General features: G+C 33.1%; 3 protein-coding genes and 3 long non-coding RNA genes across 8 annotated transcripts in view; 3 read left to right on the forward strand and 3 right to left on the reverse strand.

Annotated features, from left to right (window-relative positions):
* The first annotated feature begins 3944 nt into the window (after positions 1-3944).
* LOC127713864 (uncharacterized) lies at positions 3945-7212 on the forward strand. Its single transcript, XR_007987502.1, has 3 exons — positions 3945-4178; positions 5741-5880; positions 6980-7212. It is a non-coding gene; the product is annotated as an uncharacterized LOC127713864 (long non-coding RNA).
* A 17563-nt stretch (positions 7213-24775) lies between these two features.
* LOC127713865 (uncharacterized) lies at positions 24776-27990 on the reverse strand. 2 transcript variants are annotated; one of them, XR_007987503.1, is made up of 3 exons: positions 27651-27990; positions 25565-25641; positions 24776-25183 (listed from the first exon to the last, which is right to left on the reverse strand). It is a non-coding gene; the product is annotated as an uncharacterized LOC127713865 (long non-coding RNA). The 2 variants fall into 2 exon arrangements; XR_007987504.1 differs by lacking the exon at positions 27651-27990 and adding an exon at positions 26983-27182.
* A 1016-nt stretch (positions 27991-29006) lies between these two features.
* LOC127713860 (uncharacterized) lies at positions 29007-48443 on the reverse strand. The gene is made up of 3 exons (XR_007987501.1): positions 48242-48443; positions 40145-40236; positions 29007-29884 (listed from the first exon to the last, which is right to left on the reverse strand). It is a non-coding gene; the product is annotated as an uncharacterized LOC127713860 (long non-coding RNA).
* A 10023-nt stretch (positions 48444-58466) lies between these two features.
* LOC127713856 (uncharacterized) lies at positions 58467-60553 on the forward strand. Its single transcript, XM_052219826.1, has 2 exons — positions 58467-58769; positions 60121-60553. Exons 1-2 carry the CDS (start codon positions 58629-58631, stop codon positions 60319-60321), a joined length of 342 nt encoding a protein of 113 aa, XP_052075786.1. The 5' UTR covers positions 58467-58628; the 3' UTR covers positions 60322-60553.
* A 3155-nt stretch (positions 60554-63708) lies between these two features.
* Positions 63709-65960, reverse strand: LOC127713868 (P2X purinoceptor 7-like). The gene is made up of 3 exons (XM_052219837.1): positions 65910-65960; positions 64855-65045; positions 63709-64252 (listed from the first exon to the last, which is right to left on the reverse strand). Exons 1-3 carry the CDS (start codon positions 65958-65960, stop codon positions 64096-64098), a joined length of 399 nt encoding a protein of 132 aa, XP_052075797.1. The 3' UTR covers positions 63709-64095.
* Positions 65961-71044: 5084 nt separating this feature from the next.
* LOC127713858 (uncharacterized) overlaps positions 71045-72089 on the forward strand; it is a 66899-nt gene continuing 65854 nt past the window's right edge. For both annotated transcript variants that reach the window (XM_052219827.1, XM_052219828.1), the window contains exon 1: positions 71045-71085. The gene's annotated coding sequence lies outside the window, so the exon portion shown is untranslated. The remainder of the gene's footprint in view (positions 71086-72089) is intronic.

Below are 72089 nucleotides of genomic sequence, written 5' to 3' on the forward strand. Positions count from 1 at the left end.
TTGTGAGAAAGAAGGAAAATTTTAAAGAAAAATATTTTTATGTTATTTGATAGTTGACGAAAAGAATTTGAAAGTGGCAAAAAATATATTGTTTTGGCGAAAGAGGTGGCGAAAAAAATTTGACCCAGGGAAAACCCTGCTTAGTGTATGATATATTATAGTTTGAAGTCGTCCATCTGTGTCAATAAATGTAAGATAAAACAAAAAAGTATTTTTTGTTATAAACATACTCGTTTACTTTTCTTTCAATCCTGTTTGTTTTCCATTGTTCCTTTTTAATAAATTATGTAATCTTTACTAGTTGTTCAATCACTATTTTTCACTGTCAGAACAAGAGTGAAATCCGTTCCGATTACTATGAACGACGTTGTTTCGTGTAGTCTGTTCTTCGTTTAGGGTGGTTTACCTGCGGCTGTATACGGTCGGCCTTTACATTTTTTACATGTCAAACATTTACGTAAGATACTGTTTCAAACTTGTCGTATATAAGTAGTTGATATCGAATATGACGGAGTAATGTGACGGTAACTGACATGCCTGAGTCATGTGAGTGTAATTGTGAAATGTAATCATCCATTACAATGAGTTGTGTTAGTCTATCTTTTGTAGGTAGCAAAAATGTTGTAGATTCATTCAATGGTGCGTTGGGAATCCGTCCTTTACATAGAATCAATTTGTTCTTATCCAAAAGAAGTCTCGGTTGTTCAACTTAGTTGTGTGTCTTGGTCCCTCCTATTTGTAAGCGTTTGTTTGAAGTCCATATATTGTCTTTACCCTACTTCCTGAATCAAAGTTTTCGTTGCATTCTGTATTTCTTGCGTATTAAGTATTTCTTTTGGGTTGTTAACAAATCAGGACCGTTCATCCATTACACGTTGTCTAAGAACTTTTCGTTTGTTATTTCTCTTGATAGCAAATCGGTGGGACTGAATTCACTTGGACAGTATTCCCCTGTCAGTTCTTAGATGTCATTTACTCGATTGGTGATAAATTGTTTGAACGTCATGTTTGAACTTTCGCAGCTCAACGGAATTTGGCAATCGCTCCGTAATATGACACGATTAACATTAATTCAAGTCAAAAGTTGGTGATATATAAGTTGACTTCCAATTATTGCAGCCATGAGTTCTAGGCTTGGTATTGTTAGATGTTTTAAAGGTGATATTCGATTTGTTTACATTAAGAGTGAACCCTTATCATATGAATCGAGGTATGAACAAACTCCGTAAGCTTCCATGCTACCATTCATAAATAAATATATCGCATTATCTTTATTCGAATCCGAGTGTGTGCATAGACATTTTACCGTATTTAGACAATTTATGCCGGCCCGCAGGAACGTTAAGGGCGTTTCAAGAAATATCCCATTTTTATACACAGGAAAAATCATATTGAACTCAAAGTTAGTTTTCTTTGCTTAAAGGTTAAAATGCACGTCACAAGCGTAAACAGGGGGAAAAGGGTCTATTCTGAATCACATTCCAAACTTTTATTTATAGAAAAATATAAATACACTAGTGTCACGTGACTTCAAACTGAAAGTAAGGACATTTCCTAAAAAAATCAAAAGAGCAGGTGCAAGATGAAATCCGATTGCCCTGGTTTTTGGCTCCCTGTAATCAGGATAACTTATTTTACTGGAAAAGTGTTGTGCCTAGTTTTTAATAGAGGTGTTATAAATAAAAAACAATAAATCGTGGAGAATATTTACGATTTATTGACCTTTTGGCACTTCGGATTGTGAAATTTCTTTTACACGAACGCTATATCACAAGGCACAGCACTTTTTGAAAAATTTGAAATGTGGCCTTTCTATTGTGCTAGCGTGTATTTATTCATGATTGAATAAATATTAATATGATTTTGTAATTTGCATTTTAGTTCTTATTTGAATTTACTTTAAAATAAAGATGAGACAGATTCCGAAGAAGAACAGAGACGCGCTTTAGATGGTAGAAATGACATAAAACAGCAGGAGAATCCACCTGAAGACAGTTCGTCGTCATCTTCTCCGACTATTAGACGGTCTACCAGGGAAAGGAGACAACCAGCTTGGATGCGGTCAGGTAAGTATGACACATCGCATTCAGCTAGTTTGGTTACAGAGAAAGATTGGTACCAGAGGATCCAGTGTATTACATCATTGGCAGAGACCAACTTATTTGAAGATCTACAATCAGAAGCAGCAAAGACGATTTCAGATATTGTTAAAACTCCACATAGCAAATGACGGGACGTCATTTCAGATCAGGGAAGAGTATGTGCTAGCGTGTATTTATTCATGATTGAATAAATATTAATATGATTTTGTAATTTGCATTTTAGTTCTTATTTAAATTTACTTTAAAATAAAGATGATTTTATTCCTAATTCATATTTGTGTTTTCGTTTTCAAATAGATTAATTACGGATTGTAATTAATTATGAGTTGTACTATTCGTATTTTATATTCACAGACTTTGACGATTGACTAGTTTCGTCTTGATTGTTACTCACTTATACTATTTTGATGGTCAGTGTTTTACGCTTGATTTGACCGCACACTTTCTGCTATTTCATTGGTTATATATCTTTTGGCGGTTTATTTCTATTGAAGTCTATAGTTAATTGTGGATTGATGTTCAAACCGAACAGACGTTTCATATATTTTCTTTAGTCTGTATTTGCTGTTTCATATTTTGTATTATTTGTATTGGAGGAATTCCACGATTATTCCAGGTCAGTTTGTTTATTTATCTCTTTAGATATTCTGTCTATATCTTATTTTCATCGTAATTTTATTACCGGATTAATCAGTATTTCACGCACGAGTAATTTTCCATTTTAGCATGACTTCGTAGTAAGAATGTGTATCGTTTGATTGGTGAATGAATGTTGTAAATTATTTAAAAGATTAACGTAACTTTTATAACAGGCACATTATTATTTTACATTTGAGTTACATAATTTAAGCCTGGAAATAAATAAGTGTAAAGATAAACGTAATGAATGGCGAATATTTGAGCAGAATGAGTCCGAGAGTAAATGAGTAAAATGTTAACTTGATAAATACTTTTCAGAGTCTTTATAACATTTTTGTCTCAGATTAATAGATTTTAAGTCCTATAAAAGTCTGTGCATAGTAACTATAATTTAGTATTTGTTATACAGGTTTTATGACAGAGTTCTGCATATGATGTAGTAATACGTTGAGGCATAACCTTTGTACCTCATACGAGGTAAGAATGAGTGTTTCAGTTGTAGTTGCTTATTATTTTATTAGCTTAGTTATTTCGCTTTGTTTTGCTTAGCTTAGCTTTATTAGTTAACTGCTTTTCGCTATTGGCTTTATTAATGCTTATTTTGCTTAGACTGTTTGTTAATAGTTTTAATGGCTAATTCGTATATTATAATGTTATTGCTAAATGAGAGACTATATTTCTATTTTGCTCTTTTGACAAGTTAAATTCTGTTTCGAATGTCACAGGAAGTAATATTTTGATAAGATAAGGTTTAATTGTGTATTTTGTTAACTTCATAAACTGTGACGTATTTTACAGTTAATTGGTTAATTTTTGTAAGTACACAGATTACGTAAATTTATGTTATTAAATGTGATATTATATTACAGGGTTTCATTTGATGCTTCACGATAATAAAAACTATCCAGAACCCTACATAGTCTACTATTTATTTACGTCCCAGATAGTGCGACTACATTGTGGCGTCCACGTTTTTGGAGGATAGTGAAGGATTCATGACAAAACATCAAGATAGAAAAGGATCCGTTGGCTCCGACCGGAATATTCCAAGGAAGAGAAATAGTGAAGCCGTAGCTCCGGCCGGCGTATTCTAGAATTTGTAATCGAGTGTGGCCATTGTTGACAGTTCGACATCCGGTACTCGAGTAGGCCCAAGACCACAATTAATGACCCCACTTTTCGTTGTTCACGAATATAGTTCCCTTTAATTTAAGTGTATTTTTTCTTAATTTTTTTTCTTTGCCTTTCTCATTGATTTCTTAGTTTTTATGGGGTGGAAGTGAAAGAAGAGAGGTAAAATAAATTTTTGGATGTTGTATTTAAACTGATTTTGATATGGAAAGAGTGATTAGGCCAAGTGCAAAAAGGTAATATTTACAGTTTTCGGAACATCTCTTGACTTGTCGATAGGGGTATGGCTGTGTAGTGGCTAAATTTGTAAGAGTCATTGGTTCAATCTTTCTGAACTTTGGATATATTTTTGGACTAGTACTATACATTACACACACAAAAGATTTGACAAAAATGCAAGGTGCAATTTTTTTAATGAGACAAAACGTTATAAAGAACTAATAGAGGAATTAATTGTGGTCTGTGGCCTAAGAGGCTGATACCCAAATTCTTGAAAATAAAGAAAGGACCAACTTTTTTGGCAGAAAGTCACTTGAAATGATAAATATTATTGGTTTATTGTAATTTTATTCAATACTTATCTTTAAACCGGTTATAATATGCAATTTTAGGCATTTTTGGCCATTTTGATGCACTGAAAGCCCTTTGACCCCAGTTTCAGCCCTTTCTGTCAATAATGTTGGACTCTTTTTATATTTTAGAATATATTACTACTCTATTGTCTTACAAAACATCACATCTTCAAAATGGATGCATTTTATCTAAAATATAGTCAAAAATTAAGAGATAGCTCTGCACCTGGCTATAATGGGCAGTGTCAAATTTGGACAGGTTTATGTACACCTAATGGCAAACATGGAGTTATTAATTGTAAATTTCCAGATGCCAGGGGGTGGAGACAAATGCATGTGCACAGGCTTGCCTACATGGTGCATCATCAGAATATTTTTATTGATAAAACTGATGATGTTTCGCACCTGTGCCACAATTCGAAATGCATTAGTGTCGAACATCTGTCGTTGGAACCTCATGGTTTCAACAACAGCCGGCAGTCATGCGTTTCAACCGGTTCCTGCTTAGGCCACCCAGATCCCCTCCCTCCCTGCAGAGTGGAGTTAAAAATGGACAATAATAATTTGGGTAAAATAATTATCGGGTACTTTTTTATTTTCATTTTACTTCTTTTTTTTTCTGGGGCAGGCCAAAATTTTATATTTTTATCAGAATGGGAGAAAAAAAGGAAAACAAAATTGGAAGCTAATGTACAACAACTTTAGATTCTTTTTTTGATATTTGGGTGGTCCTGAAAAGGACCTTTTATGGTTTTGTTTGCTGGTGGCTCTGGTTTCTCAGTCTGCAGCAGGTCTTGGAAGCTTTGGTTTGCAGTAGCTGTCATGGTCCTGGAACTGTAAGGCAGGCTGTGGATCTAGTTGACCTTTGCAGTAATAGTCATGCTTTTTGTTCATTTCTCTCCATGTCTTGTGTTCTGCAAGCTTTTCTGCATTCTGCTTTAATCTCCTTTCTTGAACTGCTGGTCTTAGTATGTAATCTCGGTTGTATTGAAAGTTAGTGTCCATTTTCTTCAGGTGAAGTTTACTTCGTTCTGAAAGGTCTACCCCTAGATTTGTACATTTCAGTTGTGTCGAGGTTCCCGGCATGTTGTTATTTCTATGTACTCCCGAAGCAAGTCGTCCTTCCATATTTTTGGAGTAAATTACATTCTTGGGCAAATTAAGACTCAGTGCTCTATGTACTCCTTCATTTTTGTTTGTATTGTCATAAAGTTTCATACTTTCAATAGCTGCTGAAGTTAATTTCATTTTCAGGATTTCTTGAAGTAAAAATTTATCTGTTTTATCCATTTGCAGGGCAGTGATCTGGTATGTGGACAAGTACGATGAACGACTCCACCAGTTAAGTGCAGCATCACCTTTGCAGACAATGGAATATTCCGGACACAGGGTGCAGTCACTATCATAGCAGCGAAGAGTTGCCTCGAGCACTTTTGGTAAGTCTTTGCTTATTTCATCAATGTTTTTGTCATATTTCTCCATCAGTTTCTTTAATATCATGGAGCATCTGCACTTTAGATCTTTGCTAAACACCGTCCTCAGTTGTTTATTTTCCTCTTTTGTTTTTCCATGGAACATTCCGGCACTGTATTGAGCTCACAAAGAGGCCCTGAATTGAGACTGTCCCAAATGTACATGATCTGCCAGTCTTTCCACTTTCCACATTGGTTCGAGAGCTGTAAGGGCGTCTTCAATACCTCTAGCTGAACGTCCATCTCCATCTGTGGTCACATACCGTACAAGACATTTCTGGAGTCCTAGCTGATTTCCTATCTCTATTCCCAGCTCGTACTCTGACAGGGCAGCAGCTCTGTATAAATTTGCTGTACATTCTTCATGGCCAGGACATTCTATTGGAAAGCCTTTTCCTCTAAGCCAAGCCCCTTTCTAACACATCTTATTCTGCGCAACTGCAGCTACTATATACTTTTTATCTGTCATTGTTTCTATTGCAAGGGCAAATGCTTGAGTGGCATTCTGACCGGGTTTCTTTTTACTAACAATTGTGTTGCTGTTGTATCGAGCATCCACAGTTATGTTAATTTCATCTTCTGGGACACCTCGCTTTCTGTTGTCTTCTTTTACTAGTTCCAGTTTCTGTGCCATGTCTGTTTTGTTCAGTTTGACCATTTCAGCTGCTACTCTACTGGATGTGCGTTGCATACTGCTTCGACATGGTGGTGGTGTGTCCATTCCTGCAAGGAGTTGCTGCACTGTTGTATTTCCAATTGGGCAGTCCTGCAAAGCAGATGCAAGGGCTACATTTGGTTGTCCTTGGTTGGGTCCTGGTTTGCCATTAGCTATTTCTTTGTACATCTTTATTCTGTCTCCAATAAAACCACAAGTTATGCATTTCAGGGTATACTGCCAGCAAGTTCCCCACTTTTTCTGTTCATGATAGTCAACATTAAATTTAGGACAGGATGGTGAGTCCACTTGGTGTTTATCATAAGTACTGTTGTACAAGCTGAGTGTCCGTTGACTGTCTATCCACCTCATACCAAAATGTAATGCTTTATTTTCTTCTCTTTCCAGGTCAGCTTGCGAGCGAAGAGTACAGATGTTACCAGTCGTCTCTATTTTGCAGTCAGAAGATTGAAAAGTTTGCCGCACATGGGAAGTACGTGCACTACCTGATTGAGGGATCGGTATTGATGTCTGGCTTTGGCTTCTACCACTGGGTTTTCCAGCTTGGAACCATCCAGGATTTCTTGGAGAGTTGTCTTTCTTTGACCTGTTCTTGGTATAGCCTTTAGTGAACATTTTGAAAATTTAGCTGGATCCTTAATATCCCAACTTGGACTGATAGCATAAACTTTGGACATCCTTATATTTATAATCAAGCATTGTATGATATCTGCTTTGATGTACATTTTTTCCTTTGATGCAGTCTGTGGTGTAGATTTCAAGAGACCACCTTCAGAGGCAACTCTGAATTAACAGAGTTTTCTTAGCAGTATCCAACTAAGCCAATTATTCTATTATTAGGGGTCCAGATTAAGATTGTTTCATCCAAATCTATTGAAAAATGTTACTTTATCATTTATTGAGAGATTAATTTAACAAAGAAGCATATTTATTTTTTTTATTAATTTTTTTATAATTTTTTTTATCAAAATGCAATATATTTTTTAATAACTATTTTTCTTACAGAAATCTGTTATAAAATTAAAATCTATTTATCTATAAAAATAAACATAACAGAAAACTTTACTAAAAAGTTTATTTCAGAGTAATATTTCAAGGAATAAAGAAATTACACTAGTTTGAAATTTTCATTACATGTAATCTGACCTGATGTTACACATGAATATTGGTACCTCAGGTAAACAGGCCAAGTACCTGTGAAATTTGTTTGATTAGGGTTTATGTTATATTTTACTTATTACATATAAGATAAGCAATTTTTTAAGATAAGTTTTGAAAGTTAATTTTCTTTTTAAATATTTTTAATGGAATTTTATTTATGTTCAGTGTTGGTATATTCACTAAATTTACAAGAATTTTAGAAAAAAAATAATTTCAATTTAAAAAACATAATTTTTGATAAATGTTCTTTCAGATTCTAGAAATTTAACCATTTAGCTACTATAGACATTTTACTTTTTTAAGATATCATGTTTAACAAGAAAGTTATTAAACTTTTACTTTTCCTAGTAGTTACATGTTTTGAAAGTTTCATGCCAGAAAACAACTAGAATTATCAACATGAGGGTAGTGTCATTAAAACTATCAGAACTGCCATAAAACTTGTCGGATTGATTTGATATATGGTATGCTAGTTCGATATAGAATAAGCTTAATGCGTGCCATTTTTTGGGGTATTATATTGAAAAAAAGGGTCTAATAGGCCCAAGACCACAATTAATGACCCCACCTTTCGTTGTTCACGAATATAGTTCCCTTTAATTAAAGTGTATTTTTTCTTAATTTTTTTTCTTTGCCTTTTTCATTGATTTCTTAGTTTTTATGGGGTGGAAGTGAAAGAAGAGAGGTAAAATAAATTTTTGGATGTTGTATTTAAACTGATTTTGATATGGAAAGAGTGATTAGGCCAAGTGCAAAAAGGTAATATTTACAGTTTTCGGAACATCTCTTGACTTGTCGATAGGGGTATGGCTGTGTAGTGGCTAAATTTGTAAGAGTCATTGGTTCAATCTTTCTGAATTTTGGATATATTTTTGGACTAATACTATACATTACACACACAAAAGATTTGACAAAAATGCAAGGTGCAATTTTTTTAATGAGACATAACGTTATAAAGAACTAATAGAGGAATTAATTGTGGTCTGTGGCCAGTACGAAAACAACACATGGAAATTTGTCCACAAGTTCAAGAAAGTACCTGATATTTTGTGTTTATTCTTGTATTTGTAAGTTACTTTTCACTTATAATAGATGCATATGTATATTTATCACATGACTATTGGTATTGAGTAGCGATTTATTCAGAATTTATTGAGAAATTTGAAAATATTGTCTTTGAAAATTTTGACGATTTTTCATTTGTAACTTTATTGAATTTTTACACATAAATTAGAGACACTTTAGAATAGGTGACACTTGCCAAGCATTGAAGGTTCATGTTGAACATCACTTGGTGTTGATTGATTATATGTACATGCATGTTTACACTTTTACTTTACATTGTGATTGATACTTGACCACCGGACCACAACCCCCACCCCCTTCGAGGTCAAATTGGGTCAACACAGGTCAAGGTCAACCGGAAGTACATACACACCTTCTATACATATGCACATTGTGACACCTTACCATTGATTGATTGTTTGAAAATTCAAAATTGATTTTTCAATACACTGATTTGCAATAGTTTGCAATTTATTTGATTTAGTCACCCGAACAGTTGTTTTTGGTTATAGTGCATACACGCATACACTTTTGTGAGATAAAGCCTTACATATAGAGACTTTACGTACACATTAACACTTGCATATAACATACACGCATAACATTTGTGCGATTAATTTTTTTCTTTTTCTTCATTTATACCTTAACACATAGGTTGTAACTTTGCGCAACATTTATTTGTATATGCTGTTGAGGTGTGATGTTAGTTACATGTAAATGAGAATTATTAGACATTTTTATTAGTATGTATATTGATTTAGTTGTCTAGTTTGAGTTATATTGTTGATTTTTACATAGAATTTTCAGCACAGGCTTAGACAAATTTTGATATTAGTATATTTTTTTTTTATTTACTGACTATAGGTGATAAATAAGTTTGCATTTGATAAACTTAGTGTGAATCTTGGTATATGATAGAGTTATAGTGCATGTTATATAGGTGATACCATCCTTTATTCCTTTGCATGTGAACCCATCCATATCTCTGCACACATACCTACTAACACTTGTACACTTACACTTGAGCGAGATCTTAGTTAGTTGTCTGTACTATTAGTTACCATCTTTGAGACTGTTTCTGCCAGCTATACAGTTTGTCTTAGGTTAGTGCTACACTGCTAGTGATCTAGAGTTTACTTTACTACTACCTGGTCTTTGATATTTCTGTACTTAGAGTATTTCTTAGACTGATCATTGGTATTGAGTGGACAGATTAGACTTGGACTTGAGCATAGCATAGTATATTATAGTTCATACAGTGAGTTATAGTAGTATATTAGATATAGATATATATTATCCATAGTTGTCGTACCTTTCGATTCGCTTATTATACGCTGATTATTCGACCGTTATAGCTATACTCGGATATTTTGTACGCGCATATTTTTTTTAATATACAGTTTTCAGTATTGCCTGATAGATTTTGATTTTGTTCTGGATTTTCACACTGGAATTTCTATTCAACATGGCTACTAAATTCAAGGAGGAAGACATTGTTACTGAACAGCCAACAAGTCCAAAAACACCTACAGCTGAGATGATGAAGACTTTCGAGATGTTTGAAAAGATGGGAGCTAAACCGAAAGCTGATACCCCCGAGGACTTGAAGAATTGGATGATGGAATATCTGATTTCTCAAGGAGCATTCAAGGAACAGAAACCTGAACCTACTCCAAATCTACTTGTACCACCACCTAAACCAGTTAATGTGACCAAGATGATGATGAACCATCCACCAAAGATAGCCTGGTTCTCAGGAACAGAACCAAAGGCAGGCGATACCACATATGAATTACGGAGACATGAAGTCCAGTGTTTACTGAAGCAGAACTATGAGCAAGATGCTATACTGAATGCAGTAAGAAGATCATTAAGAGGGGAAGCAGGACTTGTAGCTATGAGGTTGGAACTCAACGCAACTGTTAAGGATATAATCCAGAAATTAGATAGCATATATGGAAGCGTCGACAAGAAGGAAGAGCTTTTAGCTGAGTTTTATGGTTCGAGACAACGACCAACAGAAAGTGTAACAGCATGGAGTTGTAGACTGGAAAGAATTATTGGAAAAGCAGTAAATAGAGGACTTGTACGCAGACAGGATGTGGATAACATGCTTCATGAAATGATTTGGACAGGATTGAAACCACACCTGAAGGATATATCAGGACATAAATATGATACCATTGGAGATTTTGATGGACTACGTGTAGCTTTAAGGCAGATAGAGAGCGACTATAGCAGCAGAAGTGAAACACTACCAACAGATACCAAGACACAGATAAGCAAGGCTATTACAACCCAACCTGAGGATGAAAGTCTACAAGAAATCAAAGGTTTGATTAATCAGATCCATACCAGACTGGATTCGAATGACAAAAGATGGGAGCAAGCACCATGGAACCATCAGCAACAACCTACACAACCATCACCATGGCAACCACCAAGTAAGCCAAGTCAATGGCAGCAACCCAATCAGTCATCACCATGGCAACAACAACCACAGTTTAGACAACAGCAACAACAATATAGAGGTAGAGGAGGAAATAGAGGTAGAGGACAGAACAACTATAGAGGAGGCAGAGATAACCCTGACAGAGAATACCAATGCTGGAGATGTGGACAGACAGGACATCTGAAGATAGGATGCAAGGTTAGAATGGACCATAGTCGACAGCATTTAAACTCCCAACAAGCCTATGCAGGGGGAACATCCATAGGTTTACAGAGCAGCAAGGTTCCCAAAGTCAGTCAGGTAAAGACACCACCAGGACTCTTTGGCCAGCCAACAGAAGTAAAGATGAATATAAATGGTATGGAAATATCAGCCTTATTAGATACCGGCTCAACAGTTTCAACCGTCAGCCAATCTTTCTTCAACCAACATATACAGACACAATTATTGGAGATCAAAACCTTGCTGGATATAGAGTGTGCAGATGGGCAGCAGTTACCATACCTTGGTTATACTGAAACTTGCATACAGATACCAGGTCATCATCAGGATTACCCATGTATACTTCTAGTTATACCAGACAGTAGATACAACAAACAGGTACCGCTGCTATTAGGAACCAACACACTTTCAACCATCATAGATACACTAAAGGTAAGTATAGGAGATAGATTTTTACAGGAAAGCAGCTTGACTACACCATGGTACCTAGCACTAAGATGTATTATACTTAGAGAAAAACAACTTACGAAGAACAGCAACCGTCTTGGAATCATCAGAAGTGGAGATATCAAGTCTATAACAGTACCACCAAATTCATAAATCACATTAACCGGCTACCTAGACAAAGAAATACCGTACCATGATTCACCAGCTATGTTACAGTCATCATTACTTGCCAAGAATTACAACGATTTGGACATTGAACCGACACTTATCAACTACCAACACCGAAAGAATGGACCAGTGAATATAAGAATTTCCAACGTAACAACCAGAACCATCAGTATACCACCAAGAGCTATAGTTTGTGAAATTCAGCCAGTAACCATCGAATCACCACAAACAACATCATCAGATGATGAAACAGAAGCTATTATGGACAAGATGGAGTTTACGCAGAGTGATCTTACTGATGAACAGTTTGAAGAAGGACGTGCACTTATCCGTTCTTACATGGATATCTTTTCCAAAAGGGATGATGATGTGGGTCACACTGACACAGTACAGCACAGGATAGACCTTCTGGAAGACAAACCATTCAAGGAGAGATACCGCCACATACCACCAACAGCATATGATGAAGTCAGGGCACATTGGAGACAGCTACTAGACATGGGGATTATCCGACCATCACATAGTCCTTTTGCTTCCAATGTGGTACTAGTTAGGAAGAAAGACTCAAGCCTACGCCTATGTGTGGACTACAGGAAACTTAACCAAGCCACGAAAAAAGATAGCTACGCTCTTCCCAGAATAGAGGAACTATTGGATTGTTTGGCAGGATCGACCTACTACTCCGTTGTGGACATGAAGTCAGGATACCATCAGATTGAGATCTATGAACCACACAAAGAAAGAACAGCCTTCACAGTCGGTCCATTGGGTTTCTTTGAGTATAACAGAATGCCGTTTGGTCTAACCAACAGCCCAGCCATTTACCAGAAAATGATGGAGGACTGCCTAGCTGACTACAATCTGCGGATATGCTGTGTTTTCATAGATGACGTTATCATTTTTGGGAAGACATATGAAGAACATCTGGAGAACCTAAAGCTAGTGATGGAGAGGATAAGGCAAGTCAACTTAAAGCTAGCGCCAAAGAAGTGTTCCTTCTTTAAGAGACGTGTGAAGTTTGTGGGCCACATAGTTTCAGACGCAGGAAAGGAGATTGACCCAGAGAAGACGGACAAAGTTACTACTTGGCCGAAACCAACATCGCCAGAGGATGTCAGACGATTTCTTGGGTTTGTAGGCTACTACAGAAGATTTATCAAGAACTTCAGCCAGATTAGTAGACCACTCACTGATTTAATGCCATCACCAACAGGCAAAAAGGGAAGCAAAGGTAAGACCAAGAAGCAGATAACATGGAACTGGGGACAAGACCAAGAGAAAGCCTTTGCCACCTTGAAGCGACTTCTTACATCAGCACCTATATTAGGATATGCCGATTCAACCTTACCATTTGAGTTGCACACAGATGCTTCAGGAATTGGATTAGGAGCAGTCCTATACCAGGAACAGCAGGGTGAAAAGCGTGTTATCAGCTATGCTAGCAGAGGTCTGACAAAAGCAGAGAAGAACTACCCGCCCCATAAACTGGAGTTTTTTGGCATTGAAGTTGGCCATTACAGATAAGTTTAAAGATTACCTGTTTGGACAGCAATTTACAGTATGGACAGATAACAACCCACTCACATATGTTCTGACAACAGCAAAACTGGATGCTACCTGCTACCACTTTAACATCAAGTACCGCCCTGGAAGAACCAATGCTGATTCAGATGGACTCAGTCGACTACCAGTAGCTGAAGATAGAGCAGACATCAACATTGATTCTATACGTGCCATCTGTAGTGCAGTTGTACCAACACCTTTTGCAGAATGTTTAGCCATCAACCCCAATTTAGTTCAGGATGAAGAGGACAACGTGTTAAATGGACCACCAACCACTGACATCGTAGATTGGAAGAAAGTTCAACAACAGGACAAGATGATAACACGTTGGATAGAGATGGTCGAAAAACAGCAGAAACCGAATCAAGGTGACCCGATATTGAAGAGACAATTTAACCACCTACAGATCATTGATGATATTCTATACAGAGTAGTTAACAGTGAAGATGAAGTGAAGAAACAACTTGTATTACCATCACAATTTATCACCACCATTTTACAGGCATACCACAATGATATAGGACACCAGGGAAAAGATAGGACTCTATCACTACTCAGAGACCGCTTTTATTGGCCAGGTATAGCGAAAGACGCGGAGGAGTGGCTATCACACTGTGGCAGATGTTTACGGAGGAAAACCATCCCTAATCACAGAGCACCGCTGGTAAGTATTCAGACCACTGCACCGTTACAGGTTGTATGCGTGGATTATCTAACCCTGGAACCATCGAAGGGAGGACAACAGTATGTCTTAGTTATTACAGACCATTTTACCAGGTTTGCACAAGCTATACCAACAAGGAATATGACAGCAAGAACAACAGCTGAAGCACTGTACAACCACTACATCGTTCACTATGGACTTCCTGAAAGACTCCACTCAGACCAAGGAGCACAGTTTGAGTCAAAGCTTATCAAGGAACTCTGTACCTTAACAGGAATGGTAAAATCCCGCACCACCAGTTACCACCCACAAGGGAATGGACAATGCGAGAGGTTTAACCGGACGTTAATGAGTATGCTGGGAACCCTGGAGGTTGAACAGAAGAGAAACTGGAAGGCTTATGTTGGACCATTGGTATATTGTTACAACAGCACCAGACACGATTCAACAGGCTACTCACAATACTTCTTGATGTTTGGGAGAAATCCAAGATTGCCAGTGGATATTGCATTTGGATTAAGGAAGGAAGCGAAGAATCAAGACTACATCAACAACCTTAAAGATAGACTGGAGTATGCACACAAGGCTGCAGCAGAGATGTCGAAGAAATCCCAGTTGAAACAGAAAGGAGGTTATGATACCAAGGTTCGTGGTGCAACTATACAGAAGGGAGACAGAGTACTGGTACGAATCAACGCATTTGAAGGACGACACAAGCTCTCCGATAAATGGGAAAAAGATTCTTACCGTGTTCTTGATCAACCAAACAAAGACATTCCAGTTTATACAGTGCAAAAAGAACATGGTGGTGGAAAGAAACGAAAATTTGCACAGGAACCATTTACTACCTGTTGGATTCATCACAGAAACACCTGAAGAGAACAAACCAGTACCAACACCAAGAAAAAGAAAGCCAACAATAGTACCACCTGTAACGATACCTGATAGACCTGTACCAATTCAAGACTACAGGCAGAACGAATCTTCTGATGAAGAGTCAGTGGAATTGGTCGTTATACATCCAAATGCTGATGATGACAGTGACTCATCCGTTACCGATTCAACATCACAGCAGGAAGAGCGAAATGAGGTATTAGAGACAGAAGCTTCAGAATCTAATGGGGACGCCCTTTCTCAGGCTGATTCAGTTGCAACAGTTGATGAGACAGATTCCATGGAAGAACAGAGAAGCGCTTTAGATGGTAGAAATGACATAAAACAGCAGGAGAATCCACCTGAAGACAGTTCGTCGTCATCTTCTCCGACTATTAGACGGTCTACCAGGGAAAGGAGACAACCAGCTTGGATGCGGTCAGGTAAGTATGACACATCGCATTCAGCTAGTTTGGTTACAGAGAAAGATTGGTACCAGAGGATCCAGTGTATTACATCATTGGCAGAGACCAACTTATTTGAAGATCTACAATCAGAAGCAGCAAAGACGATTTCAGATATTGTTAAAACTCCACATAGCAAATGACGGGACGTCATTTCAGATCAGGGAAGAGTATGTGCTAGCGTGTATTTATTCATGATTGAATAAATATTAATATGATTTTGTAATTTGCATTTTAGTTCTTATTTAAATTTACTTTAAAATAAAGATGATTTTATTCCTAATTCATGTTTGTGTTTTCGTTTTCAAATAGATTAATTACGGATTGTAATTAATTATGAGTTGTACTATTCGTATTTTATATTCACAGACTTTGACGATTGACTAGTTTCGTCTTGATTGTTACTCACTTCTACTATTTTGATGGTCAGTGTTTTACGCTTGATTTGACCGCACACTTTCTGCTATTTCATTGGTTATATATCTTTTGGCGGTTTATTTCTATTGAAGTCTATAGTTAATTGTGGATTGATGTTCAAACCGAACAGACGTTTCATATATTTTCTTTAGTCTGTATTTGTTGTTTCATATTTTGTATTATTTGTATTGGAGGAATTCCACGATTATTCCAGGTCAGTTTGTTTATTTATCTCTTTAGATATTCTGTCTATATCTTATTTTCATCGTAATTTTATTACCGGATTAATCAGTATTTCACGCACGAGTAACTTTCCATTTTAGCATGACTTCGAAGTAAGAATGTGTATCGTTTGATTGGTGAATGAATGTTGTAAATTATTTAAAAGATTAACGTAACTTTTATAACAGGCACATTATTATTTTACATTTGAGTTACATAATTTAAGCCTGGAAATAAATAAGTGTAAAGATAAACGTAATGAATGGCGAATATTTGAGCAGAATGAGTCCGAGAGTAAATGAGTAAAATGTTAACTTGATCAATACTTTTCAGAGTCTTTATAACATTTTTGTCTCAGATTAATAGATTTTAAGTACTATAAAAGTCTGTGCATAGTAACTATAATTTAGTATTTGTTATACAGGTTTTATGACAGAGTTCTGCATATGATGTAGTAATACGTTGAGGCATAACCTTTGTACCTCATACGAGGTAAGAATGAGTGTTTCAGTTGTAGTTGCTTATTATTTTATTAGCTTAGTTATTTTGCTTTGTTTAGCTTAGCTTAGCTTTATTAGTTAACTGCTTTTCGCTATTGGCTTTATTAATGCTTATTTTGCTTAGACTGTTTGTTTATAGTTTTAACGGCTAATTCGTATATTATAATGTTATTGCTAAATGAGAAACTATATTTCTATTTTGCTCTTTTGACAAGTTAAATTCTGTTTCGAATGTCACAGGAAGTAATATTTTGATAAGATAAGGTTTAATTGTGCATTTTGTTAACTTCATAAACTGTGACGTATTTTACAGTTAATTGGTTAATTTTTGTAAGTACACAGATTACGTAAATTTATCATATTGATATAATACATGTTTTAAAAGAATTAGTTTATATACGTTGTTTTAAATGTGATATTATATTACAGGGTTTCATTTGATGCTTCACGATAATAAAAACTATCCAGAACCCTACATAGTCTACTATTTATTTACGCCCCAGATAGTGAGACTACCAATACCAGAATCAAGTGGGTTGGTATAGCTCTTGCACCTGCCCTTTTCAATTAATTTAGCATGAAGTAGCATTATCGCCTTGAAATGCGAGAGAAAAACGTTTGAATGACCCTGCAGTAGTCGGATCGGCTGACGGAATAACTCAGTGTATTTTTTGTACTCACCATGAAGCGTTTCATATAATAACGTCATGTTGGAGCGAATAAACAAATATTCTCTTATTGCTTGCTTAATTTATTGAAGCTTCCTATTCAGTATTGGGTTTTTTTCAAGGAATTTTCATTGTGACAGGCTGGATTTTCATAAAATAGAATATTTACATCTTCTTGCATTCCGCCTCTTGTGTATATCACCGCAAATGGCTGAAATGGCAGAGGTGGATTCATGTGGGCTCTGATCCCTTGTGTATCACCCAATTTATGGTTAATGTATACACTTCTTATATGTCCATAACTTCGATTAGTGTTGGGACACGCAGCCCCCCCCCCTTTTTTTTTGGTCAAAATCCGGAATCCGCATCTGGTGTCATAGTGCAGTTCTCATTTTTGCAAATGCAAGTTCATTATATAGTTCATAGTATACTATAAAGTCCCTTCTAGTGCTTGTATATTGGGAACCATTAAAATTTTAATGAAAAAAGTTGCATTTTCATACAGAACTTTATACCAAAAATTTTGAAAATTCATGATTTTTTTGTTTGCTCTTTGTCATTGACAATGTTTAAATCATAAATATTAACTCCTACCTGCATATAAATATTCACATTTTACTAGTTGAATATCTCCTGTATCTCAAGTGTGACTGGTATCAATTTATAAATCATGATTGGGAGGTCTTTTTGAATTTTATTCTGGTGGGGTAGGGTAATTTTTTGGCCTATGAATGAATATGAATTTTCACCAGTTACCAGGCCAGTATTTTGTATGGCTTGCTTTTTTTATTAAAAAAGCTACGGCATTGAGTACCCCATACTTCAAAAAAATGTACTTTGAGCTCTCATTATTTATGCTTACACTATATCATAAAGCGATAACCAGTTCGACAAATATCGGATGCATATGTATACACGACTTATGTTAATCGCATCTGTGAAAAAAACCCACATCCAATTAGTTCCAGATACATGTACATGTACCTATGATTCAATCAACAACCTTGTCATATACATCATCTCAATTTCTCAACCTTATCATGCTTATAGTTTACATTTATACCATGAAGTTGGAAATAGTGACCTATTTTTTTCTGCTGCTCATTTCATATTAAATCCCTGCCTACCAGTGTTCACCAATACAAATGGACAGCCAAGAAATAGCCAAAAGTGCTTACATGACATTCAGCACAATCAATCAATTGTTTTTTTCATTATCAAGAGCCATAATATTTTAAGGTTCATCTCAAACATGTCAAAATCAGAAAACTTATTTCCCATCACCTGCTAAGATTGGAGGCAACTGAATGGTATTTCTTTTCTGTCAGAATAAAAGAAATTCTATGTACCATATATAATATAAATACACAGAAATGACTAACTCAATCACAATTAATACATATATACACAATCCAAAAGTTTCAGGCAGTGTCAGGTGAATGAGTCATGGCATAGCGGACAGGACAAACTAGTCAGCATGGAAATTAAAATGATGTGTAAATGCTTATAAAACTACTGCCTACAAATATCATTGACAAGGGTACAATCAGTGGTTAATCTTTACCTGAACCAATCACAAGAGTAAATAAAATGCTCCGCAGGGCGCAGCTTGATACGACCGCAGAGGTCGAACCCTGAACAGTTGGGGCAAGTATGGACACAACATTCAAGCTTGATACAGCTTTGCATTTGGATTGTGATTAAATATTTGACACAGCATAGGTTTCTGACACAGAATGAATGTGGTCTAAGAACTTAAAAATTTTAAATTGGACATTCACCTATTATGGTCCAATATCCAAAATCTAAATACATGGTTAGATTCAGCATATCAAAGAACCCCAATTGCAAGAATTCAATTTTTGATGAAATCAAACAAAGTTTAATTTTGGACCCTTTTGACCTCAATGTGGACAAAGTTGATAACGGGGCCCAAAAATCATGGTTAGATTCAGCATATCAAAGAACCCCATATATTCAATTTTTGTTGAAATCAAACAAAGTTTAATTTTGGACCCCGATTTGGACCAACTTGAAAACTGGGCCCATAATCAAAAATCTAAATTCATGTTTAGATTCAGCATATCAAAGAACCCTAAGAATTCAATTTTTGTTAAAATCAAACTAAGTTTAATTGTGGACCCTTTGGACCTTAATGTAGACCAATTTGAAAAGGGAACCAAAAATTAAGAATCTAAATACACGGTTAGATTCGGCATATCAAAGAACCCCAATAATTCAATTTTTGATGAAATCAAACAAAGTTTAATTTTGGACCCTTTGGACCTCAATGTGGACCTATTTAAAAACAGGGCCCAAAATCCAAAAACTAAATACACGGTTAGATTCAGCATATTAAAGAACGCCAAGAATTCAAGAATAAAACCCCATTGAAATTGGTCAAGAAATAAGCAATTTATACGAAGTATCTTCTTTTGCACAATACTGTGCAATTAAATATTTCTTGCTATTGCGCAATACTGTACAATTGACAATTTCTTGCTATTGCACAATATTGTGCTATTGGATATTTCTTGCTATTGCGCAATACTGTGCAATTGAAGATTTCTTGCTATTGTGCAATACTGTGCAATTGAAATTTCTTGCTATTGCACAATACTTATTATATAATAATTTACACATCCTGTTTGGTGTGTATCTCCTACCATATCATTATTATTTGCTTTTAAATATAAATCAGAAATAACCAACTTAAAATGGAAAATTTTGAAAGAAAAAAAAAAAGGAAAAAAAAAAAATCCCCCCCTCCAAATTTTTTGAACCCCCTTATGATTCATCACCCCCAAACTCAATCCCAGCCTTCCCTTTGTGGTATGGTACCTTGCAGTACAATTTCAGAGAGATCCATACACTTGAACACAAGTTATTGTCTGGAAACTAGAAAAATGTGTTTTTGGCCCCTTTTTGGCCCTAAATTCCTAAACGTTTAGGGAAATTACCCCCAAACTCAAACCCAGCTTTCCCTTTGTGATATGGAACCTTGTTGTACAATTTCAGAAAGATCCATACACTTACACACAAGTTATTGTCCTGAAACTAGAAAAATGCTTGTTTTTTGCCCCTTTTTGGCCCCTAATTCTTAAAATATTGAGGCAATTACCCCCATCATCAATCCCAGCCTTCCCTTTGTGGTATGGTACCTTGCAGTACAATTTCAGAGAGATCCATACACTTGAACACAAGTTATTGTCTGGAAACTAGATAAATGCTTATTTTTGGCCCCTTTTTGGCCCCTAATTCCTAAACGTTTCAGCAATTACCCCCAAACTCAATTCCAGCTTTCACTTTGTGATATGGAACCTTGTAGTACAATTTCAGAAAGATCCATACACTTACACACAAGTTATTGTCATGAATCTAGAAAAATGCTTGTTTTTTGCCTTTTTTGGCCCCTAATTCCTAAAATTTTGAGGCAATTACCCCCAAAATCAATCCCAGCATTCCTTTTGTGATATGGAACCTTGTGGTACAATGTCAGAGAGATCCATACACTAACACACAAGTTATGTCTTGAAGTTACAAAAATGCTTATTTTTGGCCCCTTATTCCTTTACTGTTGGTACCATAACCCCCAAAATCAATCCCAACCTTCCTTTTGTGGTATTGAACCTTGTGGTAAAATTTCATAGAGATCCATTCACTTAAACTAAAGTTAGAGTGCGAAAACAAATGGGTCTTCGGACGACGCAGGACGACGACGACAACGACGACGACGCCAACGTCATACCAATATACGACCACAAAAATTTTTTTGCGGTCGTATAAAATAATGACTTAATTGTAAATCAAAACTTCATTGGCAATTATACCAGATCATCTTTTTTATATCAAATTCTAGCTGTAATACAAAAATATGTGACAGTGTGCAATTTCAAACTGAGAACAAAGCAATTTCTGTCTGTTTTGGGGATGCTGTCTCATTGCCATACATGTATACCCAACATCTTTTTCTAAACATGCTAGATATAAGAATCTCTAAAACAGTAACTGTGAAAATATTCCATTACAATTTCAGAAAGATCCATACACTTACACACAAGTTATTGTCCTGAAACTAGAAAAATGCTTGTTTTTTGCCCCTTATTCCTAAAATATTGAGGCAATTACCCTCATCATCAATCCCAGCCTTCCCTTTGTGGTATGGTACCTTGCAGTACAATTTCAGAGAGATCCATACACGCAGGACGACGACGACGCCAACGTCATACCAATATACGACCACAAAAATTTGTTTGCGGTCGTATAAAAAAATGACTTAATTGTAAATCAAAACTTCATTGGCAATTATACCAGATCATCTTTTTTATATCAAATTCTAGCTGTAATACAAAAATATGTGACAGTGTGCAATTTCAAACTGAGAACAAAGCAATTTCTGTCTGTTTTGGGGATGCTGTCTCATTGCCATACATGTATACCCAACATCTTTTGCTAAACATGCTAGATATAAGAATCTCTAAAACAGTAACTGTGAAAATATTCCATCACAAGTTTCCAAGTTTACAGTACGGGTAGAGACTTATTATTATGGATGTCTTAATCCGTCTAGATGTCAGACTGGCCGGACAGTTGTCTGAGTGTAATTAACACCTGCTGTGATATCAACCTGTACAATATCCGAGTGGAAGGTCGTAAATCAATCTGTACCAGCTTGATTAGAATTAAATTTTACCTGTACAGATATTTTAGTATTTATGGAGGATAGATAATTAATGTAAAATATTGTTTTATATTCAAAAAGAAAAAATTACAATAAAAATAAAAATTTAATATCATGAATATGGGATCAACTTTTTTTTAACTTGAAAATGAAAAAAAGACGATTTTTAACAATGTACTGTAAAAATGTGTTGCCAATTATAATAATTGTGTTTGTGCCAATAAACTATTCGTATTTGTATTTGTAAACCGTAAATGTTTCATTTTATTCAAAATTATAACAACCAGGACTGTTTTCAATCGAAGTTTTAATCAAAATGTTGAGACATCAATCCCGTAAATTATACGGGTTTTCGTTGATGGTTACAATATTTCCCCCTTTTAACGTCCTGTTCCTTAAAGTTATTAATAGAAACACAATTCTAAGTATAAGGCCAACATATCATATTTATAAAGTATATAAACAAATTGAATATAGGCATTGTGAATAAACTATTATTTTCCTTTCGATACCACGTTCCCCGTCGGAGCCTCTACGTCTATTCATACCTGTCAATCATTTCTCGCAAGTAAAACAATTTGGTCAGCCAGATCATCCGTGCTTTCTATTTTGACATATATTTCCCGTTAATCTCTTTGTAACAATTGTTTTTTTACAATATTTATAACGCAGTGATCATCTTTCGATTCCTAGTTTTTATCAAGGATTTGTATAGTGAGAAGGATTGGAATCTCGCGGTATATCGACACTTCTCGCGTATCGTGAGATGTTGCGTACTCGCCACTATAAATGTATTCGCGCCTGTTAGTAAATATCCGGTCGAACAGCGTGTATTGCAAAATGATCATTTTTGACTTGTTTGTTGTTAGGTTTAGTTTGTTTTAGCATCTTTGATCAATATTTTGTTTTAATTCGCAAAGATAACACGATTCCTTCTGAGTATGTCATATTGAGGACCTCTCTCAAGCTGGAAAATAAACTTTGATAGTCGTTTACATTTGGCAGTTGCCGAAAATTATCGTAATTATGTTGTTGTTTTTCTTGTGATCGTAATTTGAGTAGCCCAACACATCTTTATGATACTTGTAATAGCTGTTTAAGATAACCCCAAAGAGAAGGTCAAAACAATTATTTATTTTCGAAGCTTGTCTTTGTCCTTTCTTCTAGTATATGAAACTGACCCAACTACCACAAGAGCATTGACCATGTTGACAGTTAGAGGAAATCATACAGTCTTCAAGAATAGTCAGTCTCCATACAATATCTGTATGTTGATTTTTTTATCATAGTTAAGTTATGAATAAATTTAACAGAATCAATATACATGTACAAATGTAAGGTCCGCAACAAATGAGAAATTAAATGAATTCATTGATTTTCAAGAATTCTCGTCTGTTCAAACTGCAAATACATGAGTTGTTATTGGAACTATGGAGGTTTGAGTTCATTGAAGGACTGGCAGGAAGTTAAAAATAAGTTCATGATTATAAACAACAGTAAAATAGAAACTGAAATGATATGGAGTAAATGTACATGTACATGGGACTAAATTGCACCCAATACATAGAAAACAGAAAATTATCAATGAACATGGCTTTTATTCCTGTTCTTCATCTTGACAGTTGATGTAGGGTCTTCAACAATGAATGTATCATTTATATCCTAAAATCAATGGTTGTACCCATGGCAAGTACAAGTAAATTTCCCTTGTGAAAAACATTAGTAACACAAGCAACTAATAGCATTTTACGAATAACTTTGATGGGTTATCTGCTTATTGTGTCATACACCCTACTCATAATTTGTTTCACATTTTTCACGTTGTGGCCTTTTAGAGACAACTATACAATATGGGTTTTTCTCATTGTTGAAGGCTGTACAGTTGCCTATAATTGCTTACATCCACTTCATTTGAATTTGATGGATAGTTGTCTCATTGGCATTCATACATCTCCTTATTTTTATATTGGTAAAGATTTGACATTTTTTATTAGCATTAAGAGCATATATAAGTGGACAATCATTTCATTTTTAGGGGGTAAGGCAGGAGGATTTCTCTTGGACAGATTATTCACAAATAGTCAATATTATTTCATTTTTATCTGTTGCTCAGATTGTTTATGTCACATAGCTTCATTTTCACTTTTTTACATAATTTTTCATGTTTAATGTGAGGCAGAAATGCAGCAGCTTATTCATTTTCATCTTGAACGGGCAACATTATTTCTTCTACTAATTCTAACCAAGCTAAAATATTCATTCCCACATCACCCCACCTTCATCCCATTGACCCAATAAATCCATTGGTTATCCACTTTCAAAAAGTACCTACATTGTACCTAGAAAACCTATCTTAGTGAACACTGACCTGACTTCGTTTACATCCTTGTCCTTTGATCTCCTGATAGTTGTCTTAATAGCAATCGTACCACATCTCCTTATCTTTATACCCACATGAAATATTTTTTTACATTCCTTATGAACCAAGCATGAAAGACCAAAAAATGGAACATTGTTACAAACTAAACTATCTGGGAACACCCAACCAAAGAAATGCTGGTACCTGCTATGACATGTATGAAGACATGTATTCTGGATGTCTTGTAATAAAAGAAATTTGTTCTTACTGACAAATTTTATTAACACACAAAGCAATATTAAAACATGTTAATTTTCCAAGTCCTTTTTTAATTCCATTCATGACACTATTTGAATAAATATATAGTCACTGGTTGGATTTTACATATTGATAATGGTGACTTCATACTCTGGTTAACTTCCGTCTTAAGTTTGTCTCCGGAGCTGACACAATTTGTATTTGATTTTTTGGAACATAAAGTATCCTCTGCGATGTGTACATCATAGAAAATACATTCTACAAATGTATGTCTTCTAGAGGCTTGGTTTGATGCCTTTCCCTGTATTGCATGCAGTATGAGTGATCATTTTGTAAGTCAGAATATGGTGTTATTTCTTGCACTTTCACCACAAAGAAACATATCTCCTTTCTTTAACTTTGGTATCCTGAAAATAACAAAAATTTTTTTTTGTAAGACTAAAATACATAAAATATAATTAGGGTTTCCCTGACATTTTCCATATTGTAAAATTATAATTTTAATCCATTTAATTTCAAAGCAAAAAAAATAAAACATTACATGTAAAAAAAAATACACCTGCCTACTACAAATTAAAAACAAATAAGAATCTAAGAATTACATTTTGTGGCAGTGCTAGTACTAGTGCTGAAAGCTGTCAGAGCTGGCTAGAATTCAACTAAGAATTTCTGTAAAAAATATTAAGAGATGTGGCACACTGGTATGATTCTTGCACAAATTCTGGATATAATGATTTTAAAGTAATTCTGGTATCAGTATTATTTTATATATTTAATAATGTAGTTACCTGATTATTATCCACAGCCATAACGAACTATTGTCTTCAGAGAGAAGTACTATTAAAACACAAAATATCTTTTACATCTGAAAGTAAAAAACTTAATGCAAATATGATGTTAAACAATTATACACAGTAACTGAAATTTTATTACTTGTGTATCAAGAATAAGCTACTCTCCTAGCTGTCCATATATAAAAGCTAAATAATTATTTTTTATCAAATAACATTTAGAGAATTTTGCAGTAATTTAAAAACGAATAATTGGGCACTCGTCACAGCTGGGTTATGTATAATCTGTAACTGTTTAAACCATATAAACAGATGCAATTTACATGTTCACTATAATAATGCTGGGATATGTATTTTATTGAAATTAATCCAGTTATCGTGGGTTTTATGGTATACATATATATATATGTACATTAACAAAATAACACAGTTCATAATACATCACAAAAATAATAAAATACAAGACATGAATTTATGTAGAATATGGAGTCTGGTCAGAAAAAGTTCAGAATTTTAAAGTCCGCATTGGCACATTATGCATCCTATACAAGTACATAACCGGTTGATTGTATTGGGGTAACAAGGATTAATTATGTACTTTAGTAGACATGTAGCCATCCCAAGAATATCAAATGTTTGACCATGACAACATAAAATTTTTGACTATTTTGGTATTTCTTTATATATCAAATGATGAATCCAGACGCCCAAGAGTCCTGACAATACATGTATGAAGAGTTTTTAGTAGTGAGTTGAGAGTTTATAACTTCTCCTTGATGAAGTGCCTAATATTACTTTCAAATTCTCCATACATGTACATGTGAATGGACCGTTCTTTTCTTTTTGGTTTTTGTTTATGAGTGTTAAGAGATTTTGTGTATTGTGGAACACTTTTTGACAACAAAGCCTGAAAAATAGTCTTTCATAAAATTTCTTTTTATTCATTTGGGCAGTTAAGCCTCAGAAAAATTATACTGGTCTGGGACGAGCGCTTGTGATTTATCCTGAAGACGGCAATATATATTTTTCATTTCATTAACTGAATTAGTCGGACTGAAATCGTACCCTTATCCCCCACACTTTTAAGCACAAATATACACATATACAAATGTAACTATCTCCTGTTATCTTTGGTACAGGCCTGAGGTATACCAAAAATTGGAGAGATAGACAGTCTTAATATATGATAGTAAGAAAACGCCTTTAACTTGTAAATAAATAGTGTCCCTATATTTTCACTTTATACTATTGCCAAAATATGCTATCACCTATGTCTATGACAGTAGCCTATGTGCAGTATGACTGTATGATATACTCAGTTGATGTGGTGAACGTAAGCAGGGTTCTGTAAACCCTTAGGGGAAAAGGAATTTCCCAATACATTTTCATATCAATTTTAAAGGAAAAAGCAATACCTTTTGGTGTAAATGTCCATGAAACGACAGATGCAAACTATTTTTTCTACTGTAAACATTTTTCATCACGTTCGAGGGACTACAGGAAGTTTATTTATGTTAATTTGGTCCCGCCCATAATAACGACTTTTGGATGCATCTAGTAACCGTAGCGGTATTTTGAAAATATGATAATATCACACGTTATCATTTTACTGCCAAATGTTTTAGAAAGTACAACAAATATACTATGATAAATTTATATAATTACGTTTTAGTGTTGAAATCGACCGATAGTGGCACTTTATTGATATTTTATCAGTCCACCCTTTTTTGCACTAACGCGGGATGATTTTTGACGGTTGGTCTGAAATAACCATTAAAATAACAACAACGAAAGCTCCTTACACTATATAGTTTATAATATGCACGCACCACACACATTTATTTCATATAATTCAAGTTTCTGAACACAAATCCTTATTATGAAGGAGGAGATTGAGATTAAAGTTGTGGTTTGGACCGCCTATTTGGGCGGGATTATTACGATGACCAACAGATAAAATGCATAGTATATTTAGATGCAGACAATGTGTTTTGTAAAGATAAAAACTGTTTTTTGAATCAGAACTGTCATAATTTAACACTTAAAAGTATCACATCATGTAATTTTGTTATAGTATACTTACAAAACGCCGAGTTTATCTGGAAATGACATAAATTCAACTTGTAATGGTGGACGAAAAACGACTAACGAGATGCATCACGGTAAATCTCGCAAAATCTCATCATACGCAGCTTATTTCAATACAGGCAATGCAAATAGTCCACGAGATTCCAATCCTTCTCACTATACAAATCCTTGTTTTTATATAAAAAAAACTTTTCATATGCACGTCAATATTCTATGACCCAGCACTATTTTAAATTTTGTTTGTTAATAAATTTACATATAATAGAAATAACAGATTTGTTGACACTCGTTGTATTATAACAAGGATATTGCCTTTTTATTTCCATGTTTTGAAATTTTAATGAAAATCGTGTTTTTATAAACACATATTTTACGAATTGTGTCAATCAATACATGAAGATCAAAGTTTTACACTATTCATGATTAGCAGTCTTTACTTTTGCATGGTATTTCTAGCCATTCTCTAAAGCTTGAGCAGTCAGTAAGATTTTGTAAATCGATGTCGGCAGTTGAAATTGTATAATTCCCGAACTTTAAAGGAGGTGTCCGAATAAATTATTTAAATAGGAATCTGGGTGTTGACTAATAAATATAATAAATAAAATAGTTAAAGAAGACTAAAGCTTGTTTTTTTTATAATTACAAGGATTAAATTTTCTATTCTGGTAAATCAATTATTAATGGATCTTGATCAAGAGCCTCAAAACTGTATATCCTTCAAAAAGACTCAGAATTTTTTGAGTAAATTTATTCCCAAGATAATTTTAATTATTGAACAATGTAAGGACAATTAAAAATTATTGAACAATGTAAGGACAAGTAAAAATGCGAGATTAATTATTGCAGTTTCAGAAAATCCTGGATACAAATAATACCATCATTTAAATAAATTTATATTTTTTTTTGCCAAACGTATACAATTGTGTAACCAATTTTAATTTAGACAAGAAATGAAAAAAATTCTGATTTCTAAGTATAGACAAATATATAAGTATAGATAATTTTTTTGTTCAAACATTCTGTGGCTGTTACAGAGGTCTTGCTCCGTATTGAAGGCCAACATCAATATGACTAAGTCACTTTAAGATGAACAACAACTGCAATTAAAACACTTTTTTATGCTCCTGAACTTTTTGTATACTGTAAATTCAGAAATTATTGCGTGCATTTATTATTGCGATTTTATTATTTTAGACTTAAATGCGATTTTAATTTTTACGATTTTGAGAAAAATCCTGTTTAATTCATATAAAATATTTCAAAATGCGAGTTTAAGTTATTGCATTTTCAACTCTGTCGCATTTTTCGCAATAATAAAAATCTCGCAATAATTTCTGAATTTACAGTACCTTTATTCTGTGTTAACTGTTATGAAATGAAATGAAATTGAAATATAAATCATGATATAATATGATCTTCTTGTTCTCTGGTCATGCTGGTGGACAATATATAATATGACTATTTGTTCTCTCATGAAGAGTTGTTAATTTATTGGCAATCATATGTCATATTCTTAGTTTTATAATTACATGTAACTCCATTAGTCATGTTAGTGGTGCATCAGAGAATTGTATGCCTACATGTATATGATAGTATATATCTCATGTATATCTAGGTAGGATTAATGTTTAAATCAATTACTATCTTTTCCCTGTAATTGCCATAAAAATAACAAAACACTCATATAAGTCTATATTATAATTGAATATCGCCTTCTTTACAGTTCAACTGAATATCATATGTCTATTTGTAGATCTCTCACTTGGTCAGATACAAATGTATTGCAGATTTTTCAAATATTTCATGAAAGAAACGACAAATTACATCCATGAAATATAATTTTGTTAAATGAAATCCTTTTTTGAAACTCAAATTGTAAGAAAATTCACAAATCTCCAAACTGTCCGTATTTAGAATTCATTTTAACTGAGGTAAAAGCTCATTAAGATGGTAAACATCAACTTCAGTGATACATGATGATGAAAAAGAAGCTAAATCTGTCTAGTTAATTTTCCTCTTTCTCTCAGCATCAAAACACTAAATTCCAAATCATTTGGTCTTGAAACAGTCAATGCTTCTGCTTAGTACATATATGTACATTATATAGAATTGCTGTCTTTTTTCTTCTTTTCATGGACATATTTGGTGGCTTTCTAAACAAATTTTAATCAGATCTTCCGTAATGGCCATGATGAGTAATAAGGAACTTTCTACTGCAGGTCATCATCCCTGAAATATGAAAATGCAAATATAATATATATTAAATGAAATTTTCAACATGTGAAAAGTAATCAAAAGTTATTGCTAACATATTTCTTCAAGAAGTTACTGTTAAAATGCTAACAAAAAAATGTGCCTGTCCTTATTTAATAATGTCTTCATTCATCATTTGAACAAGGATTTAATTTTCCACACACATTTTAATAAGGTGCACTACATGTACTCAGAGCTCCAGATAAGCTGCGTATTTGCGTGATCACCCAATACAAATAATTAATAACCCAATGCAATTGCCCATTGCAGGGTTCAAAAACCCAATTAATTCAAAGGAAAACCCAATTATATGCCAAAACCATGAGTTCTTAACGCTTTTATTCGCAATCGTTTGCGTTATTTACCCTTATCTGATTACAGTCGTCGCGTAAATCTATTTTTATAATATTTATAATTGGAAATGTCCTTTCGTTCTAAAAATAGAGCCCTGCATCAAGTAGCAGAAAAGGGTCCCTGTTGGAATTTTCCGTTGCTCAAAAGGTACACGTGTTTATGAAAACATTTCGATCTTCTCAGCGTTTATCCAATTAGCGTTTGTCTTGTTGTCATATTTTTTTCGAATTGCTCGGGATTTATCATAACATACAATGAATTTTAAAAAACGAAAGTAAATATCCGATAAAAATATTGAATAGAAGCATGTTTTCTGCTTCTTTTTGATACTTATGGGAAAGTTATTATGATGATAACAAGACATGTTTGCGTACCTTAACGAGAACATTGCTAGAACGATAAACACTGGGTTTTGTCAAGAACGAAATCAGTTGGAAAAAGTGAAAGGCCAAATCAATTATGACATGATATATGTAGTTGGAAAGCATCAGAAACCAAAAGTTCTAATCAGCTGGGACAACTTAACCCAGATTTATGTAAATTAAATTAAACAAAAACATTCAAGTATAATTTTAGTTTATATATTATTTTTTTCATTTTAGTTGATGAGTGAATACACATATCCGTTTTTTACGTCAATGCATCTTGACACTTTCTTTGTTTTGGTCTTATTGTTCTGTATGCTTATGACAGTTGTCTTATTGGCAAGTGCAGTTTAACATTGTCATTTATTTATTTGATGTTGCAGAATTATTTGTAAATTTAACTCTGTAAATTTAAGTTGATTGTGGTCTCCGTCATTAAACCTATATACCTGGTCAAGGTTTTGGGGTATATCTTAAATCTGGGAACTACTTATTATTTTTATTAAAAAGTAGATCTGGCAAATAGGTGAAAGGACTGGCAAAACTTACTTACAGCACCTAAATTTCACAGATATTACATAAAAATCTAAACACGTAGCCACGCCTACTCCAACTAAACTGTAGGGTGATCATATGGGATCTAGAAAGGTAATTAGTAACTGTCCAACTAGTGACACCAGCTGCAGTTTATATAAGTTGTGAGAAAATACAAAACTGGCAGAACATTTAAAATCGGACACAAATTAAACGTACAATTGCTTGTCAGTGAATAAACCAAATAAAACAGCTAGCATATATACAAAGAAAGAAACACATTTAAGATGGAAAAACATCTGCATGGGGTTGATATAATGTGATTATAACATGCCTAAACATTCAATATTGTGTTGATGAAAAAACCCAATACATTAAGGAGCTTGGTGGTGAAAAACCCAATTTGATATTTGCTTGAGGGGTGAATTGGAATTGATAATGCAATTTAAAAACATTATCACCCAATTACATAAACAAATGGTGGGTAAAAACCCCAATTTGTGAATTCTTATCTGGAGCTCTGTGTACTTTTATAAAACTTTTAAGTTAAATGAAAAATAAACTGTTATCACAGAGATATGTCTCACCTTTTTGTAATTTTGATAATGCAAATGTTGAAATTAAAATAGCAATACTTTAACATGTAAGTTATGCAAATAATCAAAGTCGATGAACCATGACTGAAGGTACATGGCTAAACAATCTCCATGGAATGAGATGTGCTAGCCTGGCATCCTGACCCAATCTAATACTTCGTTGATAGGGCCAGGCGTAATACAATCCAAGTGACCAACTATCAGCGCTGAACAGGACTGAATTACTGCGCATGTGCGTATTTTATAATCAAGGAATATATCGATCGGATTGTTAATTAACTGTTGTTGATTGACGATGTTTATCAACAACGCTTGGATTATATTTGTTAAAGTTTTCGAAATTTGCATTTCATATGAAAATAAAAATAGTCTTCAATAAATTTGTGGCAATATAAATATTTCCTGCCATGTGTCAAGAAATGACGCTATCCCAAGATGCATCATTCTAACATCCAATTGACGGAACCATGTTGTTGTATTCCGCCTGGCTCTACTGTCAAGCAGTTGGCCAGGATCCCAGGCTAGAGATGTGCCAATGCTAATTCAACTGCATACCAAATACCATTGACTTATTATAAGTCGTTCCCTTTAAACAAACCTAAACACAAACATTAACTTGTAAACTATATAAAAGTTTCAAAGTCAATGAACCATGATCAGGGGTGGGGCTATATAATCTCCATGGATACTTGCAAATGCCAATAAATTTGCATACCAAATATCATTGACTTAACATTAGCAGTTCATCTTAAACTGATCTAATCACAAACTAATACATGTAAACTAAGCAAAAGTTTCAAAGTAAATAGACCATGAATGAGGGGCAGGGCCAAATATTCTCCATGGAAATGAGATGTGCTTATGCTTATACAACTGAACACCAATGAACATTGGCCTACCACTAATGGTTCCCCTTGAACTGACCTAGTCACAAACTAATACATGTTAACCATGTAAACTTAGCAAAATTTTCAAAGTCTAGACCATGACTAAGGGGGCGGAGCCAAATAATCTCCATGGAAATGAGATATGCCAATACTTATACAACTGCATACCAAATATCATTGACCTACCACAAGTGGTTCCCCCTAAATTGACCTAATCACAAACTAATACATGTAAACTATGAAAAGTTTCAAAGTCAATCAGTCAGAGCTCTGACATAAACAAGTCATAATAAAATGACTTCCATAGGTCAGATATAATTTGATGTAAGTGTTGTCTCCCTTCTTGCACTCAACAGAATATGACTTGTACAGGTCAGTTTATGTCAGACTTTAATTTATCATAAAATGACTTCCACAGGTCAGATTTTGCACAAAATATTGTGACTTAATATCTTCATATTCTAATAAGATTTATGCCCCTTTTTAATGCATTTTGACTTCGAGAGGTCATTTTTGTTTTGATTTGAAGCAGTCATTACTACCACTTTGTTATCAATCTCCATAAAAATATGGTGATTACTAGTTTCGAATTAAAGAGTTTTAAAAAGTGGGGCTCATCTGACATCATACCTTCTCCTTTCCAGAATCTAAACATAATATATTTATCTCATCACTTTCAATTATTTCAAAATACAAAGAAAAACCAGGTGAGAAAAAATGGATCATACAATTTTCTGAATATCAAAAGATTTACAAAATACAATATTGGATACATTACATGACAATACTTCAAATCTTCCAAGGAAAAACAAGACACTTATTCATGATAAGACTATGTTAATAAAAGATATATTCTCATCCACTTTAAGCTAAATGTATTAAGAGCAAAACATTTATTATTTTAATATTTCATTGAGGTAAATACTGTTGTGCAAACTGACTCAAACAAGTCACATTATGTTCTGACTTACTAAACGTATTACAACTTTTAAGTCTAGTATTGTCATATTGATTTAAAAATGTATAGGTAAGCCAGATAAAAGACTGAGGAAATAAGTCACAATAATGGGGACTATAAAAAAGTTTATTTGGTATATTCAATATTAAATGTATTTTGTTTTAAACAGGTCAAATCATGTTCTGACTTAAAAGAGTCAGTCCAAAACTAAAATAAATTTATTGAAATATTTAAGCCGGGCATTGCCATATGATATTAAATGAATGTATGGGAACGTCAGATAAAAGACACAGGAAATATATGTTAAGATCCCCTAAAATAAATAACCATTTGACTTAATTGTTTCTAAAAATTTATCAAATAATAAACTCGAAAATGGCAGATTCAGAAGCAGTCTGAAAGCAAGGACTTTCTTGGATTAAAGGAAGTACACCTAGCTTTGATTGGAAATTTTGTTCTGTAAACTGACTTTAACAGGTCAAATCATGTTCTGACCTCAAAGAGTCAGTCAAAACTAAACTTATTACAACTTTTAAGTCTAGTATTGTCATATTGATTTAAAAATGTATGGGAGAGCCAGATAAAAAACAGAGGAAATAAGGTCCCCTAAAGTCACAATAATGAGGATTATATAAAAAAGTTTTATTTGGTATATTCAATATTTAAATGTATTTTGTTTTAAACAGGTCAAATTATGTTCTGACTTCAAAGAGTCAGTCAAAAACTATACTTTAACTAATTATTGCAACTTCTAAGTCTGGCATTGTCATATGCATTTAAGAATGTATGGGAAAAACAGATAAAAGACACCCAATAATAAAGTCACAATAATGAGGACTATAAAAAAGTTTGTTTGGATATGATTTGACTTTAACAGGTCAAATCATGTTCTGACTTCAAAGAGTCAAACAAAACTAAACTTATTTCAACTTTTAAGTCTAGGATTTTCATATTGATTTTAAAATGTATGGGAAAGCCAGATAAAAGCCAGATGAAATAAGGTCCCCTTACGTCACAATAATGAGGACTATAAAAAAGTTTATTTGGTATATTCAATATCAAATGCATTTTGTTTTTAAAGATTTTCATCAAATTATCTTAAAATTTTATTTTATTTCTGTATTTTCATGACTTTTCTTTTCTGTTAAGTTTACACATAGAACTTGTGGTTGCCAAAAAAAATAAAATTTTAATAACCATTTGGCTGAATTGTTTCTAAAAAAACTTATCAATTAATTAACTCAACAGTAGCAGATTCATATTTAGGGGGGGGGGGGGGGGGGGGGGCTTAGAGGAAGAACACCTAGCTTTGATTGGAAATTTTGTTCTGTAAACTGACTTTAACAGGTCAAATCATGTTCTGCTTTCATAGAGTCAAACAAAACTAAACTTATTAATACAACTTTTAAGTCTAGTATTGTCATATTGATTTAAAAATGTATGGGTGAGCCAGATAAAAGACAGAGAGAATAAAGTCCCCATAAGTCACAATAATGAGGACAATAAAAAAGTGTATTTGGTATATTCAATATTAAATGTATTTTGTTTTAAACAGGTCAAATCATGTTCTGACTTAAAAGAGTCAGTCCAAAACTAAAATAAATTTATTGAAATATTTAAGCCGGGCATTGCAGGGCTTAAAGGAAGTACACCTAGCTTTGATTGGAAATTTTGTTCTGCAAATTGACTTAAACAGGTCAAGTCATGTTCTGACTTTAAAAAATCAGTCAAAAACTAAATTTATTGAAATTATTAAGTCAGGCATTGCCATTTGATATTAATGATAATGTATGGAAAAATCAATTAATAAACTCAACAGTGGCAGATTCAGAAGGGGGCTAAGAGGAAGAACACATAGCTTTGATTGGAAATTTTGTTCTGCAAATTGACTCAAACAGGTCAAATCATGTTCTGACTTAAAAGAGTCCGTCAAAAACTAAATGGATATGCATAAAATCTGGTTCATAATTTTTGAAAAGATGGAGAGATTAATGAGTCTATATTTTGTTATTCCGACTCACAAATGTCACTATGTGACAAATTTCGGGAATTTTTCTCTCCTTTTGACTGATTCCTATATGTTTATATGGGTGCCATAACTATCACTACAACATGTACAAAGTCAGCACATTCTAAGGAAGCCATCAAAAGACCAATGTAGGATAAAAAAACTTAAATCAAATAGTTTGGGGGTGGGGGTGGGGTTAAAGTTGCTGCAAGTTTTGTTTATCCAAAATCGATTTTACATAAATCCATATTGGTCAATCAATCTTTCCCAAATAAAGTTAAGAGGGGGGGGGGGGGGGGGAGGGGGTCAGTGAAAAAACTATGTGATGTGAATTAAGTTTTTTATCCTATATTGAACTTTTGATGTCGTCCCTAATGACTTGACCTATTACAGTATTTCTGTCTGAATTTTTTATGAATATTCTGTATTTACTAATTTAACTACATGTATGTTATTGCAAGTGTATTAATTAGCTTTGTTTATTACTTATATTAAACTAAACCTCTATTAATCAATTATCTTTACTCTGGTTATTGATTATATAAGAAAAACTCTGCCTATTACTATATGACTGTAATCTAAACTCTGATTGTTAACATCCTGGATTGCATATCTGCATGACCATTAAACTCATGGTATACCCATTTTATTTGAGGATATAAAAGTATTGTTTTTTCAATATAACATTTTCAGACACATTGAATCTGTGAAGACAACTTTCAATTTGACTTTAGAAATTAAAGAGTTTGTAAGCAAAATGTTGGGGAAATTTAATTATAATTAAGAATGTTTAAAATTAGTTAAGAAAAAAGCCGACATTAATAATTTTAAAAAAAATTTGAGGAGAAAAAACATACAAATTCAGACCAAATATGGTGACTTTGTTGTCCTTCAAGAAGCCATACATATAATCCATAATATTTTCACTGTTTTTTAAATACATGTAAAAGTTGAAAGATAACTATCTATTGATTTTTTTTTAAATAGCTTTTTTCACAACACTTATAACTTTGTAATTTATGTTCCATTGTACACTTGTTATTCTTAATATCTTTAAAAATTGTTGTTTGGGAACAAAATCTTGTCAGGGTTTCTTATGGTACTAGCATGACAAGTGCATTCATATTCTAAAATACTCTAAACATTAAAAAAAGTCAGTATTTTCAGATCATTCTGAGTCTTTCTGACCTTATTAAGTCAGAACATTCAGACTTTTATAAGTCAGAACATTCAGACTTTTATAAGTCAGAACATTCTGACACCAATGTTCTTCTCACTTCTGTAGAAACAAAGACTATCTATGTCTCAAATAAGAGGTAAATGCTTCATGTGGCTAAGCATCTGGGGTAAGAATTATAGATGTGTAATTTCAGAGGAAAACAAATATGCCAAAATTTTTTTTTTCATATAGATTAGACCGTTGGTTTTTCCGTTTGAATGGTTTTACACTAGTAATTTTTTGAGGCCCTTTATAGCTTGCTGTTCGGTGTGAGCCAATGCTCCGTGTTGAAGGCCGTACCTTGACCTATAATGGTTTACTTTTATAAATTGTAACTTGGATGGAGAGTTGTCTCATTGGCACTCATACCACATCTTCCTATATCCATGTAATTAATAAGATGTGATGCATGTGAGAGGAAAATAATACTGAATAGACAATTCTGTTTGCACAAACACTGATAAATATAATATGTAAAGGTGGTCTCTCAGCAGATTAAAATAAACAAGAAATAATTGTAACAGGATGCTGTTACGAAGTCTCCCAAACAAATTTAAGCTCCCATAATTCGTCATTCCCATGGTTGCCTGACATTGGGCAAGTTCCAGTACAAATTGGTTTTGTCTAGTAAAGTGATATGCATAAGTGACGCCTAGGGTTTGACCCTGCATGTCATTCAAATCTTCTTGAAATGACGAACAGGAATATCATATGGTTTACCTTTAGGGGTGGTGATCCAGAACATTTCAAAAAGGGGGATGGGGATGACCCCAATGGACTTCCCCTATATTTCATTTGATTTGTTTTATAGTCCTGTGCAAGAATGTATATGGTGTAGGGGTGGGGATCTCGACCGTTTACAAGTTTTCAAACATGAGGGGGTGGGGTGACCCTCAGGGACTCCACCTTTATTTCATTTGATTTGTCTTAATTTGACCCTTACAAGAATATATATGGTTAAGGGGTGGGGATCCCGACCGTTTACAAGTTTTCACACAGGAGGGCGTGGGGATGACCCAAAGGGACTTCCCCTATACTTCATTTGATTTGTTTTATTGTCCTATTCAAGAAAATATATGGTTTAGGGGTGGGGATCTCGACCGTTTACAAGTTTTCAAACAGGAGGGGTAGGGGTGACCCCCAGGGACCTCCCCAACATATCATTTGATTTGTTAAATTGTCCCATACAAGAATATATATGGTTTAGGGGTGGGGATCTCTACCGTTTACAAAATATAAGAACATTTGCAAATGGCAGGGGGTGGGGGTAAACCTGGAGACTAGCCCGGTATATTTCATTCAAATCAATTTGACATTATAAAGAGGAATAGAGAAATGACAGGGATAGGGGTGATCCCTGGAGACTTGCCCTACATTTCATTTGATTTGTTTTATCATGTCCCATGATCATAAATGAAGACCAGGTGTGTGCATCACTTATTGTTCTCAAGTTATAACTTTAAAAATAAAATAAAAAAACCCTTGGGTTCTTTAGTTAAACCCCTCCCTTCCTTTTTCTTTTATTAAAATTTTCCCCATTTTCGTTTCATTATCATCATATCAATATTCACAGTGATCGTTTTTCTCATAGGGAGAAACGAATCAGAAAGGTTAAAAAATCAGTTCGTGATTGAGTTTAAAAATAGAAAAATCACGTGACGATGTTCAGCTCGAAGCAATAATTTTACTTTTTAAATTGCACTGACTGGTTAATAATGTTAATATTGTTTAAGACAACACGAGTTATCTCCCGAAAATAACAATTCATTATCATAACAACATTTTCTGACCTGAACAAGTCAGAATTGTCAAACACCAGGTCATCTAAAAGACCACGCGTCCGTATTTACAGGTCGCGCGCCTTCATGAAACAGCAAAAAAATCACTTGCAAGGAACTTCTTAATAGGCAAAAAATATAAAAATGCCCATGAAAATACGGAGGTAATATGAATTACCTTTCTAAAAATTCCCACAATGACCTAGATTTTCACTAAAAATCGTAAATAATCAATATAATATTCAATGACTTCTCGTTCGAGACACTTCCAAAACAACGACTCTCAAACACGTGATCTCTTGCAAAAAACCACGTGATCGTATGTGTCGTAGATCGGCGGCAAATTCAAAATAACTTCTGGTTTGACGGACTCGAGTGAAAACTACGCAAAACAAAAATTGACGCGAACAGGTCAGAATTTCAAAACACTTTCTGACTTGAAGAAGTCATTTTATTCTGACTTGTTTATGTCAGAGCTCTGACTGTCAATAGACCTTGACTAAGGGGGTGGGGCCAAATAATCTCCATGGTAATGAGATGTGCCAATGCTAATACAACTGCATACCAAATATAATTGACCTACCACTTGTTGTTCACCATGAACTAGACCTAATCACAAACTAATACATTGTTGACGCGGCCATCGCCGGAAACAGCATACCTATGTCTCGCTTTTTGACTCCGTCAAGGCGAGACAAAAACCCAGATGTGCCTATAAGATGTATTATGTAATAAATATTTAAATTTATGTATTTATGTTAATTTACTTTGTTTTGTATCTCCTTTTCCGACAGGAATACTTCAATATCAATATCAGTAATCCACAGCCAAAAACATTTTGCTAGCAAGTTCAGTATATTATTGTATTAATATCTGTCATGTCCGTGTAAATAAATTTTATTGCTGGTACAGATACTTCATTAACATTGATTAAATTAAGAAATTATCATGATTATTGGGTACATTTATTTTTGCAATTTTTGAAGAATGGGCAAAAATGTGAGATTTATAATTGCGATTTCAGAAAAATCTGCATACTTGTACAGTTAAATGTATAGATTTCAAAATGTGAGTTCCTTTTATTGCGATATTCAAAGTTGCCTCATAAAAACATTGCAATAATTTCTGAGTTTACATCATACAATATTCTTACAATGTACATGATGTAAGAACAGAAATTTATTTGCACAAATTATAAAACAGGAAGAAAAGCCAGGCTTGCTAACATGTTTAACCCATCCACATTCTGTATGTACAATGTATGTTCCTGGAATTCAGTGGTTGTCGTTTGTTGCTGTGTTACATATTTCTTTTTCATTCATTTTTGTTTACATAAATTAGACCATTAATTTTCTCCTTTGAAATGTTTTACATTTGTGATTTTGGGGTCTTTTATAGCCAAATATGCAGAATGGGCTTTACTCATTGTAGAAGGCCATTCAAAGACCCATAGTTGTAATGTCTGTGTCATTTGGACTCTTGGGGAGAGTTGTCTCATTGTACAATAGTTAGCTGATATCAGGATAAAACAATTTACCTGTCTATAATAATAAAGCTCTCCAAATCAAACCATTACTTTATTTCATCAAAGCTGGAATGGCATACTGTATCTTGTAACTGACAGGGGAGCTAAAAAAAAAAAAGAGAAAGTAATAATTTAATTACATATAGGTACTTTTTTTAAAATAAGGAGCATAAACATATGTATAATGATTCATATAATTTTTAAAATAAAGAAATTACGTCTGCCACACAACCCTAATTTGATATCAGGATTTCCTCCATAGATATATAAATGCCTATTTTTTCTTGGATTTCTAGAATTGCTGCATCCTATGCTAAATAAAGAGCTGTGCTAAAAAAAAGCCAGCCCCCCAGGCCCCCCCCCCCCCCCCCCCCCCAAAAAAAAATCTAAAACAAACAAGTGAATCTGTGAGTTACTAATATACCCCCATACCCTTAAAGTAAAAGGGAAACAAAGGTTGTTGAGTGATGAATCTGAAAAAGCATCACACGGTTATAGCTGACACATATAAACCCTGAAACCAAATTTCAGAAATCCTTGTAATGTTCCTGAGAAAGATGCAAAGAAAAATATTCATGGGACGGACGGACTGACTGACTTGAGGATGTACAAAGACAGAAGTAAAACAGTATACCCACCCCAACTTTTTTAAAGACTAAAAGTGGGGTATAAAAAAAAAAAAAATCCAACTTGCGCACAGTGGCACAATTCATGAATAATTCTTATGAATAAAATCCCATAACTGGCAGTCAGGGGTACTACTTGTACAAGTAATCTTTATTTACTTGAAGAAGTAAATAAAATATACTTATATAAGTTAATTACAGTACAACCTGTGACTTCCTCTTAGATATATCCACCCTCTTGTATGGTCACCATCGACTGGTGGCCATTTATTGGGGTATTCAATTTTGAGATGTTGGCCATTTATTGGGGTCATAAAACATAGGTTGATGTTTTATCTAATTATGTTACCTGTTGAAATCAATCAGGGTTGAAGTTTTCAGCTTGTACATTTCATTAAAATTTAGCTGTACAGGTAACTCAAGTTTTTTTTCAAATTGACATTTCACCTTTTCTTGAAAATGTAGAATAGAATGTTGTTTTAATCTTTGTTATTTCATATCATTTGTTGATTTTTCTGTCTATTTTCCTTTTTTTCTAATGTTTTAATTTTTTTATAATATTTTTTATTTGTTTTCTTGCTTCTTTTTTTTAATTTCTTCTTTGAAAGAATATTGAGTGGAAATGACAAAAATTCATAGATAAGTTATTGACTAGCATTTGAAAACAAAACAGAATCCTTTAAATAATTATTTTTTCAGTAAAAAAAAGTTATTGTACATGATGTACATGGTATTCAATTGTTTGTTTGCATTATTAAATGAATTATTATTAATTATAACTTATAATCATGCAAATGATATGTTTAAAGGAACCATGAAGCAAGTAATTTAACAAGCCTGTTTCTTAACAAATTGAAATTATCAATGTCATGAATATCAATCCTTTTACAATAATAATAATTTTGAAATAGAAAATGGTGGATAAAAATTCCTATAAAGGATAGAATTGTTTGTAAAATGAACATACATGTAACAACTTAGAGATAATCTATTTGAAAATTGTTTACCTTCTCATAATAATGTCTCTGACCAGTTTATGAATAAAATCTTGAATTTTATAAATAAAATCTTTACCAAGAAAAAAAAGTAAAAGAAATGCTAAACCTCTATAACATGGAACATAAAAAAAAGTCATTAGAACTGAGGGCAGAAACCTAATAATTTTTTTCCATGTGTTTTGATTTCTTTTAGAATTGTTATTTCTTTGAATTATAATGTTTGTTTTTGTTGTTTTTTTTTGTCAGAAACTTGATGAAATTGTAATATGTTTATATGACAAGAAAAATATTATCAAATTTTTCTGTAATGAATATTTTGTGAATATACATGTATTTATTCAATAGAGAAATAATGAATTGCCTAAAAGTCCTAAAGATAATCTTAAACATTTGTTAAACAATGTTAAATGCAGTAAGTATAAACAATTTTGATTTTAGAAAATTAATTTGAGAAACACTTTTTCAATGGAAAAAGGCAGGCGTTGTGAAAGTTTGCATTATATTAGAAGATGATATTCATTTATCATTCACTTGCCAAAAAATACATGTAAAAAATAACTTAAATTGATAGAATTATTTAAAAGGTATAACATCAAAACAAACAGTCAAGAGAAAATTAAAAAAAAAAAAAGTTAGGAAGCTATATGTTCAACTAGTTTTATTATTTCATTTTATTTTAAAATTTTCTTGTCATAATCACAGTTATTACATTTGACAAACACATATATTTTAGCTGAGACACTTTACCTGTAAGTTTTATAATTTTAACAATTCAATACAGTCATGATTTCCCTTTATCCTTGACTAGTTTTTGATTAATACCCCAGTACCTTGTGTATTAATTAAGCAACAGGAGGTATAATGATGGACATTTAGGGTCATCATGGTGACCATATTTTTTATGGCCACCATTAATAAGATAATGTCACAGGTAGTACTGTATAATGTTTGAATAATCTCCCCTTAATTTTCTCAAAAATTTACTTGTATAAGTAAATTTTTTTTACAATCCCACAAAAATTCTCAAGTTTTGAGATATAAATCATGCCTTTAACAATTTTTCTCAGGTTAGCTCATAATTTTTGATAAGAGTTCAATGTTTCATCTCATTAATTCAACAAAGAAACTAATTGTGCAAAGTTCTTAAGTATTTGCACAAGGCCTTCAAAAATTACTCCTTGGGGGCTTGTAAATGAGCAGTGTTCTGAAGATAACAGACAAATGAGATTTTCATCGTCCATGAAATTACACTTAAATGATTAGTAAAGACATCTGCAAAGGACAGACAATTCAAAATTCAGTTAGAGCAAAGAAGTTCTAAGAATTCAAGAAAAGAAGATATGATTTTTTTTCACTTGTATAAGTAAACAAATCTGAATGTCTAAGGGACATAATTAGGCCAAAAAATAATTTACCTATACAAGTAAATAAAATACACTTGTATAAGTATCCTACAAATTTACTTATATAAGTATATTAATATTTACTTCTTCAAGTAAATAAAAATTACTTGTACAAGTAGTACCCCTGACTGACTGGAATAAGTAAAATATGTTCCTGAGAAAGATGCAACGAAAAATATTCATGGGACAGAAGGACTGACTGGCTTGAGGATGTACAGACAGAAGTAAAACAGTATACCCACCCCCACTTTTTTAAAGACTAAAAGTGGGGGTATAAAAATTAAAAACAAAAAAACTTGCGCACAGTGGCACAATTCATGAATAATTCTTATGAATAAAATCCCATAACTGGAGTGGAATAAGTAAAAATTTAAATATATATTAAGAATCGTAAGGGAGCTTACGTTATATTTCAGCAAGTTTCATGAAAATGTGTTTAAGTGTTTTTGAGACATCAGGCCTCTACAATAACTTTTTTTTCAACTTGTCCAGTAGGACAAGTACAACCCAAAACTTACTTGTCAAAATGAAATTGTAACTTGTCCAAAACAAATCTTAATAATAACCTTTTTTGCCTTATAAGTTGATTCAAGGAACAAAATGAATTAAAACAATAGAACAGAATTTGATTTATATCTTTTGAAATACTTTTCAAAAATATGAGTCGAGAACAACTGAATCTATATAGTCATGTCACAGGGCTTAGGTTCTAGTTTTCATCAATGCCAAAGTCTCATCAGACTCTGCACATGAGGCACCGTCTGATAGGCCTGTCAATGTACACTCATTGGATTTGTATCCTGGTTGTTTAAGTTGAAAAAAGATTATTCAAATGCAATCAATAAAAAAAAGAAGATGATGCATGATTGCCAATGAGACAACTCTCTGCAAGAGACCAAATGACACAGAAATTAACAACTATAGGTCACCGTATTGCAAGTATTGTTTCTTTCTACATATGATCAAATATGATTTTGTGAATTTTGATGGTAAATAATTTCTTCATTTTTATTTAAAAAATATTTTTTTTTTAAAAATTACCAGTATGGTATTTATTATAAAGCAACAGAATAAGGTGGGAAACCAGGTACTGATATGTCTTGGTCCCGAATTGTCTCCTGCATTGCCAAACTGTCTATTAATCATATCTATTAAATATGTCTCCTACGGTGCCAAACTGTCTATCAAACTTAGGAGGGAATCAGTTCCAGCTGGTGAAGAACTGTCTTGTAAAGTTACCTTTTCTACAAAGCCATCGCTGATTCGGATCAGGAAAACTGGTTTCCGAGAATAGTATGCCTTTTACCTATTAAAAAGTACCTGACAAAGAACCAGTTTAAAATTATCGGTTTGCAAGTAAACATGTCAAATTAATACTTGTTTTTATCTTCTTTCCTTGTTTTTTGTTTATAATTACTTTGTTCATCAAAGTTGGATTAAATTTATTTTCTGCAGAATAATTTTACTTGTCCCGTCGGACAAGCTTGATATAGCTTTTACTTGTCCGACCTTTTTTTCCTCTGGTACCGGACAATCAGACAAGCGTTATTGTCGAGGCCTGGACATTGTCCAAAAAACGCGATAATTTTGAGCCGTTATTATGAATAAAGTCCCTATACTCCAAAACCAGGTATCAAAAATATCTAATAGAAATGGAAAGGAAACTTATGTCAATAAATTTAAACAATTCACCAAAGTTTCATGAAGATTGGTGAAAGCTGTTTTGAGTTATCATCTGAATGATTCATCAGCAAGGCATTGCTCCAAAAAAAAATATATTTCTTTCAAATATCTGAATATGTGTGATAGCTGTTATTTAATTTATGATTATCAATTTTTGTTTAATTTGTGTTCATGGTGTCTAATTCATTTTAACCGTTACGCTAGTTGGTCCATATAACACTTGTACATGTCGTAATTTTTTTTTCTCAGCGGTAGGTGGTAGACTTACTTTCAGAGCAATAAGAATATGAGACCCCCCTTAATCTATGGGTTTCTACAAAGCTGTGGCCTTTTCCTTTTATAAATTGATTATGTGATTTGTGTACTTTAGTGATTCCACAAACTGGTCTGTTGTCACAGAATAAACGACTTTATTACAAATGGGGCTTTTTTCTGCCTCTCTGACTAGTGGTCTCCCAAAGAAAATTTTATAAATGGGTCCCTTCTGTTTACCGGGATATATCTTCGAGTAATGGATTTAATTCCTGCCAACAGGGATACAGTTCAGATATTTTATGTTATACTCTATTTTTAGAACGATGATGCATGCAGTGTTCTATTCAATTTAAATACTGTTTTACTTATATATATATATGTAGGACTCTAAAGTGAGATGGGGACGCTAAAACGCGATGGTCACGCTAAGTGAGATGGTTTGATACGCTAAAGTGCGACAGTCTGTGCTATTTAATGGAAGACGCTAAAGTCAGATACTGCGATACGCTAAAGTGCGTTTGTTCGTGAAAGTATTGACGTTTGCAACGTAAAATCGCATAATGACGCTACAAGCCGTTTGTACAAACAAAAATGGACATGCCGGTAAACGAGAATGTTAGTGCAGATAAAGATTTTTTAATAGACAAAAAACAAATGATACCAATCCGGAACATTTTTGGTCGGTGCTAGAAGAGTGTGTATGTGGAGGAGTTACTTCCCAAAAAATCATCCACAGTAACAGAACGCAAACCTTTGATCCCGCTGTGTCGGCGGGGACAAACATGATTATGTCAGTATACTGGAAAAAAAATACTTTTCATAAACATAGACTGCAACTGACATTAGTAAGGGGAAGGTGTATACCATAAAAGAGAACGAAAATGGCAAATACACCAAGTGTCAAAGTATTTAATTCGTCCCATGTCATTTACTGGAAAAGAATATAGCTCTAATATAGGTACATCCAGAAAAGCGCTTAGGACGCATGAAATTATTAAACGTTTTGTTTTCAATTTTTTAATTGTGTGAAATAAAAGCTACTTTTTAACTTTCTAATTGAATAATTTTGTAAAAACAATTTTTTAAAATATGGTTCGTCATGTCTGTAAAAGAGATGGATACTAGTCAACAAGACAGTAACATAACGACCAGAGGTGTAGTATCATAATATGATTGCCAATGCGACAAGTCGCTATCCAATGCTAAATGTCATTAATGCAATTAGCTATAGGTTACCGTATGGCTAACCCCAAAGATAGTATTCTATAACGACCAAAGAGTATCAAAATGACCAGTGTACAACAATTCAAACGAGAAAGATAACGGACTGATTAATATACAAAATAGTCAATAAACAAAAAAACAGATAAGAAGATGTGGTGTAATTGTCAACGAACAAATATCCACCAAAGACCAAATATCGTTGATGTATGCACTAATAACGTTATGACCTTCAATGTGGAGCCTTGGCTTACGTCGCATAGAAAGCTATACAGGATCACGAAATGACTTGTGTAAAACAATTCAAAAGAGAATAACAACGACATGATTTAGAAACAATACAATAAACGAAAAACTAATATGAACACAGCAAAAAACAAAAACCATCGCCTGAATCCCATTCCCTTTACACCATCGCACTTTAGCGTGTCATCTGATCGCACTTTAGCATTTGACACCATCGCACTTTAGCGTACATTTTGTAGATCATCGCACTTTAGCGTGACCATCGCACTTTAGAGTCCTACATATATATAAAAAGAATATGTCAAAGCGGGCAGTCTTGATGAGCAAACTACATATTAATTAGTATAATATTATTGTGTCATGAAAAGCTTCTTCAATTTTTGCTGTGATTCCTTCCTAATAATGATGGTCATAGGAACATGAGGAAGGCGTCCCAGTTAATCATTAACAAAGCCTTTCAAGAAATTATATTATTATTTTGACTATGTATAACAGTATTAAAAATTATTCTATTTGGCCAGCAATTTAAGTACATAAACTTGCAACTGGTTATATATATATTTCTGACTTGGAAATGATTTAAAAAGTACTGGTTCACCATGTTCGCAGATAATACAATAATTTATTCAAGGGGCACAGTGTCTTTTTCCAGAGAAAGACGCACTGTCCAGGATATTTCCAAATAATTACCCAGATACTCAGCAGTCACTTTTAATGGACATACAGATGTAATCATGTTGCTGTCATCCTTAAACTTCCCCAACAGCTTAAGTTGCATCTGATTTCAAAGAATTATTATTTACAAAATGTATAGTACATTTAAATTTGAAGTTCTTTATCACATACATGAACCATAAATATTCAATAGAATTGCAAAACTTTTTTGACAAGCATGAGAAATAAATTGTACGACAGGAAACATGGAAATAAATAAGGGGACACGCACATCTAACCAAACACGAGATACATGTATTGAGAGGTCAAACGTCAAAACACGAAAACAAGTGAAATAAAATATAAACACTGGGTAAAAAGAAAACATTGCATAAAATTAACCCTTTACCACCCTTTTAAATTCAAAGTTGATTAATACCAACAGCACTAAGCAGAAAATATTTAGTATGGACTTCACACTGATTAAATGGTGGGAGTAGAAGTTGGAAAGGGGGGGGGGGGGGGTAGTCCAAATAATAATGACGTCTTGCAAGGCTTCCTTTTGAGCAAGTTTGTGTGCCCTGTGTTACAAATTAAGAGCTCCAGGCTTTGAAAGAAGGGGTCATGGCTCCAGCAATGTGGATGCTGGAGAGAAGTGGACGGTGGAATCCCCCCCCCCCCCCCCCCTTTCCCCGAAATTATGGCAGGTACCTGCTAAACGAAAATTAGAAACGAATTTCAGGGTAAATGTTGAGAATGGGCTCTCGGTATAATGGAGGGATCTTGTTTCATTCGATATTCTGTTTATTTATTGACGGGATTCGATAAATTATTCAAATTTCAGATATTTGTTGCAGTCTAGTTTCGTTTTGAACACCATGACCACGTGTATATCATGCTTGCCAACAGTCTGAACTCGTTTTTATCTATAAGTATACAGTTTTTTGATTTCTGAAGCGAATGATTAACAAAACAAGCAACGTATGTTTCATAAATAATACATATTTGGAGGCTCACACTTACTTTTCTGGTTAGATTTTCACATAGAAGTGAAAATAATTTTCGCTGCAAGGTTCTTTCCATTCTGCAAACGACAAACATCTATTTGACAGAGACCGTCTACTGATTGGTTAATCTGCAAAAGGAGGCGGGGTCCACAAGCCGACAATCTCGTCAACAAAAACAGCTATTGCAACTGTTTGCCATAATAATTATACCACAAACATACAATATTCGTGTTTCGATATACAAATTACATCATATGGATACCCGTTTTTAGTTAATAGGCATGTATGTAATTTGATTTCATACAGTTTCATCGATTGACGCAGCTTACGGAATCTTCGCCATTAAAGGAGGTACTCGGTAAAAGTGGTAACCCGAACCCGAACCCGAACCCGAACCGGAATTTGCCGGAAATTTGCCGAACCGGAAATTTATTTTACATATATTATGCCCTTTATGTTTCGTTTTTTTCTACAAACGTTTATATATTTGATGTATAATTAAATTTTATCTCATGTATGAAAAGGTTTTTTTCCAAACATCACTAACAATGATAAATTTAAGGTTTATTAATTTCCACCTCGGTAAAAGTGGTAACCCGAACCTAAAAGTTTTTCTTTAACCAAACCTTAATCTGCCTAAGTGATTAAATTCGCTTTCTTATTTTATGTCCCAAATGTAATAATCTTTCATATTTGACTTAAAATTGTTCTTACAACTTTGCCAAAAACTTTTTATCGTGGAAATTACCAAAAAATTGGTCGCCCGAACCTGAAAGGGAAACAACTCCATTTTGTATTTGTATTTTTGGGTCGATTATGACGCTACTGGTTAACTCGGACTATACCAAATTCGGACCATTACTTCGGCCTATGATTGATGATTGTGTTTTCTGAATTATTATTTCTTTTTTTCTCTATAGTTTTTGTTTTGTCAAATAGATAGAAGTATTAATTGTTTTAGTTTATTGGCTGTAATGTGGGTTTTTTCTGGTTTTTTTTCTTCGATTAATGAAAAAAAAACATCCAGTATTTTATGGTTATGATACTTGGTTAAACCTAATACAAAATAATTAAAAGATTCCCCCCCCAGAAACCGTAACTATCTACTTGTTTTATGTCATAAATGGATTCAATTTTTTGTGTGTGTTGATTTTGAGATTTAAATGTGATTCCTCGATTTTTTATGTTTAATTTATTTTAAAACTTCTATAAGAATGAATTGCTTAATATATGCCGGTGATATTATTCTGTTATCGTCCACTGCAAAGGCCTAACTTATGACAGAGATAGTAATGCCTGGTATCTGACCTTTTGTGGTAGAGAAATCTGGTCACTGTTAATGCAAATACAGCAAGATACTCAGTATCACCATACAATTTATATTCACATCTAATAAGCGAAAAACTGCATGTAAAGTTTTGAAAATAATTTTTAGGTGACATAAAAATAGTATAAACGGAAAAGTCACAAAATACCTTGAAAAGAAGTATGTTGGAATGCAAATGATTATTCATTATGTACATGTATGAAATAAACCATTAAAATATTTTTTGAATGCATGGTAAAAAGTTGTAATACATTTGTATCAGATTAGTTATTGTAAAAGGTAGATTTTTAAATGTTTATAGGAAATGCAAAAAAGAAGATGTGGTATGATTGCCAATGAGACAACCTAGTAATGTGCAGACCATATGACAATTTTCATACAAAAACTAATGTGACTAAAAATACCGCCAACTTTCCTGTATTAACAGAACTTGGTTATTTCCCACTATGTTTTTATAAAAAAAATATTCTTTTATATTGGAAATAAAATTGAGAATGGAAATGGGAAATATGTCAAAGAGACAACAATCTGACCAAAGAGCAGAAAACAGCCGAAGGCCACCAATGGGTCTTCAATGCAGCGAGAAAATCCCGCACCCGGAGGTGGTCCTCAGCTGGCCCCTAAATAAAATTGTGTGCTAGTTCAATGAACGCATGTATAGATAAATTTCTCTTGCTACAGAATGCTTATGAATAAATCCAGAAATTATACAATTAATGCAAATCGTCTTGGTATGGATCACTCCAACGTATACTGCAAAATGTTCCAATTATTTCTGTTATATATAAAAGAAGTCGTTCGCTGTGCAAGATGTTGATGTATCTTATATTAGGACAATTTGGCCCATATTATCAGCACTTCTTTACAGCATTTCTATGAGGAGTCTATATCACTATTGCCTTCTTCAAGTCAAATTTTCAGCCTCTATTGATCACATAATTCTTCAGTGGAGGTTCAAACTTCCAATCCTTCTTCCTGGTCAGCCTACATTGCTATAGTTATAGTTATCCGTTTATTCTCACAAAGGAACATAACTTTTATTGCTGTTCTTCATCTTAAGTCATAGTGAGGCCTTTTAAAAATTTTCTGCGAACTTCAATGTGATTTCTAATTACATTTTACATATAAAAATACAAATTGTCTGAATAGGCATAGTGAACAGTTCAACTGTTCTAATTCTATATAAGAAGCATTAAAAAAATTCTTCTAGGACTTCAATGACTTATTTTTTTTAAATTTTTTTTTAATACAATATTCATTACACTGGATTAACATTTGTTATACATAATTGGAAAATGTTATCAAAATAGAAATGAACTTTGTGAGTAAAACTGGTCATTAGGATATAACCTCACAAATTATAATACTAGCATTTCCCATTCTCAATCTAATTAAAATATAGATCTCGGATTTCGTTATACTACGTTATACTACAGCTTCGTATGTAGTATAACGTAGTATAACGAAATCCGAGATCTATATTTTAATTAGATTGTTCCCATTCTATGCAGCATCTGAGCATCCCAATTTGATGTGTCTCATAGTCATTGTACATATAAATGGTTGTCGATTCTCCCCAATTTGATTTTATTAGTAAATTAAAGTTCAGGATATGTTTCTAAAATTTTGTGTTCACCTAAGAAAACCTATTTGCTTTATATTCTTTTCTTAAGAACAATATCTTTCCGTTTTTGCTTTATATTCTTTTCCTACGAACAATATATTTCCTTTTTTGCTTTTATTCTTTTCGTACGAACAATATCTTTCCTTTTTTGCTTATATTCTTTTCCTACGAACAATATCTTTCCTTTTTTGCTTTATATTCTTTTCCTACGAACAATATCTTTCCTATATTTCTTTATATTCTTTTCCTACGAACAATATCTTTCTTTTTCTTTCCTTTATTTCCTTTTCCTACAAACAATATCTTTCCTTTTTTTGCTTTATTTTTTTCCTACGAACAATGTCGTTCCTTCATATATAAAATTTTAAGGCAATAAAGATGTTTAATGAATTTTCTTGTTTTAATGATTTTTCATTTATGTATCAACTTAGTTATTTAACTTTCACCAAGGGCTACGGACATGTTTTTTATGTTATTTCGAATAGACAGAAAAAATATTAGTCATTTCTTATAATTTAATTCTAAATTCCATTTTAAACCGGAGTAAACCATGAAAAAACGTTGATGACGTCACGGTCACATGACAAAATTATGTCTATGAGCTGATAAACAAAACAACGTCAGCCAATCAGAAGACGCGTCACATCCAAAATTAAATTAAAAAGTTTTAAACAAAGTTATTCTTAGATGGATGTTTATTTTTATAGTGCTTTGAACTAGCTGTCAGTAACTGCGAGTACTATCAGATCTGTACAAATAGGTTGTGATGTACAAATACCCGTCCACGTATACTCTGTTTTTATTCGATGTATTTCTATTTGTATCCATCTGATTCATCGTACCGTCATACCACTGTCCCATGTTAGGAAGGGTTTGGCGCCCAAAAAAAAACGAATTTAACCCCGCTACATTCTGTATTTGCTTGTCCCAAACCAGAAGCCTGTAATTCGGTGGTTGTCGTTTGTTGCTGTGATACATATTTGTTTTTCGTCAGGTTTTTTTTTTTTCTCGTTTGAATTGTTTTACATTTGTCATTTCGGAGTCTTGTATAGCTGGTTATCAATATGAGCTTATTGAAGGCCGTCATGTTTTTAATTTATGTGACATTTGGTTTCTTGTGAGAGTTGTCTCATTGGCAACCATTTCACATCTTCATTTTATATAAACGCCGCAGGATTGTTGTACCTATGTCTCACATTCTGCGAGTTAAAAATGCAAAGTAAAGATGTGCACAAAAGGGTATATTGTGGAACATAAATGGAGCTGTGACCCTCTAATACACGGGCACATGGAAATATATATGTCAGATCATCTTTTACAAAATTTACACTTGGAAAAACACAATGAGATTACAACATGCCAAGAAATCCTCGCTAAAAAATCCGGTCGACCTCCTACGGCACTCATTAGTAGCTTAAAAAAGATTTGATTTCATTCAACAAATTAATTTATGACCTTCATGTACGTGTCGCTTAGAACACGGCCATATACCAAATGGTCAATATTAATCATCCCTGTAATTTGCTCTATGGGGTGTTTGCAGAATTTCAACGGAGGCAATTTCTTGTCATGGGAAAAGGAAGAAAGACCATTCACAATTTGTCTTACATTTGTTTTTCTCTTTTTTAATTAAATAAAAAAAAAATAACGAACCTTTCAAATGTAGAGTTCATAAGATATAAATATTCCCTGTGGAACACCTCCCCCCCCTTTTTTTGTTTGTGCTCTCTATTTTCAACCCTCGAATTAATATTTCCAATCTAATTAAAATTAAAACCTTGCTTTCTAACCAATCTATTCATGTACCGGACCGGCAAATTTCTTTATTTAATACGAAAATCTGCAGTGCCGTTATACACATGCATGTTGTTTGCTTGGAGTCCCCGCCCGAAAAGAAAGAAATAGCTTAACTCCAAGATACTATATTCCTGCATCACGTGATTTTTACCGCGTGGAGCTTACATTTTAATAAATACCGAATATGGAAAGTGAAACTACAATTCAAAACATAAAGTCCGAAGGCACAAATAAGAAAAAGAAGGGTTTTTTTTTTGGCAAAGGGTGCCGGGGTAATCTTCTCTGTGTTCATAATATACATGAAATATTTGCCACTGCCCCTTTTCTGTTCTATGAATTCTAACCCTGAGTTTTCTATCTGTTACATGCCATGAAATCCTCGCTAAAAATTCCGGTCGACCTCATACGGCACTCATTAGTAGATAAAAAAAAATTTGATTTCATTCAACAAATTAATTTATGACCTTCATGTACGTGTCGCTTAGAACACGGCCATATACCAAATGGTCAATATTAATCATCCATGTAATTTGCTCTATGGGGTGTTTGCAGAATTTCAACAGAGGCAATTCCTTGGCATGAAGCATAAATCACACGCTGATAATTACAAACAAGCGTCGCGAATTAAAAAAAACAAACTACATAAGATATAAGAAGATGTGGTAGGATTAATTGCCAATGAGAAGACTATATAAAGTTCTTATAAAGAGAATGAAAGAAATTATGGGCACCCGCAAGGCCTTAAACAACTAAAGGTCACCGCACGGCCTTCAACAATTGAGCCCTTTATATTCATTTACTGCCACAATTTTTATGATTATCAATATCAAATTTCAAATTCATTGACAATCGACCTATGAAAACCAGATATCGTTTTTTTTTTTCACATTTATTTCCAGTTTCCATTGTTTAATTTAAAAAAAAAAAATTAGCATCATCTGTAAATCCTGCAAGTTTCTGACATAAACATTGTATCATCAGCAAACAGCAAAATAAACCATTATTCATTTTCTGTATCTCTTCAATACAGTTTCTAGCCCTTTAGATTTTGTAGTTTCTAGAAAGTCTTGCAAGTCAATCAAGAATAAAGAAAACGAGATAGATTAGAGATTCCCCCTTGACTTGCTCCTATATCAAATAAAAAAAGTAAGGCAGACTTTTCATTATTATAAACTATGCAAGATTTCGTATCTGATACATATCTTTACAACTCTAAAAAAAAAAAAATCCGGTTCATGGGTTTTGTAGAAGTTTGAAATATAAAGAGTTTCTAAGTACAAAGTCAACAGCTTTATTTCAAAATCAACAAACGCACAATAGTTGAAGTACTCCGTATTTCTATGAAATATGCACGAAATTTGTCTTTAATTTAACTTTGAAGTATGAAACCGTGACACTTCGAATTCAACCTCACTTGTTTTTAATGATTACACATTTAGCTATAACTATTTTCGATAAGCTTATATAAAACGAAGTTATAATTTTTGTATTATTTTTTGTTTCATACATTTATAATGTACAATTATTATATACCAATTATTTATTACCTTTAATTTAAAACTAATAGTTTTTTCTTATTTAGAATTACAAATGTATGGCTTGGTTTGATACAATATTTTCATTTTCGTTCATTTAAATTAACCATTTACTATAAGGCCATTCATTATACGCCAATACTTAATACAGCGGTTAGGACATCCCAGCTTATATAATCATAAGATAGCTTCGATGTGCATGCTAACCCTTTCTGTCAGTCAGTCCTAACTTTATCCAAATCTCTGTCCTAAGAAATCCTTAGGACCTATCTAAGGACAGTTTCGATATTATGTTGATAAAATGTCATAAGTTATGTTCATTTATATTCCGCAATATGCCATCTTCATTATATTTGACATTTATCATAAAGAATCAATTGCACGACGACAATTTACTTTTATTTTCCGTTCCACAATAACTTACCAGTAATGATTGGACTGTAAATAGAGAAAAAAAAAACAATACGGTGATGTGTTATGGAACTATGTTGGCTTTCTATGAAATTCTTTAAAAATTTTTTTTATTATATTGTTATTTCCAGTAATTCCATTTATTAATCAATTTATTTATTTATTTATTTATTTATTTATTATTATTTTTTTTATTTATTTGTCCTCTTGTTATTTTTACTGTTTTTTCCTGACAATAATCTTAAAAGCATTGACGTGGTTAAAATCTTTCCAGAGCCCGGGTTCATACCAAAGTCCATTCGGAATCCGGTAAGGTTTTATTGCGTTCATTTACCTGTGTAACTATTTCAAAACGAGTTGTCTCCCTTTCGGGTTCGGTTTCCTACTTATTCACTTAGAAATGAAATAAATGGTTGTGTCAGAGACATATAATACAAGAGATTCGCAACTCTAGTAGAGTCTATATAACAGCCAATGAAATGACGTGGCCACCGGAAAGCCGATTAATCCGATGGATTTATGGGTAATAACCCGTATTGTTGTGTAAAAGGTTCTACGCCTCACGATTTTTCTAATGGATAATGCCGATACCTTTCACAGCTAAAGCATGCAAGTATATTTAAAAGTTACAAAAAACTAATTCTAATAATTTGTTATTGATAAAATGTGTTCTAATGATGAGATTAATCAAATTCAAACAAAGTTAAAACTCGGCCCATTTTACTTCACCTATTGCCGTAGAAACCATTTGATCTCCCAATTTTTTTCTTAAAACTTGAAAAATATGCTAATAAATATATAATTTTATGGGCCAATAGTACTCCCAAATGTTGTTTCGTGACTGAAAATAAGACTATTTTCGTAAAATTTGAACCAACAATGTGGCGATTTTTTCTGATTGATACCCGAAATTTTTTATTAAACTGGCTAAATATTGAAATTGTTCATGGTCAAATTTCCTTAAATCAGTCCTTCTTTTTTGTGCACTATGAAATTTATAGCCTGCATTTTGTTAGATGTTTTATTCATTTTTCATTCTGTTTATAGCAAAGTTGTTTATTTTCTCCTATTCTGAAGTCATTGTTTTTTTCTTCTTTTTAGGGTGCCAAAGATGAACGAATGCAGTAAATTTACAAAAGGAGTAAAATTTTCCTAGTAAAGGAAACCTTCTGCTGGTCGTAATATTATGAATGAGCTTCATATGCATCTGTTGTCGTTTCAGACTACGCTTCTCGTTCAAAACATGAACCTAATTCATTTTTAAATTAAAATCGTATTGAGGACATTTCAATGGTGACTGCAAAAGATATATATATATATGTTTGTGGTATATCATCTTTTCCACAAGTTTATTGTTTTCTGTTTGGTATTTAATTAATATTAAGATCCATTTTGTTAGATCTGGTGATCAATTTATTTGGCAATCGCCAATGGCAGTCAGCAGGGTTTAAGAACATCAGTTGTTCGACCTGTTAGTCAAATGCGTTTTGTTAAAATAGACTTTTTCACTTTTTTTTGTCTTTTGGAAATTGTTGTTTGTGCTGTATTTAGACCCCTCTACCAAGAAATTTGTTTTACATGCACACGTATAAAAAAAGACAAAAACCACTACAAATGATTGTCTCGTGGAAACAAGGTTATAAAATACTTTTTAAATAGTGTCTTCCGTGTTGCTTTGATGTATGACCTGTGTTTTTTTATAGATTTTTTGTTGCTTCGAGGACACACATATCCATCTATGTATGCAGTATTGTCAATTGTTTTTGTTGGTGGGTCTCTCGCTTATGTTTTCGTCCTTTTCACTATCAACAAAGAGTTCGTTATCAGTTTATTTAGGAGTATATCTAAGTCGTAACTATTAAGATTGTCATCCCACGAAATTAAGATTGTCATCCCACGAAATAAAATCGGAATTTTCCATATTGCGTGCACATGAATGAAGCTTTATTCAAATGAGAAATTAATTGTAATTTTCTTAAATATTAATTCTCAATACACACTTCGAACATGAAGAAACCATAAATTTACCGACAATCATTTAAAAAAACAACTCAATGCAAGCCTATATGATAAAACTGTCAAACAACACTTAGAAATCAAACATTTACCGACAATCCTACAGAAAAAAAACTCAATGAAAGCCCAATAAATGAGGAATATAAAAATAAATAAAATTTTAATAATTTATAAATATCAAGAATAAAAGCCTATCATGATTAACAATTAATTAACAAATAAATTAAGTTTTTTTCCATATTAATTAATTATACATTTTGTGAATTGTATTTTTGGAAAGAGTGTGGACACCTGTGGTGTGACAACTTCTTGTTTACAAGGTGTCAATTAAAACTCATTATTTATAACATGTTCGTGATTTACCTGGTCATCGAATAATTCAAACCTAATATACATGTCACACTGTGAAATTATGTCTCCGAGACAGGTGTATATTCAATAGAAACCCATTATGTAACTATCAAATAAAATGAACTCTGACACAATTTATCAAGTGTTAATTATTTAATATCAGTTTTTTTTTATACAATATCAAATTATGTCTCTTTTTCAATAATACAAATCTAAAATCAAAATTACATTAAAATAAATAATTATATATGTACTCAAATTATATTTAATTAATTATGATAAATTTAACACTGAAACAGTTTATGTTATGCTTAAACATTCGTCCTTACTTCGAGTACTTTTAATACTTTTATTAATGACTTTATTACCTAAGGAGATCTCGCGAGGTTTAACTAGTGGCCGCGTGTTATTACGGGATTTCGCCGAGTTGCGAATCTCTTGTATTATATGTCTCTGGTTGTGTTTTATACAGTTTGAAAAAAATCTTTGTGTTTATGAAATGAAAGATGATATTCATCACACGAAGTCAGAGTGTTCATTCAAGAAATCAGATAATACAGAGAAATAAAGAAAAATAGGTTCCCGAGTTTGGGTTACCACTTTTACCAAGGCGGAAACATAGAAAACTTTTTTTTCAGTCTTCTGCCAGTTAAGAACAAAAGCGTACTCATACATAACATAAAACTTTATATTTTACACCATATCCATTAATTTTTGTAACAAAAATCTCTAAAGAATGATAACAAATCATATTTAAAGATTTCCGGTTCGGCAAATTTCCGGCAAATTCCGGTTCGGGTTCGGGTTCGGGTTACCACTTTTACCGACCACCATTAAAGGAGATGTGACATGATTTTTTTTTTTTTTTTTTTTTTTTGGAAATAAATATTTATTTATACATAATTACCCCCCAAAAAACATCGAAAGCATATAATTATCGTTTAAATGGATAAAATATGAATTTAAATGTATCGATCTGTCGACATACTAATTATGCATATTTCAATCCTGGAAGTCACTCAGAACGAGGCTGTGACGTCAGTGGTTTCATCAATCATATTTGACTGACGGGTGTATAGGCATAATTAGCGCAATTTCATTTTCGAATATCTTCCAACAAAACCCATGACAGTGATTAAAAATGGTTCAGTGTGCTGCCAGTGGATGCAACAAAAGGCATAAGAAGGACAGTTTAATTAGTTTTTTCCGTTTTCCGAGTAACCCGCAAACCAGGAAGGCGTGGACACACTATTGTAAGAGATGGGACTTCCTACCAAGCACTGGTCATAGACTTTGTTCCGCCCACTTTACACATGCATGTTACGATCGTGACCCAGAAGTTATGAAGAATCTCGAGGGCTGTCCTACCACAAAACTCCGTCCAAATGCGGTACCTGACATTCCATTGACACAACCAACAACAGCTGAGCCAAGGCCACCTATACCTAAGCGGGGAGCTTATGAGAAGCGGAGAAAGGCTGAGGTAAATATTTTTTTTTTATCTTCGCAAATATTTTTTTGCGTCCCTTTTTTAATAATATTATTTTTTATAGTTTCGTCATATTTGTGTATAGCCCAATATATCTCAGTGTTTAAAATTTAGTATCGTGTACCTCCTTAGAGTACCTCACTACCTGTTCACGTGTGCAAGTGTGTACACTGAAATTGGACATACATCCATAAACATCGATCAGAAGTTACAGGTATGCGGCACACTTTATCCGCAATGCTGGGTTACCTTTTAAAGTTGAAAGCTACAGGTGTCATGCCCCCAGGTGATGAAAGATAAGACATAGGTAATACGCAATATTGCGTAATATGCGTCGAATCTGTGTACATCCATGATCACCTGCTGGGTGCACAGGTGAGGTTGGAAAATAGACTAGAGCAAATGTTACAGACATAAGTTACGTAATGCATATCTGTTTTACCTGTTGGAATAAACAATACCCGACTGTCGGTTATGGGGTTTTACAGAATAGAGAAAAAAGGACTGACAGTGCAGCTTAAAAAGGGGGGGGGGGGGGGATAGGAAATATAAATAAAATATAAATAAAATAATATTATAACAAATATCACAACAACAAAAAATCAGTACTCCTAGAACATTTTCAATGGGATGATTATGGAGGAGACAAATACATGAATATATTTTACTGTTTCAAAACTTCTTTAAATATTACTTTTAATACTTCCCCTGTTATGTCATACTTATTACACATGTATTGGGGGCTGCTTCAGTAATTCAAATTTCACACCCAACATACTTGGTTAGGTGATAGGTAATTTATTACCTCTCTTTTTGTCTTATTTAATGTAATTCAATTACCTGTTAAACTCAAACATTTTTAAGAAATATATCTTGATTTATGGTGAAATAATTGATAAAGTACTGATATATTTCTACACAGATTTCTATATATGCATTCTAAATTTTAAAATGTGCATTATATTTCATATTGTGTTTATACATGTATGTATGTGGTGCGACTATAATAAACTATAATAAACTTTTGAACTTGAACGCTACATTTAGCAAACTAACTAATTTAAATTATTAAATTAATACCTAAGAACCAATTTATTAGTGGTAAATTTGATTTCTATTCAGACAACTATCCATGAAAGCTCAAATAAAATGGAGTTAAGAAGTTAGGTATATTTCTCTATGTTTTTGATTTCATTATAATTGTAATTTAAGACCACATAATTATTCAGAAATGCAATTGACCATTGTGTGACCCAAGACGTTCACTTGTATTTATATGTCTTAATTATCACAGTAAAAAAAGTTCTGTAAGACTAAACTAACAACAAACATTTATTCTTTGCAGATCCTACAGCTTGCATATGACAACTATGAACGAGACACGGAATGTGTACAACTACAAGTACCAGACAGTACCACAGAACCAGAACCAGAACTGCCAACCTCCAATGTTACAGAGAAGAATACATCCAAAGTTACCATGGTTACACAGACAACTCCACCACCATCTCCAAAAGCAGTAAAACACAAGAAAAGCCAATCCTAGCTCCGTCCACAACAACGTACCAGGAAACATCAAACAGATCTTAAAATTACACAACCTTCAGCAACATACAGTACAATTGCTACTCAGACTGATGATGACATTACAAAATGTACATGTGCCAGTATTGTAACTACAACAACTAACATCAATTCAGCCCAAAACTCTGACGACGATGAGGTTTCCAGCCATGCAGATAGTGATGAGGAGTACCAACCCTCAGATGATGACCAGAGGTATGTAGTACTATGTATAATTATTTTTTTGAAATAGCATATATATCAATTGATCAACCTGTTTAAAAAACAGGCTCTCTAAGCCGCTTCCAGTCTCTTTGAAACATTCGTCAATTCCGTTCTTTTTTTTTGAAAATTTATATACTTAAATAAATATGTACATATAAAAAAGAAGATGTGGTATGATTGCCAATGAAACAACTCCCCACAAAAGACCAAAATGACACCGAAATTAACAACTATAGGTCACCATACGGCCTCCAACAATGAGCAAAGCCTCTACCGCACAGTCGGCTATAAAAGGCCCAGAAATGACATTGTAAAACAATTCAAACGAGAAAACTAACACATGTTTTTAAAAAATAAGTCAGTGCGCCCCCACTTATGAAAATTTCTGGATCCGCCACTGGTATGTAAGCACTACAGACAACCTTACAGCCTTCAACAATGAGGAAACAATACTGTATGATCAGCTTAAAAAGGCCCTGACATCAAAAATATGAATCAATTAAATTGAGAAACTATTGGCCTAATTTTAAACAACATCATTCACATAAAACAATTTAACAGACATATTGTATGGTATGCAACAAAGAGCTAACATATTTTTTAACCAAGTGATCACAGCTTGTACAGGCTTTGCTAAAGGATGTCAGTAAAACACTCAATGCATCAATTCATTTTTATTGAGTAAAAATTAAGAATAACAATGTAATACTTGCAGTGCACAAAATTTGAAAATAATATTGACTATTTTTTTGTAGATGGTCCGAGTACACAGTTATTTCGTAGTGCATTTCTTTTAGACAATAAATGAAAATTAAAAAAATCCCACATGCTAAGGGGGTCTTCAAATCTTTTGACAGCTTCGGAAGTGCTAATTTTTAACATTTTTCAGCTGGACCAAATCACTACTTTACTTTAAAATTCATGACCCAAATTTTTTTACAGTGTCATTTCACCCCCCTACTTACTATTTGAGTCATAAAACATGGAGAAATAAATTTGGAAGGGGTATAAAAAAAACCGACAAGTAACACACTGTCCACACTAGGGACTATATTCGTGTACCCGGACCTAATAGGGTAGAAAAAGTTGACCAATCTTAATGAAACTTGGTATGACCAAAGCTTATTCAATTATAAGACTGCTTACAAAGTTTCATGGCAATAGGATATATATTATAGACAATATGACTAATTCTATATTCAACTTTGAGTGTTAAATTTAGGCGTTAAAATTGAAAATTTTCAACTATCAACATTTGGGGCTTAAAAAATTAAAATATTGCAAAAAAATACTTTTGAAATGCCTTAATATATAATATATTATGTATTAAAAGCAATAGAGTACTCATTTGATTTATCAGACTTATCATGATTATTAAAAAGTCAAATTTATATGAGCCTGTGGCTAAAAATGGAGGTTTTCCAATGAAGGGGGGCCTTACATAAAGATGTAATATTTTCCGGCAATTTTAAATTTGTAAAGCTTTTTGGTTATAAATAATCCTTACATATGTATTTAATGTACTTTAAATGGAAAGAAAACTTACAAATAACATATCACATTAGTTTAAAAGGGTCCTAGGCCAAGTAAGACTGAAAATAATTTAGGGTCAATTTAGGCCGTATCACATATTTACATTTTAAAATGCATATTGAAGCTATATGAAATAAAATTTTGTGTCTTTTCTATCATTTCTATACTCAGGTGACATGATACAATAAATCTGAGCACAAAAAGACTCTTGCATTCAACTTTTTTTGCAGACAGTATGGTCTGATACAAAGATTTTTCACTTTTTAGTGAAAAACATGCATGCAATTTTAGTCTCAACAGGCTTATATTTGAACCACTTGCTATCCTACAGAAGAAAAGAAAGATATTATGTGACATAAAACAGGTACAAAAGACATTGTTAAGTGCTTTTTATTCAAATTTAGTGAGGTCTTTATAATGGACTTCAACTTTTTGTTCCAAGCTCCTCACATTTAACTTGATCCAAACAGAGCGTTAGACGAGGATCATATATACAACACATTTTGCACATATTGTCTAAGATAATCTTCTTTTCTGTAGATTCAGAGTTCACAAATGAGTAATACAACTGGATTGAAGCATAGAAACACAAATATTGACACATAAAAACCTGTCAGATAGAAAGTCAGAATGCCACTTATGCATCAAAATTGAAAAAGCTATGAAATGCTTATTTTGACCATAAAATGCCAAAATTGGTCATTTTTGCAGAAATTCTATCAAATAAAAGTTTAAATCCTTTAGTTTTATGCTATTTGATAAATTGACACCGTCAAATCATTCAGGGAAGTTGCTTGAGTACAGATTCTATATTTCCTGATTTCACCTCTTAGGTCCGAGTACACAGTTATTTCGTAGTGCATTTCTTTTAGACAATAAATGAAAATTAAAAAAATCCACCTCGCGCTTTCTCAATATTATTTTTACAGTGTGTTGTACTACTTTTGGGACAAATTATATCAAAATTATAGAAAACTTCATCGGCTCTAACTCAAAATATGGACAATTTCATGCTAAGGGGGTCTTCAAATCTTTTGACAGCTTCGGAAGTGCTAATTTTTAACATTTTTCAGCTGGACCAAATCACTACTTTACTTTAAAATTCATGACCCAAATTTTTTTACAGTGTCATTTCACCCCCCTACTTACTATTTGAGTCATAAAACATGGAGAAATAAATTCGGAAGGGGTATAAAAAAAATCGACAAGTAACACACTGTCCACACTAGGGACTATTTTCGTGGACAACGAAAATCAAAGGACGATAACTGTGTACCCGGACCAGATTAGGTTTTCTGATCAAGCAAGATGTTGTTTCCATAAGTGAACATGACTGCTTTTCATATTCAAATGCTGCAGGGGATGTACAGATTCTTCAAAACCACTTTCCAGTCAGTTTAACGCAGACATTCGAGCCATTCCAAAAGGCAGACCTCATTGAGAGACACAGGTCCAGATATCAGCGATAGAAGAAAATTATTGAGAACAGTTAAATGTTGTATGCACATTGGAAATTATTAAGGAAATCTATAATCTTCTGGTTTGGTTGGGTTGGGTTGGGGTGGCTGGTGGGGGGGGGGGGGGGGGGCGTTGGGGGGGGGGGGGGGGGGTGTTAACATCAATTTGTCTTCCTAGTCTTATGATAAATCAAAAAAAAATCCATTTGACCAGCAGTTAGATTGTTCTACAGGAAGAATGTCAGAACAAGTGTAATGATTTTGTATGATATGCAGTGGATGTTCACTGTAAACTTTTACATGTGAATTATATTGAGGAGTTTTGCAGGCTTTTTTCATGTTGATTATTGTGAAGGAATGTCAACCTTGATTTTTTGTTTAGCATTGAACAACAAAAAACTTGTTATAAGGTACACCTTTATTATTTTATTTATTCTTTAAAACAGGATCTACTGTGCAAAAACAAAAAGTCAATGTTTTTATTAATACAAGTGTTTCATTCAGAATAAATAGTTACAAAAAGTAATTAGTCCAAACTTAATTTATACAACTGCATATTTGAAGCCACAGTATTCTTCAGATGGGAAACTGTCCCTAATTTTTTTCACAACACATGCAGGCAAGATCTTTCTGTTGTGACGTCCAAGGCGATGCCATATCCACTGCACAAATCTTCTATATGCCATAAACCTATATTTCCTACAAAACAAAACATCAATTATATTCATATACACCTTTCAGTACCTTACTCTAAACTGATATGTTAATATTTTCATCAAGCATACAATGTAAGTTAGAAAGAAAAATTTCTTATTAACATTTTTTTTTTTTCATTTTCGAAAGACTGAAACATTTCAATTCCGTTGTACCTGTCATTTTGTACTGTATTAAGGTTAAAAAGAAATATTTAGGATTGATAAATATTACCTAAGGTGTACTGCCATGTATATATTTTCTACCTATGTATATTATTATAATGACACGAAATAACTTGGGCCTGTCTACATGTTCAGTATGCTTTGAAATATATTATGTATAAACAAATTGTATCTGTGATATTTGAATTATGAATTTATCTGTGATATTAAATTATTATTTAATTCATGTTATTTTCTTTATTAAATGGTCAATGATTGTACTTACTCTATGTACAATTAAAAATGTTGAAGTCACTAGTATTGTCTTGAAAACAGTGAATGATCATCATGAACATGGATCAATAAAACAATAACTGATTTGAAATTGGTACCTCATGAACAAGAACCTAGCCTACTACTAGCATGACTTAATTCAAAACTTACTCATTGATGGGTTCATTGTCGTCAAAGGGACCAACATGCTCCATGTATGCATACATGCTGACTTGCAACACATGACGGTTTAAGCAGTTTGCAATAAAGATCTCATGCTCTGTGATGCAGTTTAAGTCATCAACTATGTGTCCCCATTCAAATGAATTGATTGTGGAGGAATATATATCTTGAATTAAACTCTATAAGAAAAAACAATATATCATATAAATGTGGTAATGTCTAATGCATATATACATTGGTATTTTATGCTCATCAAATCTAATAATATATATATATATATATATATATATATATATATATATATATAGGGGTCTAAATACAGCACAAACAACATTTTCCAAAAGACCAAAAAAGTGAAAAAGTATCAATCATAGGTTTGAACGTTGTTTTCAATTTAGACTTGTTTATATTTTTTCGTTTGGGCTTGTATTATATTTGCCTTCGGGTTTATATGATCCGTTCATCCTATTTTGACTCCTCAAAATTCAAGAGTCTATCCCAAATTGAGGTAAATTATGTGGCCTTCCAATAACCGTTTCGATTCCTAACATCACTGAAGAGACATTAATTGTCGAAATTCGGATATGGTGTACAAACAATCTTTGCACCTTTGTTTGCGGTATACCATCTTCGCCGCATGTTTATTGTTTTCTGTTTGGTATTAAATTTAAAGTTAAGATCCATTTATTACACCTTGTGATCCGTTTATTTGGCAATCGCCAATGGCAGTCAGCAGGATTTAAGAACATTTGCTGTTCGACCTGTTAGTCAAATGCGTTTTGTTAAAATATACTTTTTCACTTTTTTGGTCTTTTGGAAAATGTTGTTTGTGCTGTATTTAGACCCCTTTAACAAGAAATTTGTTTTGCATGCACACGTATAAAAATTGCGGTTTTTATCCAACGCAATCATAGGTTTGAACGTTGTTTTCAATTTAGACTTGTTTATATATATAAAAGAGTATATATGGACACTATTTTCTTCCCATTGCCAAAATTTTATTACTATTGACAGAACGTCTAGTGACTGGTTTACCCCAAAACCTCTTCAGGTGTTTTGTTTATACAATATAACATTTTCTTCCCACTGCCCATTTATTATTTTTGACAGTTCGTAATGTCGTATATAAGTGAAGCTGTAACTGTATTTCAGAAGAAGAAAAAGGTCGATGTATATATAGTGCCTGTGCGTTGTTCCAGGGCAGAGCACAGGGATACCCCTGTGGGCAGAGTGAAACAAACTATTTTCGATGGATATATTAAATCGTAAAAAATCAGAAATTTATATTTTCTTAATTGTTATAAATGCATCTGTCATTAATAAAACACTGAAAGTGTTTGGTTTCAAATATATTTATCATACGAACCAATTTGTGTTTACAAGGCGATCGGCATTGCTTGAAAGATCGTCAATGTCGGACTCTTCGGATGACGAATTTATGTCTTCTACTTGATTATTTTCAAAAAGTAACGGCTCAAACTGATACGGTCGAATATCTAAAGTTTGAGAGTTGTCTTGAAAACTGCTGTCAACACCGTCCATTGTTTAATTATGCAGAAATGTGATCGATTTCGTCCATATTGAGACATTTTCTCAGCTTGGATCCACTGACGTCATCACGATCACGTGACCGATATCTAATTAAAAATCAAAGATTACGACAAGTGCTGGATTATTTGACCATAAAAAGGCCGTTTAATGAGGTTTTGACAAGAAAAATTTATTAAAATTTGTTTTTTGACCAATATAAATTAATTAATTTAAAAAAAAAAAAAAAAAAAAATTGTGTCACGTCTCCTTTAATGAATATATGAATACATAATGAGGTCCATACGGGGTTATCTGCCCCTGACAAAATCTTATCGAAATTGCCTTAACATCGCTGCGATAAATCTTTAACGATTTTTTTAGTACTTCGAGATTTGTGATGGGGTACTATATATATATATATATTTTAGTAATATGACAGTGTCTTTCATTCGTTTGATGTGTTTTAGCTTATGATTTTGCCATTTTAGAAACGACTTACCATTTTGAATTTCCCTTGGAATTTGGTATTTTTTGTTATTTTATTTTTTTCTGTGTCTAGTATATAAATCAGATTATCATAATCTGTATTAAAACGAAGCCTACTATTTTAACTTCCTGCGCTGTCTCTTTAACTTATTTGGATTCTGCAAGTTCTTGCAATAACTTATTATTTGATGCCCAGGAGTGTTAATTGAATCCATCTGGAAATTATTTACGAATTTGATGGCAACTTATCTCCGGAATTGAAAATGAAAACAAAATAACTGTCTTTGTACAAATTTCATTTAACTGTCAGTAAATGTGGCCTCGTGATTGCTGTTGTGTTTTGCTAAAACAACATTCAATATAAAGGGCGAGTAAGTGGCTCCAAATACTAGACCACCTTACCTGTAATACAACTGCTTGATTTTGATTTTGAAATGGCTTTGTTAATTTTGTAATTTGTCGAAATATATATTCTAAATTGAACTTGTACTCATCTGAGTGCTGTATTTCATCTGGTCGGCCAAAGTTCGCTCTTATATATTTTCGTTGGCGTTTTCTAATGTTTTTTTCATCTGTGTTTCAGCTTTCTGCAAAGTTAAAATGTCCTCATAATCTACATCAGAATTTGCTGAATCTCCTCAAATATCCCCAGAAGTTTCGCAACTGCACCTCTGTCTCTCGCTCGTACGGCTTGTAGCTTCGTTCCAATTATTTCATCTTGTCATGGTATAAATGTGTTTTATAATGGCTTCGATATCGTATATGATAATGACATGAACTTTAAAAAAGTCTTGTTAGTTTGCTAAATGTATTGAGCCAAAGGAAGTACGTCAAAGATAGTGACGTTACAATTGAGCAGTGCGCTATATTGTATGTCTAATGAGCTGACTTCACAACAACTTTGAAAGAAAAGTGTGTTTAACAGGACAAACGTCTGTATAGCTTTCTATGCGTTTCGCACATATTATATAAGTTTCTACCACTGCATCGAGTGTGATACGATAAGTATCCACTCAAGACAGTTAAATTTTGAGATTAAAACGTGTGGCTCTCCGATCGTTTTAGATTTTAACAGTTAACAGTCCATATCGGGGAAATATCGTATTACCCCGAGATTTGATGGTAAAATCTGTTTCTCTAATGATTTTTAAACGATATGCAGACACACTTATCCTTTATTTTCAAACAATCTGCAAAAATATGTGTCCTATCTATGTGACGTCTTCAGTCAAGGTCACCTTTTTATATCAAGTCACAATAGGAAAAATATTTGACATCACAATCGCATTTTGACCAATGAGGAACAGAGATCAAACGAACCACACGTTCATTGAATAGAAACAATCAACGCGTCAGGAAAGGGGTAAATTGGGTAAGAATTTGAGAAATCTAATTCCAAGTATGTTTTCTATATACGAGTAAATAGGTATATGGACTTAATGGAACCTTTTTGCACCATTTTTTAATTAGCCATAATCACGTGTAATAGATTGATATTGCTTTTTTTCAGTATGAGTGCAATATTTTTGTAATAGAACATCATTTTCTATTATGAAAAATTTACTTATGCTATATTTTTCTCATAAATATGCGACATTTTTTATATGAAAACAATAAAGATAATATGGCACAATTCATTCCAACATATCATGATTTATTCATGACAGGTTTGATTTAAAAGATTAGGATAGCTAACACAAAAATTTCGTACACGATATATATAAAACAAGGAGAAGGAGTTTCATTGTTAATGAGACAACTATCCAACATAGCCCAAAATGACGTCTTTGTAAGCATTTATGTGTCGACGTACGGCCTTCAACAATGAGCAAAATCCATATCGTATACAATCTGCTATTAAAGGATCCGACATGACAAAAATGAAACATTAAATTAAATGATACTTTAAATGTCACAAACATATTAATTATTTTCAAAACTTCAATGGCTAAAGCTCTCTTTAAAACACGTGTACATATACTTTCTTTAAAAAGAAATTCATACTTTTTATCCAATTTTTCAGGTATTTCCTAAATTGAGATATTGTCTTCCAATACTCCAACTCATCGACATCTTTTCTAATGCATGTCCCTTACTTAACAAGGCATTTTGGCCACAGCACAGCACAGGCGTGAGGGAATATGACGAAAGAAAGGTTGAAATCAGATAATGTATAATTAATCGATTCTTACATGTAACAATTAATACAGCAGACCATTTAACAACTGTTATGATAAAATTTAAAGAAAATATTGGAACATATAACAAGTATAAATAAAGACAAATATACATTGCTTTATCATCTCACTTATTTTTCACGCTCTCCATGCTATACATGATATATGCTTCTTTTTTTTTTATCAATAGGTAACGATCCGTAAACATCGGCACAAAACACTCAAGTTTTAATTACATGTAACACGTTAAATTCTAGAATAAGAAACAAACCTCAAGTACTCGCAAAACGGTTTGTGTTTGTACCGGCCGACAAAGCAGTCAACACTGTGGTGGTGGTATACCGTAAATACTGCACAAACGTTCTAAAACATGAAATTTTGATTCTTCTACATTCAAGTCCGTGCGCTCCACATAGAGTCATATAGTAAACAATCATATCATAACCACATCACAGCGTAAGGCCTCTTCTGAACATTTGAAGGTCCCTACTATGTATTGGTTACTTAAACTACACACAAAAAAAAACAATAAAATATTGTTTCATATCGGCCTCTAGTAAGTGTTCTACAAACTAATCTTTCAGTGCTTTTAACTGGTTCCTTAACTACTATCAAAGTACTTATCATTAACTTTTGTAATAAAACATATAAAATAGTGGAATTAACTATTTTTGGAGTGTCATGAGTGTAAAAAATTCTCATAAACATGTTTAACCCCGCCGCATTTTTGCGCCTGTCCCAAGTCAGGAGCCTCTAGCCTTTGTTAGTCTTGTATTATTTTTAATTTTAGTTTCTTGTGTACAATTTGGAGTTTAGTATGGCGTTCATTATCACTGAACTAGTATATATATTTGTTTAGGGGCCAGCTGAAGGACGCCTCCGGGTGACCTTCTGCTGTTGTCTGTTCTATGGTCGGGTTGTTGTCTCTTTGACACATTCCCCATTTCCATTCTCAATTTTATTTGAATGTTGTAGATAAATTACGTGCTTTCGATGGTCCTTTTGATTCTGTTGACAGTTTTGACTTTTCAACTCTTTACACTACACTTCCACACAATCTTACCAAACAAAAGTTTTCCTATTTAATTAAATGGTCGTTTGGTAAATCTGAATGCAAATATGTTTGCTGCAACTCATTTAAAGCCTTCTTATTGATCCTTTAAATAAATTTATTCTAAAAGGTTACCAATTCAACACTATATTTAGGTCTTTGGATATTGTTTTTATTTGTATTAATATTGATTTTGTTATCAGTAAATTAAAATCAAACTAAATATTATTATAGCAGAGAAAATATTCGACCAACAACCGCAGAACGAACATTTTTTGTCGATTATACGTCATGGATTCGTAATAAATGTAACACAATTGTGAATATAGGACTTACTTTACTACTATATATGCATGCATCAGCTCAATGATTTTTTTGACATTATGGATAACCAGACACTCGTTTCATATGACTTTAAATATTCACCAGTTACATAGATTTAGTTCATTGAAATTTTTATTTACGTCAAAAACAACAATAATTGTTTGTCTTCCCATATTGTTTTTTTCCAACACATATGTGGGCAAGTCAACGCAATTTAGGTGGACATTTTCGCTTTGATTTGAAAACGGGGCTTGTGAGGCTATTTACAAGTGGGTTGTTTTAATAACTCAGCAATATTTTGAGTTTTGAACAAATAAATTGGTGTATCTAACTTGACTCACAATATTATGACATTGGTTTATTCAATTAATGGATTTTTCTTCTTTGATTATGCATAATAAAATTTATATGATATGACGCAAAGTGTACATTGACTATCGACTGCATGTTATCAAATCCTGATTTGAAATACATATACACATTGATTTTTATCAATGGAAAGGTAGTAAACCTAAGTAAACATATCTATCGTGTGCTTTAATTTATGAACTTAATCATCAATGCAGAAAAAAGTACAAATGTGAATGAACAATAGTCGATACAGGTAAATACGCCTAAAAAGTTAACAAAAGCTGCTTTCGTATTGCGTCGGTAAGTTTTGTTTTGTGCTTTTTGTTTTTGTTTTCGTTTTGGTATATCATATTTATATTTAAAGGCTATCAAATTCCATTATTATTTCGCAATGTGAACGTAAGGGAATACATTAATTATAATAAGTTGTTTGTGTATCATACGTAGATGTAGGCCTAGGAGAAACGTCTGGACGGCTGTCAACGAGACCATTTATAATAAACAACTATGTAATTGAAACATAGAGTATTTGTGTACACTAAAACTTTTCTAATTACAGAGAATGAAGCTAGAAAGAAGAAATTTTCATAAATAAAAAAAGAAAGTAGTTGGAAATTAAACTATTCCCATACTTGTTCATGCGCATTATAATTTACTATAAATAGTGAGTAAATTCAGAAACTAATGTTGAAAGAGATACAAACTTCGTTTTACTAGATGACCATTTGCCGAGACAATGATAGTTTCATTATGGTTATTTTACATCTAATAAGGACTTCAAACGAATTTTTAAACAATTTTATGTCCAAAAAGTGACGCACAATGCCTTGACGTACAAGCAAAAGATTTCATTGGTTGATATTTTTAGGTTAGGGTCTCTTAATACATTAATAAAAAAAACTGCATTCTGTATACACACAATCTCAAGCCTTAATTCAAATAATACCTCTCTACACGTGTTTGATATCGTATTTTGTGCAAATCGGACGCTCAAAACTACAAACCGCTCCTAAACTACAGAAGAAAACTGTCATATAATTATATATATTTAGTTCGTCTCAGAGTCTGAAAGTGTTATCGACTAATCAATGAACATAATATATGTATAGCTGGTCGGTATGTAAGATTTCGTTACCACAAACTACTTCATCATTTATTACAATGGTACAATGATTTGTTCACAATGAGGAAAAGTGGTACGATTCACAAAGAGAGTAAAAAAAAAAACGTGTTTTAAGCCAAAGTATGTACATTTGTATATGATTTATACTACAAAAACCTTTGTTGTAACAATGGTACATAGA

The sequence above is a fragment of the Mytilus californianus genome, unplaced genomic scaffold, assembly GCF_021869535.1.
Source record: "Mytilus californianus isolate M0D057914Y unplaced genomic scaffold, xbMytCali1.0.p SCAF_82, whole genome shotgun sequence".
Classification (NCBI taxonomy): Eukaryota; Metazoa; Mollusca; class Bivalvia; order Mytilida; family Mytilidae; genus Mytilus; species Mytilus californianus.

Coding starts and splice junctions, on each gene's coding strand:
- LOC127713856 (XM_052219826.1), top strand. CDS start 58,629: ATGAAGAATCTCGAGGGCTGTCCTACCACAAAACTCCGTCCAAATGCG. Junction 58,770..60,120: donor AGAAGCGGAGAAAGGCTGAG/GTAAATATTTTT, acceptor TATTCTTTGCAG/ATCCTACAGCTTGCATATGA.
- LOC127713868 (XM_052219837.1), bottom strand. CDS start 65,960: ATGGGCAGTGGGAAGAAAATGTTATATTGTATAAACAAAACACCTGAA. Junction 65,046..65,909: donor TAAACAAAACACCTGAAGAG/GTTTTGGGGTAA, acceptor TTTTTCTTATAG/AGTTTAATTCAAGATATATA. Junction 64,253..64,854: donor GACAATGAACCCATCAATGA/GTAAGTTTTGAA, acceptor TTTGTTTTGTAG/GAAATATAGGTTTATGGCAT.